Source organism: Lissotriton helveticus, chromosome 4_1, assembly GCF_964261635.1.
Source record: "Lissotriton helveticus chromosome 4_1, aLisHel1.1, whole genome shotgun sequence".
Taxonomy (NCBI): domain Eukaryota; kingdom Metazoa; phylum Chordata; class Amphibia; order Caudata; family Salamandridae; genus Lissotriton; species Lissotriton helveticus.
The window spans coordinates 698661791-698733879 of NC_136063.1; positions in this window are offsets into that span (position 1 = coordinate 698661791).

The window sequence follows — 72089 nt, forward strand, 5'->3', positions numbered from 1 at the left end:
AACTGTAGTCATTTTATTGACCTCAAAAGGATGAAAGGCTGAGTGGAACCACCATGAGGTCAAAAACAGTTTTCTACAGTGAGCACATTAATCCACTAAGCCACCAGAGCTGGCTGCACACCCCACTACCCATCACACTTGGAGCATTGCAATGAAGTATATAAAAAAGTGATGTATGGAATGCTTAAATTAATCTAAGCCACTAGTAATTAATTGGGCCGCATCCCAATCCAGCGTTATTCTGCACAGCATGTCACTTCAATTTGGACCCAGCCATATGCAAATCAGTCTTGACCCTGCTCTAATGGGAACAGTCCAGCCCAAAGTCACCAGGTTGGGACTAATCTAAGGTAACTTCAGACTTGGTAAAGAAGTATAACAAGGATGCACCTGAGACATGGGACATCTGCAATAAAGAGAATGGCAGATATTGTGAGACCCCATTTAGAGAATACACTGAACAAAAGAGATTCATGATGTAGCATGGTAAAGCACTCCATGAGTTGCTAAAAGATGTCACTAGGGTTAGAGGGAAGATGTGAAGAGTAGAAGCAACCTCAGGATTTCAGAGAAGGTGATGAATTGAATATTGTCAATACAGCATCATTGCCAACGTTGGTCTTAGAGACTGTGGTTGGAAAGGCAATTGACTTGGAGAGTGGGCATCACTGAGGTGCAAGAAGATGTGGCCATGGAGCTGATGTCACAAGTAGTTACAGTGACAACTAAAAGCCAAGATACTGGTAAAAAAATGTAAATCCAGTATTTGTAAAGCACGAACAGTTACCTGTAGACATCCCGGTGCTGGGGGCCGTCAGGAAGATTAAGCAAGCTATTGCCCAGAGTCACATGTTGTTGGACTGACCTGCTGCTGGTCGCGAGGATCGAACCGTGGGCCCTAGATTCCGGTGTCAGTCGCCCTGCCCGCAGCGCCACAACTTTTCATAGCAGAGATGAAAACTAAGACAGGAGATTTTTATTTTTTTATTTTTATTTGCATCAAAGGGGACAAACAAGAAAATATCATGATAAACAAGATTTGTCTACAGAAGATTCAGCAAGAACAGTAAATTAACATTTGCAATAAAAAGATGCATAAGGCGGAGCTAGCCGGCGTCCATGTAAGACGTGCGAGCGCGGAGCTCCTTACCGATAACTCGCCAAACTCCTACAAACACATCCTACAACAGCCCTGCCGACGTTCACAACTGTGGCGGACCACCGCACGACACCCCGGTAGGACAGTGGCCCCTTTACCCGGTGGAGAACAGGCGCGGTGCGACTTGGCGCCGAAGCGAACAGGGCAACGACATCCCAGGCCGCGATCCCCGACCTGAACTGAAGAACTGCCCGGGTTACGTCGCAGTGCGTGCGGCGTGGGAGATCGGGCGGTCCCGGCTGCCAGCAGAGACACCTGGTCGGTCGGCACACTCGCGGCCGGAGCTGGCGGCGGCAGTGAGGACTGGCCCCCTTCCGGTGTCGACAACTTGAGGGGGTTCCCACAGTGAGTACGGAGCACACATAGACTGGGAGGAGAGCCCAAAAAAGACTTGCAGCCCTAAAGGCGAGGCGTACTGTTCGCCGCCACCGCGCAGTGAAGAGACATCGGAGGGGCGGTGTGAGGCTTACCCCCAAGCACAGGTCCAAGTCGGCCGCCCTCTGGACGGACAAACTGCAAGGGGTACTGCCCAAGGGTGTGACCTGCAAACCGGCCAAAATCTGCAATCCGGTGCGGGCGGCCGCCATCTTGGGCAACGGTCCGGCTGAATACCACCCTAGACGGGGGGGACCTCCGCCGCTTCGCTCACTACTAAGCCTGACCACTGCTCACAAGTTGTGGACCCCACACCCCTGAGCCGGCCGGCTGTGTGTCCACCAGGACTACCATGGGGAAAGGGGACAGAACGCAGCCCAAGCTATCTTTTGACCAGAGGAAGGCGAAGGGGGCCGAGGGGGCAGCACCAATTACCCCTCCACGCCCAACAACGTCCGAGAACTCTCTGTGCTCGGAGATACGGGGCATGCTGGGGAACATGGAAAAGGGCCTGCAGGACAGCATGACGGAGATCAGCACCAAAATTGACGCGCTGACGTACAGGATGGACCGCATGTCCGAGAGGGTGGACAAAAATGCGGAGAGGCTGGACATGGCGGAGAGACGGCTCACAGAGGCGGAAGAGGCTCAAACAGAGTGGGACAAGGACCGCAGACAGTTTGGCCGGCTGCTCCAGGTAATACAAGATAAGACGGAGGATTTGGAGGCGCGCTCAAGGCGCTCCAATCTACGCATTACGGGAGTAGCAGAATCCACAAGCACCGGTAAAATGGAGCTGTTTGTGGAGAAACTCCTTCGGACCCTGTTGGGGGAAGATGTCTTCTCCCCTATGTTTATTATCGAGAGGGCCCACCGCACTCTGGGGCCGAAACCACAACCGGGCCTCCCGCCACGTCCGATTATTGCGAAGCTATTAAATTACCGGGACAGGGACTTGGCATTGCGTCTGGCCAGAGAAAAGGGAAAGCTACAGTTCGAGGGCATGGCCATCTCCCTATTCCCGGACTTCACGGCGAGAGTACAGGAGGAAAGGAAGCGATTTGCCCCCTACAAGAAGCAGCTGAAAGACCTGGGGCTCGACTACGCCATGCTGTACCCTGCGAGGCTTCGCATCAACAGGCAGGGTCACTCTCACTTCTTCACCGACCCTGCAGAGCTTAAGAAATCCTTAAAGGAATGGGAGAAGGACAACCGCAATGGTCAGAGGAGCCGGCAGGAGGACCTGGAGGCCTCATCCCACTTGGATGATCAGGAGTAACCGGACACTAGAGCGACGCTGCTGAACTGATGGCGCTGTGCGGCGCTCGGACTGACACACAGTCGGTGTGGTCCGTCGAGATATGACTTTGGGGTGAGATCTAACTGATTCTATCGGAATGGTTTGTCTGCGCTGTGGTTTGGGTGGGGGGCCGCTTAACTGGCTGAGGGCAATAACGGGCTAGACCCCTCCACATAAGGGTCTGTCCTTAACAAACTGCGAAGACTGGAGCTGGCAGGGCTCAATGCTACGGGGCGGGGGGCGGGTCGGGAGCGCGCGAGTGGTTACTAGCTCTGGTCTCCCTGCTGAGCCGTTAGCTGGCTAGACTTCTCTGCCCCTGCGCTTTTGGCTTTTGGCTCCTTCGGGGGCTACTTGGGGTTCTGTAGAGTTTCTTGTTGCATAAAGGGGGGGATGGTGGGTGGCGATGAGTCCTGTCTGACCGGGTTGGGGTTGGTCGGCTGTGGGTGGGTGGGAGGCTGTTCTCTGATTCACATGTTGGGACTGTTATGCGGGATGATTATGGGTGGTGCTAGGGGGGGGTATTTGTGTGTTCAGGGTGGTGGAGACGCTCCTGCAAGAAGGTATATATGGCTCGAGGGGACTCCATGTGTAATGCTGTGTTTCGCTGCTTATCGGGTGCTCTTGGTGTTTGGCCCTGTGATGGGGAAGACTACTCATGCTACCTGTAGACTGATGATGAAACAGTTGAAATTGAAATGTCGAATGCCGCCATGACTGATCGCACACACACCCCACACACTCTCAAACTGATGACGTGGAATGTACGGGGGCTAAATGATCACCGCAAACTGAGGAAGGTCCTTAGTTACCTGCACCGTCATAAGGTGGACATAGCCCTTCTACAGGAAACGCATTTACCCACCCATAGCAGGATGCTACAGACACGAGGGTTGGCGGGACACATAGTGATGTCTGGCTTTACGACACACTCTAGAGGGGTACTGACCTGGGTTAGCCCGTCCTCGCAACTGACATTGATCCCGGTGGAGATAGATACTGAGGGGCGGTATGTCCTGGCCAGATGTGTAGGCAAGGGGCTAGACCTCCTGATTGTTAATGTTTACGGCCCTAATTATGACAATTCAGACTTCTATGCAGCTCTGTCCGCACTATGTAGGAAGCACACTCAACCAGGGGTGTTATGGGGGGGTGATTTTAACTTTGTCTTCGACCCCGAGAAAGACCGTTCCTCAGGACCAGCCCGGAGGCCGGTGGCTTCTGCTGCTTATATGAGAGCCGAATTACTCAAACTTGACTTGGTCGATGTCTGGAGGGAGAGGCACCCCACGCTCGGTGGCTTCACCCACTACTCGGCCTTCCATAATGTCCACACTCGTATAGATTATTGGTTGGCGTCGTCTTCGGTCCAACGAAGTATTGGCAGGTGTGAGGTGCTGCCGCGCACCCTATCTGACCCCTCTCCCGTGGTGTTACATCTCACCACGGCCAGGAGAGGTATCCCAGCTTTTACCTGGAGGTTCCCCCCCTTTGCCCTACTAGACGAGGTGTTTCGGGGCGAACTGGCGGAGGATATTGAGGGATTCTTTGCTACAAATCTGGGCTCAGTAGATCACTTTTCTACGATCTGGGAGTCGTTTAAGGTCTTCACTAGAGGCATGGCTATGTCCAAACACTCCAGTACACTGCGCACTATTAGAAGAGAGTTGAACGCGCTGGAGGCCTCACTAGCGGACCTGGAGAATGAACAGCTCAGAGACCCGGGTCCCGACATCGACTCGAGGTTCGCCCCTCTGTTATCAGAATACCAGGAGCTGGCGGATAGGGAGGTCCTCTTTATGGGGAAATATGCTACGGCCCGCGCTTATGGAGAAGGGGACAGGCCAGGCGCCCTTCTGGCCCGCATGGTGCGGAGTTCACGCAAACCCCTAGTCGTAGAAGAACTGACCACCCCGGAAGGTGACGTGGTCACAGATGAGGAGCAAATCCTAACAACTTTCCGTCGATATTACGCGGACCTCTATCAATCCAGATCCCTGGGCGTGGAGGAAGCCATGGACGACTATCTGGGACATATACATATGCCATTTTTGCGGAACTCCGACAGGGAATTCCTTATGGCCCCCTTTCATGGGGACGAAATACTGGAAGCCTTGGCGGGCATGAGAGCGGGTAGTGCTCCGGGTTCTGATGGGCTCACGGTGGGCTTCTATAAAGCCTATGCTGGGATCCTCCTTCCTCATTTGGTCACTCTCTTTGATGAGATTTGTGAGGATGGGGAAATGCCCCCCGCCATGCGGGAGGCACTGCTAGTCACAATCCCGAAGCCTGGGAAGCCGCTGAATATGTGCAGTTCCTACAGGCCCCTTAGTCTGCTAAATGTGGATGCTAAAATTTACTCGAAAGTACTGGCCAATCGGCTAGCCCTCCTAGTCCCGGAACTGGTTGCACCTGAACAGTCTGGGTTCGTCCCTTGTAGAAACCTGACGTACAATATACGCACGGTCCTGGGTACGATGCAACATGTGCGGCAGGAGAATGGCGCTCTTGCGATTTTCCTGGATATGGAAAAGGCATTCGACTCAGTCGAATGGCCGTTTCTGGTCCGGGTGCTTCGGAAGCTGGGTCTGGGTGAACCATTTCTGCAAAGGGTTGGCGCACTGTATCACCGACCGTCGGCTAGATTGAAATTGGGGGATAGAGTGTCGGCACCGATACATATCAGCAGGGGGACGCGGCAAGGCTGCCCACTATCGCCGCTGCTTTATGCGCTGGTGGCGGAACCACTTGCTTGTGCCATCAGGGAGTACCACAGTTTGGAGGGGATCAGCTTCCCCTGTTATAAGATAGGCATATCCACGTACGCTGATGACACCTTGCTGTACGTCCGCGACCCAGAGACTAACCTGGCATCCGTCCTCAGAGAGGTGGTCCGCTTTGGCTCCCTCTCAGGCCTGCGTGTGAATTGGGACAAGTCTATCGCGTTCCCCCTCACTCCTGTGACGCAGCCCTTCACTATGGAGTACCCACTAAGGTGGACAACGGACTCGGTACGATACCTGGGCATCCACTTACACACTGACCCGGACATTCTTGTCCGTGATAACTACGGCGTGGCCTTCGCCAAACTGGTGGAGGATGTGGACGCTTGGTGCAGGCTCCCACTGTCCCTACTGGGCAGAATAGCCATTATGAAGATGATTGTTCTACCCCGGTTTCTGTTCTTATTCACGAATCTACCAGTGGTACTCTCGAAGGCCTTCTTTAACCAACTCACGCAGGTACTCATTCGGCTGGCATGGGCTGGCAAACAGCCCAGGATACGGTGGGCGACACTGATTCTCCCTTGCGAACTGGGGGGCCTGGGAGCCCCTGACATGGAACGTTACTATCGTGTGGTGCAGGCTACCCACTTGCACTCATGGGTTCACGGAGACGCGCGTACACCGCACTTGCTCCTGGAGCGACTGTTTGCAGACCCGCTCCCTCTTCCAGCTACGATAAGCCTTCCATTGGATCGATCGGTCGGGCGCCTTGACTCCCTTAAGGCGACTAACCACGCATGGCATGCACTGGTGCGCGCCCGTGCTTGCGATCGATTATATTCACCCCTGATGCCGATAGAATGGGCGCTATGGTTGGGCCCCCTGAGAGAGAAAGGCGTTGTAGAATCCCTTCGCTCTTTGGGTCTGGAGAGAATGGAGGATCTATTCGAAGAGGGCACACTTAAAACTTGGGGTCAGCTAACTATGAAAATTGCGAGCCCCACGCTGCTCCAACGATTTCAGTTTCACAGACTGCGATCGGCTTACCGAGACGAGATGGGCCCGGCTATGGAAGAACCTGAGGAGATCCCGGAGCTGACCTATATTATTAAAACTAAGTCCCCGGCCAAGCTCCTCTCGTCGGTCAACAAGTTAGGCGTTGCACACCAGACACTACCGCCATCTAAAGCCAGAGAGGCATGGCAGGAGGATCTGCAGTCGCCCATAGATGATGCCATGTGGAGATACTGCTGCTCCAGCACCCGTAAGATCTCACTCAATGGTAGGCACAGGCTGGTGCACTTTAAGTTTCTCCAAAGGGTGTACTATACTCCAGAGCGACTACACCGCTATGGCCTACGTCCTTCGGCGGAATGTGAGCTCTGTCGCACCCAAGTTGCCGACTTTTTCCACATGGCGTGGCTCTGCCCTGGTGTGCAAGCGTTCTGGAATGAGGTGTTTGCGGAGCTTGACCAGATGCTAGAAGAAACGCTACCCAAGACACCAGCGCTGGCATTGCTGGGCTTTTCTAAGCCACTCACGCCATCACTTCGCCGACTGGCTGATATGGCGTTGTTGATAGCCAGGAGAGTAGTGGTATCCTGCTGGATGCGCGGACCGCTGCCCACTGTGGCCAGATGGAAGAGGGACCTGCGGTTTTGCTGTACCCAAACTGAGCTGTACAGTGAACTGTTGCCTCCTAGGAGTAGGCCGAAAAACTTCTGGGACCTCTATAAGGAATACTTACGGAAGGGGGAGGAAGGTAATTCAGACACGTCTGAGGAGGTGGATCTTCAGGACCAAGTTTCAGAATAATGGGCAGGACAGGCGGGGGTTCCTCTACGAGTAGGAGAGTGAAGAGGTTGCTGGGGGGGTGCTGGGACGTACATGTGGCTCCCTGCGTGGGAGGGCTTAGAGGGAGGGTCCCTACAGGGTTAGACAATTGGGATATGGGATGAGGTGTAGCGCGGGACATGGTGTTCACACGACACCATACATCCACATCAGTCTGACTGGGCATTCCACGGAACACACAAGGGTGGGTGGGTAGAGTTGGGGGTTGGAGTTAGGGTAGGGTTTCTGGGAGTTCTTGGTCTACTATTGACCTCATACGCACGAGACCTTCCCTTCGAGTTGTTATTAATGTGTGATCAGTTGTCGCGCTGCGATGTGTGCTGCCTTTGTGGGGAAGCTAATATCAATACATCTGGGTTGAGTCCTCTACATATCGCCGCCGGGCCCCCGGGATGCCGGCAAACAAGGCTGTGTAACATCTTTGACTGAGGACTTGTTGTGCCCCGGTGGCCACGAAATGTATGCTTACTAGTGCATTTGTAATGACGCTGATTTTGATGCTAATAAAGGTCTTTAAAAAAAAAAAATAATAAATAAAAAAAAAAAAAAAAAAAGATGCATAAATCATAAGCAATATAGAGGTCATACAGAAAAAAGAGAGAAAGAAAATATACTGTTATTGAGACATGATTAACACCCAAATTCTGTCCATTTTTTGTTTAGCCTGCAGGCCCCTTGTAACAGCAAGGGCAAGCTCCATATTATATGTTTCCTTAACCAGGCTCCACCATTCCATAACCGTTGGTGGATTTTTTAGAATCCAAGCTCTAGCAATAGCAAGCCTTGCACAAGTAACTAAGATATTCAACAAATCACAAAAAACACTCGTACCCCCGCATAAGACGGGAGATTTCAAAGAGATATCAGTCAATTCTGTAATATGTTCGGAAGATTGGCAACATTTTCTTTAGTCAAAATCACATTTTTCCTTTGACTCTTTCTACAGTGTTAGAATAAGGAACACTCTGGGGCATCCTGAAGGGCATCCTCAAGGAGTTTAGTACCATTTTTTAGAGAACTGGATTATAGAAATACTGGGCTCAGAAAAACTTTCCTCATTCCTCAAAATCGAGAGGAAGTGTAATCTGGCGCCACAACTTTCACATGGAAATTACTTTGGGCAATCATTGCCATGATATTCATCAGAAGATAACTAATCATGCAGCGTATAAAGAAGCTTCACCAATGAAGTATCATAGATAATTGTGTTCTCCCATTATATACAAACAGCGCAGAGGATGCAGAAAACTTACAAGGAATTTACACAAATGTTGAGGTAGTAAAACATAAAGTGGATTGACAGGCAGACCTGTTTTTACAAGCCCCCTAGTATAGATGTCTCAGAGGAAAAATAGGTAGTCACATAGGACAGGGCAGCTGAGGAACTTGGGTCTTACAGGGTAGAGGTTCAATGTTTATGGCAATCAAGCTAAAAGGGATACTTTAGGCAATTAATCAGAATAAAGGAGGTGGAGTAGAATGAAAGTCAAGTGTAAACTTTGGTGCATGTAGTAGTGCAAGCTTTACATTTCAGCAGAGCATTACTGTAGAGTGTGATGTTGAACATAATGTTGTCTGTTCAGCAACAGTGGATAGTATAGGAAGCAAGAGGTATATCATTTAGAGGGCATATGTCCTGTACTAGGTGCCAAGTTCCCCCCTTTGCATTCTTCACAGGTTGTATAGGGGTAACACACGGTGACAGCCCTCCACGGAGTGCTCCCTGATCAACGAGGGCCTGTATCGAGGGGGCTATGACTTACTCTGCTTCACTGGACAGTGGGTACTATTTCACTCTGGGGAGGATGACTCCTTCTTTGAGTATGATCCTAATTGGTTCAGTGGTCTTTATTAGCCCCATATCATGTGGACCAGTTTCCCATAGCGTTGGGGGTACCTTGTAAAATCTTAATTCCTGAGGGATGTCACAGTGGTCACAGGTGCCGAGCCCCTGAGCTTCAGTCAACTCTGATGTTTATGGGATCTTCAAAGACTATTGTTGAGGTTTCTGTGTCGTCAGCAAGGAGTTGCTTGTCTGATATGTCCCATACGTGGAGACCTGGGTCTAGGAAAATGATGCATGCCCATGTGACTTGATTGTCATCAGAGTCCATCAAGACCCTGCAGGTGGGTCGAACTCCTCTGCCTCGACTGTTACCAGTTCCCCTTCCTTGGGCTCCCGATCTTGGTGCCATTCCTTATGGAATAAGAATTCCTTGGGCAGCTGTACTTGTCTCTATGATATCGTTGGGGCTTTGGCAATGAGGGTCATGACTGCCTTAGAGAATGCGGCTGGGGGTTTGTCTATTGGTGAGGCCTGAACTATGTCCCACTTACCAGAGTTGGGTCTTAGGGTAATAAGTTGTAAAGGGGAGATCACTGAGTTTGAACAAGTCATGGTTCCATCTTCTGCAAAGTGAATGGTCATGTTTAGTTTGGCCATTAGATCTCTCCCCAGAAGTTTAGTAGGGTATGAAGGATGATTCAGTTGTTGACCTTAGAGCTGGTTTCCACCTATCTCCAAGTCAAGTATTTCGGTGAAAGGAAACCTTTTCACAGTCCCTGAAAACCCCTGCGTGACCAAGGTGTTGGGTGATAGGGGAACATTCCCTTCCTTGAGGCAAGATCTTGTGGCCTCGGTGTCCAGTAGGAAGTGTTAGGTATGTTATTGAAAGCCACGTCTGACCTGTACATGACTGACAATACACGACACATGAAGTTTCCTGGATACCTTCATTGGACCCGATACTGTTTCTGGGGCTGAAATAGTGTGCTCCCTCACCATACTGTTGCTTTTCCTTGTGCATCCGGGAACCCTGGGCTCCTTGCTAATGTTTGGGATGGGTTCTCTGATGTTTGCTGATCCTGCCATAGGTGTGGCCTGTCCATCCGTGTTTATGGTGAGGAGGGGGGCTCCTAGATGCCCTGCTTGGGGTGGGGCCCACAGGAGGGGATACATGTTCTGCATCTGAGGGTGTTGTGGGTTGCTATTGGGATGGGGCTGGGTGTTGTGTGTGTTCCTTTTTCTTTCTGGGATACTTTGACACTATGATAGGGTGACCAGATTCCGAAATCCAAAAATCGGGACATTCCACCAAATAGAAGTAGGACTATAATTTTGCATTGACTGGAGAAAGAGTGGAGATGCACTAGGATACATAACAATATTTGTCTTTGTTACAATTTGACATGCAATAGAAAACATATCCATTTTTTTTAAATCGTGAAATAGCATTAAAGTTAGCTAACTTCATTTCTAATTAAAACAGTGAAAAGAACTCCTTTCCTTCTCTTCCACAAGTTGTGCTGAAGCTAAGGGGAAAGCATAAGTGGGAGCTGAGGGCCGTCTAAAATTCTGATTTGCTCCTCTTACATTCTGCTGTGTTCTTCACTGAGATACTAAAGCACAGCAGGAGAGTCTTTAAAACAACTTTATAACAATTTGCTTATATCCCTGTGGTAATGTAACAGGAGAGGGCACTCGGAAATGTGAGACTGCACTCTAATTTAAATCTAAAGTGCATGCTCACAAATCCTCCCCCAAAAACCGGGACAGTAATTCGTTTTAATCAGGGCTTTAAGTGAAATGAAAGTAGTGGAGGTCTCTCAAACGTGCATAGCCGATGTAATTAAGGATGTGGCTTAAAAGCACATACGCTAAAAAAAATCTGTGCTTAGCATAGTGTGCCCCCTGCCTACTATTTTGCTGCTTCTGTCATTGCATCCATATATATAATACAACAAGTAAGATTATACCTACAACAAGCCAGGACTATTGGCCTTGTCAATGGTTGTTAGTGGAATAAGATAAATAGGCAACAACTATGGCTTCATTGTACATAATATAGAAAATGTTTCAGTTCTGAAATGAGGCTGTGAAAGAACTATAACCAGCCTCTTTGAAGTTACATCAAAAGCAGTGAAGGGTGGTGCTGCTGCATAGTTTAGATTTATTTTCACCCAGAGGGTGAGGGCAAAAATGGAGAGCCCGACAGGGACAGTCTCAGCACCTGCTTTTCCAGGCAGGATGTGGCCCACTTAAAGCCCTGGTTTTAATTAAAACTGTCAGGACATATGACTGATCATGAAAAACCAGGAATCTGGTCACCCTACAAATGGGCAGCTCCATTTTTGGTGAATTAGGCTGTATGTTGATGCCTGTTGCTTTCATGGTAAGATGTAGCAAACACTGTAGAATATGCTACGGCAACACCCAGCTAGATACATTTGCTGTACAACATATAATAGAACGCTGCACAAAGGAAAAAATATATATTGCAGTGTTTAAGTTAGGCTGCATTGCTGTGGTTTGCGAGCAAGGAATTGCAGATATGAGTTATCCCACCAGATCTACAGTGTGCACTTGTACCTCTGTAACATCCCATAACATGAAATGAGAAGGTACAGGAGGGAAGTAAGAAGAAGATGGCAGCAGGCTGACATGCTGCTAAAGAACTTGTAATTCCCAACTGGCATATTGACCCACCTTTTCTCACTTTGAAGGGAGAAGATGACGAGGACAGTGTGTTCCTGTATCCACCTTCAGGGGGATACTTTGGAGGTTCCTGAGACACCTGCTACTCTCGCCCAGTGCACACACTCAAGGGGCGCACTGACACCTCTCATATGGCTCGGGTGCAATGTCCCCCTAGTGATGGTATCAGCGCAAAATGTGCACTAGCACAATCCATATGAGGTGCCACACAAGCATCTGCAACCCCTTCCATTAAACCAAAAGGCCATTGGGACACAAGAAGAAGGTGCAATTCCCTTTTGCACCACCGGGCTACTTTCTCTAATAAAGCCCCTGGTGCACCTGTGATTGAGAGCTGCACTGTATCCAAAGCAGAGTAAAAACTGCATGGCGTCACCTTGGGGGTTGGCACCTTGGCAAAGGCCACAAGAGACAGCAGCAGCACAACGTGCCGCACAAGTAGACTCATCAAATGGCAAGAGAGGTTGGATAATCTGTACTCTTAGGAGATGGCATAACACAAAGAGAGGGAAGGGTGTGAGGGAGAAAGAGAAGAGTAACTCTAGCTATCGTCAGCTCAGAGAGAGTGAGGTGAAAGTTAATTGCAATTAATTTGTTGTGGCTTTTTAAGAATACTGCACTGACTGTGATGCACTCATTTTAGACTAAACCATGGTTCTACAAAGTCGGCCCTGAAAGGTCGGATCCATACCATTTTTTTTGCATATCCCCATTTAGATTAATGTAGTTATCTTAAAATCTCACATGAATCCGGCCCACCAGGACCAACTTTGAAGAACCCTGGACTAAACAGTCAGGTTATACAACCCCACAGACAGAACTGGGTAAATAAAAAATGGGATCCAGAATAGCAACAGGTGAAAAGGGTGTGGTGGAGGAATTGTGGGAGCTGAGGGCCATGGTATACACGGTATTAATAGATGGACCTGCCTAACAGCACACATTATAAAGTCAGTAAACAAACAAGAAACAGCTTCAGGGACCTAGCAGGGTTCCCAACTGTCACAACCAGTTTGATGTACTTGCAAATTTAGATAAAGAAGAAGGTAAAAGGGATGGTAATCATGACACCAGATGTTGGAGAAGTGGGCAGTAGCGGCTAGCAGGAAACGAAAGTGAAGGGGAGGTCGGGGGAGGCTGCGCGGGGGACATTACAAAATAAAAAAAAATGTTCTTACATTCTCGCCGAGTCTGCAGCCACCTCTCCTCCATCGTGTCGTCTCTCGTCTCTCTGGACCCAGGAAGCTCCCAGGCTCCCTCCTCTGACCAATCACAACACTACAATGCAGCATTGTGATTGGTCTGAGCACCACAACTCGGCGCTCAGATGGGACCTGGGAGGGTTTGCATGTTTGTCACCAGACTGTGTAATGCAGCCTGGAGGAACATGTAAAGTGCGCATGACTGCTTGGGACGGCCCGAGAGGGCAGTCCAAGCGGTCACAAGCACTTTGGAGTGTGCAGCAACCCCTCCTAGATACTAGAAAGGCATTAGCAAGAGATATACACTTCATGCCTCAACCGAGACAAAAAAGCAGAATTATCTTGCGCAGAAAAGCAAATTACTAGAAGATTAATTGGCAGTCATTCAAAATAGAATTACTAAAAATGCCCAAGTTAAATCAAGATTACAGATAAATGACAGAGTGATAGCAGATACTGTGAAGGTGCTTAAAATCGGGCAAAACAAGACAGTATCCGCATTTTGAATATCCAAATATTGCAGAGTGTAGTAACAGTAAGGCATATGTGATTAAGGTAATAAATTAAACATCTATGTATTCTCGTGAGTGATCCAATTTGGAACATGAAATTCAAAGGACCCATGTGGAACTGCCCTGAATTAAATCCTAAAAGACAGAAACTGAGGAAAGCTTGGTGAAGATATACTGTCAATGAACCGATTATGTCAGCTGCTTTAAAGTCCAATAGCCTTGTATGCCCTGGTTTCTCTTTCTTACTACATAAGTAGGATAATGACTGCAAGACAAAGAAGACTCAAAGACTTGAAACTTGGTGCCACTGCTCAGTTAAAATCAAATGCACAGTTTTAGACAGGTCAAGGAACAAGGCAAGTTGATAATGAAAATGAATAGGCAAAGGATGATATTGCAAGCAGGTAGCACAGTTAAGCTCAGTGTGATCAAGCTCACAGCAGTACATCTATAGGGCCATAGAATGTTAGGATGGATTTCACAGGAGTAGTGGGGCACAATAGATAGTTTAGGTTAGCATGGGAAAAAACGAATAAAGTGTTCATATGTATCCTATTACTGCTTATGATTAATTCTGCAGACTTGGTTGAGTAGGTAGTACGGCATCCCTGTAGTTATGTGACAATTTTATTTTCCTCTTTATGACAGCAAGAGCCGGTGACTGCTTGAGAATGAATAGAACAAAAGGCAGATGATGACTGAATATCTATCCAGCTGCAAGTATCAGATCATCTTAAAACAGGAGACACATCTAGTAAGAAACAAGTTGTTGAACTGTATTTTAAAATGACCCACATGACTCCATTTTGTGTTGCCATGCTCTCGGCAACCTGGTGAAGAATTGCTTTCCACGTCCCTGTTGAAACTTGCACAACCCTCCCTGCTCCTCGTGGTCGAGACGATTCCGAGAAGCTGCCTGTGTGCCTCACCCCCCCCCCAGTTGTGCCAGAGACTCAGCCACATCCTGTCCATTGTTGGTAATTCAGCCTGTCACGAGCAACTCCTGTGCCCTGTGACCACACCAACTGATCGAGGAAGCACGAGGCTGTGCCCTGTGACCATACCAATTGGGCAAGGAAGCACGAGGCTGTGTACATTGTGCAATCAGAGACAGATGTCCCCTGGCCACAATTGCGCCACATAAGACTGACAAAGAACTTGTCTGATGAGGAACTTGTCAAAATGAAGAACTTTGTATTGTACAAATGGCTGTGGCTAGCGCTATAAATATGTGTGCGCTGCGAAGTAAAGCAGCAGTCTCCGTAGAATTGTCTTTGTAGCATTCTGGGACCCTGTCCTTAGCTCGAGCTAATAAATAACGTACTTCCCTCCACCGCTGGTTGTCCTGGTCTCTTTGGTAATGTATGATTCAAGCAAGAAGAACTCGTAAATTCTAGGTGTCCCCTGTACCGCTGGCTTTGACTCTCCTAGTGGGGAGGGGTCTCCAAAAAGCCGGTTCTACAATTTGGCGCCCAACGTAGGGCGTCTTCGGTGGTCGCCATCGAGCCTGGTGGTCGTGAGGAGTCCGTGATCGAATTCTAAGGGAGGCGCGCCACTACATTGGCTGAACATTGTCTTTGTGGGCCCGAGGTCTCCGATTGCGTGAGTCCTCCCTCCAGTAGTCTACCCGACTGCGGCCCGACTGACGCCCCAGTTCTGGTTCCTTGTTTTGGGAGATAGGCACCTTTGTGACACCTACCGTGTGATGGAAGATTAATGGTCAGGTAAGAGTGGGAGTGGCCCACTACTTCGGTGAATTGTATTTTGGTTTTGGGTATTGTTCGACTATTGCAAATGCCGAAGCCAAAGGGTAAGTACAGTTGTATGCTGTAAACATTAGATTTTACCCTTTGATGTTTGGAACCAGGATACACGTCTAGAGATGCCTGAATTTAGTAAGTTTCGTAAATGGTGTTGTTGTTATTGTACACAGTACTCCGCATTGGAGGAATCTTGTCCGATTCCTCCTTTGGGGACCCCTAATCATGAAGTGTATGCTAAACATGGTGTTGGCCCGATTATGTTTTGCTCACTTTGGCATACAAAGGGTAATGCTGAGTTACAATGGCCAATATATGGTAGTTTTGAACCTCCTGTACTAGATAATTTAGAGGAGAAGTTGTTTCAAAGAAAAGCTAGACCAGCGATGTTTGTTTCCTTTTGAGTTTGGCGCAAGGAATCCAAACAGAAATAAATCAAACTCAAAAATAGTGAAGCTAAAGTAATGCGTATGAGTGTGATTCAGAAAGCCCAGGATCATGATAATCTGAGAATAGAAGAGGGTATAATAATACATGATAGATTAGATCGAATGCAGGTAGATGGATGTTATATTACAAAGAAGGTTCCCGAAAAGGCCAGGGACAAGGAGGATGATCCTCTCATGTCCTCCATGTTGAGCACCCCTCCACCTTATACCCCCGCCATGTAACCGGCCCTTGATCCCGCACAATTGACTCCCGCTACTGCTCCGGTTGTTGCCCCTGCCCATGCCCTGGTTTGTCCAATTCCTCAGCCACTTGTTCCCAACACCCGACTGTTCATGCCACTGTACCAATGCAAGTCCACCCTTCCCTTCCCCTTGTTGCACCTTCCACTTGTCCCGTACCTGTCCAACCTGATATGCCGTCAACTCCTGTTGCAACCAACCCATTTCTTGTTGACAGTCATGCAACACCTTCCCCCAGTGCAGGGCTATTAGCGAATGCTTGATCAGTGGTCCGTGATTATATCCCTTATGTAACTCCGCATAGACCACCCACTCCCAGATGGCGCACTTTGCGCAGACTAATAGGTAATACACAGGAACAACTTGCTATGGGTCAACAAGCTTGTAGGTGGATGGAAAATAACACTATGTACACCGCTCAGGATATATGGATGACAATGGATCAGTGGACACACATCCAAAAGATTGACATTTTTTGTGAAATGTGTGACATACTGATCCAAATGTGGGAGGATTTTGTAGAATCAGGTCCACCCCCAGGTCTGTCTGACCTTCGCCATAAGGTTGAAAAAGGGGACATACAGGGCCTAGCACTATTATGCGATCTAATCTTACTGGTAGCCTACTCCTTATCTGGTGTTACGTGAAATAAGGGTTTTCCAGTGAGGGAGGTACAGCCTGTTTGGAGAGACCGCGTTGTTGGCATAGATTGCAACCCTGACACACCGGCAGGTTTTAGACAAATGTGGGTCCATGTCCCTTGGAAAAGGTCTGACGTCCTCCAACTTAAAACCCAATTGCCTGACCCACATAAAAATGCAGCAGGTTATTACAAGGATTTAACTCAGACACTCCAATCTTGCGTGATGACTTTAGCAGATATAGATATGTTAATGGGACAGGTAGTACCGACTGAAGTATGGTCTAAAATACGCTATAATGATCAGGCAGAATTTGGCCATACGTGGAAAGAATTTGAGGAAGCTGACAGGGCTCGAACTGGTGGTGAGAAACCTGATCCCATGATCTTAGCCCTTCCGGTCAAGATACTTGCCACCATGAAAAAGATGTTGACACTTCACCGTATTAATTGGGACAGATTAGCTGCTTGCAGGCAAAAGAAAGATGAAAGACTTTTTCACACGATTCGAGAGCACATTCACCGACTATAGTGGACAGGACATGACTTCAGAAGGGGGACAGCGACTGTTTGTAGATACATTCGTGTCCAATCTGTTACCAGAGCTTGGGACTAAGCTTAAAATGTCAGAAAGTGCATGGCCCATCTCCACCCCGTCTGGCATTTTGACAATGACCCAGTACTATGAGAATAGGGAGAATGAAGAGCGAGATAGAATGGATAAAAAGACTAAAGACCTAAAGACAAAGTCTTACTCCAACAAGCATACCCGACCCGACCCAAAACAGAGGTGCCTCTAAGTTTCAACGAATAGCTCAGAGACCTGCTCCTGTGGCTCCTCGCCTGCCGCTGGGACCCAACCAGTGCGCTTATTGTTGCCAGTAGGTTCATTGGCACGATGAGTGTCCCTTGTTGGCTCAGAACTACTCTGCCCCTGCTGAACGCTTCACAGGCCAACGTCCCCATAGAGGACGAGGGTGAGGCAGACCTAGAACACAGTTACAGGCAGGCGCCGCCTTATGCAAGAGAATAGATTTGATATCGCTAATTATGAAGACCGCAATTATTTTACTGAGGATTATGAGCCTGAAGAAGGGACGGGGTTCCCGTCCTCTAGGATTGCCAAAGACAAGAGAAGGGACCTGTGCCTATTCTTGTTGACCAGAAGGGACCGTATGTCCATGTTACATCACTGGGCTCTACGGAGATATTTTTGGTCGACACTGGTGCAACCAAAAGTTCTGTTGCTAGGTCTAAAGTTACTGGGGCCCCCTTGTCTGGCGCAAATAACATTTCTGTGGGGTTTTCTGGTACCACAGTATTTAGCCCCGTTTCACAACCACTGAAACTAACAATAGGACCCTACACAGTTGATTCCCCTTTGGTTTGACTTCCACATGTGGCGAACATTTGTTGGGTTTAGATCTGTTAAAAAGATTACATGCCACATATACTGTTCTCCTGATGGGGTTTACATCACTATGAGTCCCCTACCACACATCCAGTGTATTTAGCCTCCTCGGATCCAATTCCCAGGAACTTCAGAATGTCCCTCCTGCTCCTTGGGCCCAAGGTGATACTGATGTCGGCCTTTTGTCCATACCCCCCTTTTCTGTTACCCTGAAGGAAAATGCTCGCCCTCCCCAACTTCCCCAATACAAAATACCCAAAGAAGGAGAAAGGGCATTACTCCAGATCATTTCTGAACTTGTCGACTAGGGTGTGGTTGAAGAGACAAGAGGAAAGGTGTGCAATAGCCCAATTTTGCCTGCCCTAAAACACACAGATCTTTCCAAGCCCCCTGTTTATAGTTTTGTCATTGATTTGCGCGAGAATAACAAAATCGTAGTTCCCCAGTTTCCTGTGGTCCCAGATATCACCACCCTACTTACTATGGTTCCCCCGTCTGCATGTTTTTTCTCTGTCATCGACTTTAAAAATGCCTTTTTAGGTCTCGCCTGTCAATGTGCATGCACATTGAGCTTGCGAGACTATAGGGGCTTAAACAGACTTTAACCAACTTGCGATTCCATGGCGATTCCGTGCACATGAAAGCGACAAGGTTTCCCTCCCACGGCTATCCCCACCCCCTGCCACCAGCACTTCCCCTCGCTCTCCCCGCACACAGCCAGGCTCGCATTTCTCCTCCCCCTTCCCAGCCGCCAGCACCTCCCCTCTCTCTCCCTGCACACAGCCAGGCTCGCATTTCTCCTCCCCCTCCCCAGCCGCCAGCACCTCCCCTCTCTCTCCCTGCAGTTTCATGGCCGTGTCTCGTCTTAAACCCGCCTTTGAAATCTTCGCATTGAATACTAAAACCACCGCCTCAGCCTGCACAACTCATTTAGCAGAAAGGAACAGGCTGCAACTTGCAAAACTCCACGACTCCAAGCGCCACCGCCTCAGCCTGCACAACTCTTTTTTTTCGCAGTGAAACAGACTATTTTTAAAAAAATACGCCAGCCTTCGCCATCTGTTCCCCAGCCGCCAGCACCTCCCCTCTCTCTCCCCGCACACAGCCAGGCTCGCATTTCTCCTCCCCCTCCCCAGCCGCCAGCACCTCCCCTCTCTCTCCCTGCAGTTTCACGGCCGTGTCTCGTCTTAAACCCGCATTTGCGATCTTCGCATTGAATACTAAAACCCCCGCCTCAGCCTGCACAACTCATTTAGCAGAAAGGAACGGGCTGCAACTTGCAAAACTCCACGACTCCAAGCGCCACCGCCTCAGCCTGCACAACTCTTTTTTTTCCCAGTGAAACAGACTATTTTAAAAAAAAATACGCCAGCCTTCGCCATCTGTTCTCCAGCCCCCAGCCGCCCAGCACCTCCCCTCTCTCTCCCCGCACACAGCCAGGCTCGCATTTCTCCTCCCCCTCCCCAGCCGCCAGCACCTCCCCTCTCTCTCCCTGCCGTTTCACGGCTGCGGTGAGCAGGTTGACACTACGAGAGCAAACCACTACCAACAGAGCAAAGCTTGTTTGTATATGTAAATAAAAAACAAAGTCGACATTTGGGTGCAGGCATGCCGATAGCGCCACTTCCATGCTGTTCCCTTACAATGGGCCAATTAACAAGTGTCAGAAGTAAACAGAACAGCGGTGCCAGGAGAGTACAAACTAGACATTACTCCTCCTTTAATCCTGCATCCTTTCGGCGGGGCGCGCGCCACGCTCTCTCTCTGTTGCCACACACATTAAACTGCCGAGACAGCCCACCCCCTCCCTCTCCAGCGCGCTGCGCTCTCCCTCTCTCACTCACACACACACACACACACACTCTCAACCACCCACGCACCACTCTCACCCACCCACACAGACCAGCTCTAATGCAGAGAATGCAATATATATGTCTCTTCCTTTATGTCACCTAATGCAACACATATCTTCTTTCTGATCAAAAAACAATTAAAGTACGAGGAAAAATAACAAACGTCGCTGAGCACAAATGCAAGAAAATTGAGGGAAACTCAAACACATACATGTAACAATCATCTGATAGGGAAATTTACTGCAGCAGATCTAGTCGAGGGCACAAGATAAAAAATAACTGATTATAAACTTAAGGACAGGCAAAGAATATGTTTATTTTCAGATTTTTAAAAAATATGTCTTAGCATACAAAAACATACACACCAATTTCCACACGCTCACACACACACACACACACACACACACACTCACCCACTCACCCACCCACTCACGCACTCTCAACCACCCACGCACCACTCTCACCCACCCACACAGACCAGCTCTAATGCAGAGAATGCAATATATATGTCTCTTCCTTTAGTTCACCTAATGCAACACATATCTTCTTTCTGATCAAAAATCAAATAAAGTACGAGGAAAAATTACAAACGTCGCTGAGCACAAATGCAAGAAAATTGAGCGAAACTCAAACACATACATGTAACAATCATCTGATAGGGAAAATTACTGCAGCAGATCTAGTCGAGGGCACAAGATTAAAAATAACCGATTCTAAACTTAAGGACAGGCGAAGAATATGTTTATTTGCAGATTTTTATAAAAAAAATTCATAGCATACAAAAACATACACAACAACTTCCACACGCTCACACACACACACACACCCACACACACACACACACACACACACACTCACCCACTCACTCACGCACTCTCAACCACCCACGCACCACTCTCACCCACCCACACAGACCAGCTCTAATGCGGAGAATGCAATATATGTCTCGTCCTTTAGTTCACCTAATGCAACACATATCTTCTTTCAGATCAAAAAACAAATAAAGTACGAGGAAAAATAACAAACGTCGCTGAGCACAAATGCAAGAAAATTGAGGGAAACTCAAACACATACATGTAACAGTCATCTGATAGGGAAATTTACTGCAGCAGATCTAGTCGAGGGCACAAGATAAAAAATAACCGATTATAAACTTAAGGACAGGCAAACAATATAAAAGGTAAGTCACGCACTTATGCAACATGTTGCACTATTACGACAAAATAATAACCTTTGCCAATATATTCAATCGAATAGTTCACAATACAACAAAAATATTAATAATATGAACATCCAAAAGCTATACATTGCGTTCATACGCAGCAGAGACACCGTCAATTAATAAACAATTTACTTTAACGAAGACTTTTTTTTTTACCGAAACAAACACTAAACTAGAAAAAAAACATACAAGTCAACAAATACATACCAAAACACAAAACAATATTAAAAAAAAATTACCTGTCAGGCGACGCAGCAAACAGACAGCAAACCCGGCACGCCTTCCAAGAACGGCGCGGTCGACAATCAGGGGATTTCCAAACTTACGCGCCCCAATTAGGACGCTACGTAACACAACGTACCAATCTCATTGGCTGTGAAACACATCAATCAAAAAAAGAACATAACCACAAAAAAACACTAGACTTCTACACTAACAAACGTAAGTAACGTTAGGGAACATTAGCACATCTGCCATTTTCATTTAATACACACACACACAACACACACACAAAATAAACACAACACACATGTATATAAAAACACACACACATACACAACACACACACACACAAAAATAGAACTAAAACTCCACAATAGCAAATATACACACACACACACCAACACACACACACAACAGCCCCCTCACAACCCTCTCACCCTCACCCCCTCACACCACCACACCCTCCCACACTCACACCCCCTCACCCTCAAACCCCCTCACCCTCACACACCCTCGCTCCCCTCACACCCTCACCCCCCTCACAACCCTCTCACACTCACTCCGCCTCACACCCTCACCCTCACACACCCTCACCCCCCTCACCCTCGCACCCTCTCACCATCACCCCCCTCACCCTCACACACCCTTACCCTCATCCCCTCACCCTCACACACCCTCAGTCACCCTCACACCCTCACCCTCACACACCCTAACCCTCACCCTCACCCCCTCACACACCCTCACACACCCTCACTCACCCTCACACACCTTCACCCTTACACACCACAACACACCCTCAGCCTCACACCCCCTCACTCACCCTCACACACCCTCACACACCCTCACACACCCTCACACACCCTCACCCTCACACCCCCTCACTCACCCTCACCCTCACACCCCCTCACTCACCCTCACCCTCACACACCCTCACACAACCTCACCCTCACACCCCTCACCCTCACACCCCTCACCCTCACACCACTCAGTGCTACAACACATATTGTGTTACAATAGGTGTCACATTTGCGAAAGATAAAACTATTGGCATTGTAAATAACAAAGCTATTAATTTTGCTACTTTCAAAACCAGCACATTAATAAAAAATGTGTCCTTTACAATACCAATAGCTCAAAATTTCCTAATGCAAGACCTATTGCATTGCTGTGCTTTTCTCCCCTGCTGCACTCTCCTGCTCTCTAGAGATGTGGCCTAACGACCAGAGCTGCCATCAAAGTCACGTAAATACAAAACATGTTGCATTCCAAATGCTATAGGTGTCACATTCGCGAAAGTTATAACTATTGGCGTTGTAAATGACAAAGCTATCAATTTAGCTATTTTAAAAACCAACAAATAAATAAAATATTTGTCATTTACAAGACCAATAGCTCCAACTTCTCTAATGCGAGACCTATTGCATTTCCAATGCTTGTTTAGTATACCAGTCGATGAACAGGGTAGGGATCTTTTTGGATTCTCATTAGCAGGACGAAGTTTCCGGTTCTGCAGAGCTCCACAAGGATATCCAGAGGCCTTCCATTCATAGTCCGGCCCTCAAGGGCCAACTTGATTCCCTGTCACTACCCTAAGGTACCGCATTACTCCAGTACGTTGATGATTTGCTTATAGCTGCAGACTCCGAGGAATTATGTAAAGAAGCTACAATGAAATTGCTCCGGCATCTAGCACAGTTCAATCACAAAGTTTCCCTATCCAAACTCCAATATTGTCGACATGAGGTGACCTACTTAGGTCGTCTCCTGTCGAAGGAGGGACGCCGCCTCACCCCTGAACGAATACAAACAATCAGTAAAATGCCCCCAGCAAAAACACAGAAAGAGGTCCGTGCTTTTATTGGTATCACCTCCTACTGCCGCCAGTGGATACCCAATTTTTCTTTACTCATTAAACCTTTATTGACCCTCACACTTAAAGATGTTCCCCACCCACTCCCTTGGACAAATGAGTGCCAGCATGCATTTGAAGAACTGAAAACAGCCTTGTGTTCGGCCCCGGTGCTAGGCACCCCTAGTTATCAGAAGCCCTTCAATCTTTTTGTACACAAGCATAATAGTTGCGCATTATCAGTGCTAACACAGTGTTTTGGTGACAGACAACGCCCCTGTGCATATTTTTCTGCAGTTCTAGACCCCGTGGCCCGCGCACTACGCAGTTGCTTGAGAGCAGCAGCTGCAGCTTCCATATCTATTCGCCAATCTGCTGGCCTGGTCCTTGATACTGCACTTACAGTTATGGTTCCTCACGCAGTTACTTTATTAAATAGGACAAAAACTCAACATCTTACTAGTGCACATTTGTCCGGATATGAATTGACTCTCTTAGCCAGTCATATCACCATCCGCCGCTGCACTACACTAAATCCAGCCACATTGTTACCCTTTGTTGATGGTGACACTAATTCTGATCCGCATGATTGTGTCCTCCGGACGGAGGAAGAGACTAAAGGCTGTGTGGATTTGACTGACACACCCCTCACTGACCCTGATGGTACCCTGTATGTGGATGGTCTTGCTTCAAACTTCCTGATGGTAGCACAACTGCTGCCTATGCTATCACCACGTTACAGACAGTAGTGGAAAGTGTGAGAATACTTTACCAATCAGCACAGGCAGCTGAGTTGGTAGCACTGATAAGAGCATGTGAACTGAGTACGGGGATGGCCATCAACATATACACTGACAGCCAGTACGCCTTTGGCGTGGCCCATAATTTTGGGCGACTTTGGGCTGAGAGGGGATTTTTTACTTCTCATGGTACTAAAATACAGCATGGCCATCTGGTCAGCAGGCTGTTAGAAGCATTAACTCTTCCTTTAAAGATAGCTGTGGTCAAATGTAGCGCCCACAAGAAAGTGATTGATGACATATGAAGGGGTAATGCATTTGCTGACCAGACTACAAAGGAAACAGCTAGAGATGTCTCTACCCGTATGTATGTAGCTGGTCCCTCAAACTGGGTACCGGAGAAGGGGATGCATGAGGATACTATTAAGAATGTGAAGGAAATACAGGCAGAGGCTACTAGAGAGGAAAAGGCTCTCTGGGAAGACCAAACAGGCCTATTAATTGAGAATGGCTTTTGGACGGATCTGTCTGAACAACAGCGATGGTTGTTACCCGATGCCCATATTTTGCCAGTGGTCTCTATGGCTCATGGCCCAGCTCACATTAGTGCAAAAGGTATTTGCAAATTGCTATCTCCGGTAAGGCAAAACAAACACATCCCAAATATGCTGAGAGGTTAGTCAGGAATTGCATGATTTGTTTGATGCATAACCCGGGGATAAGGCACACCAACACCTGCTGGAAATTTTGCACCCCATCTTACCCCTTCGAAGTGCTCCAAATAGATTACATACAGATGGAAAGATGCAACAATCTCCGATATGTCCTGGTAGTTGTGTGTGCCTTTAGTAATTGGATCGAGGCCTACCCCCTAAAGGACAACACTGCTATAAGCACTGCCAAAATACTGTTGAAGGAATTTTTCCCGAGATTTGGGATGCCCAGAATTATCTAGAGGGACAACAGAAGCCACTTTACAGGAGAAATAATGAAGAAAGTGTGTGTAGAGATGGAACACTGAAATTGAAGATGGCAAAAATCCAGGCTGACACAGGACTATCTTGGTCGGACGCCCTGCCCCTTGCCCTCCTATCAACTAGAGCCACGGCACATTCTCGCACTGGACTATCTCCATAGGAAATAGCGTTTGGTCGGCCAGCAAATGTTTGGGGAGTACCCCGCCCAAAGAAATATTATGATATTGAATACCCGTTGTTGATTGATTATTTACATAAATTGACCACTAACCTACATCTCATTCATCGTCAGGTACAAGATATCCTGCCAACCAAACCTGAGGACCCTGGTCACATCATCCAGCCAGGCGACTGGGTCTGCATCCGCAATTTCCAGAGAACAAAGAACTTGGGGCCGAGGTGGAAGCCGCCCCAGGAAGTGTTGCTGGTTACCAGGTCTGCAGTGAAGGTGGCAGGAAGAAAAAACTGGGTTCACGGAGTGCACTGCAAGAAGGTGCCTCTACCACTACCATACGACCGGTGGGTCAAGGAAGGCCTGGGAGACGACGAATGTGAGAAAGTCCCGCGCTTTGTACCCTTCAGTGACGCCAACCTTGCCTGGGCTTAATCTGAACAAGAGTACGACGACATCCTGCAATGAAATTACACCATCACAATGCCATGATGATGATCGAGAGAGAGGTCCAGGAAATGATGACATTGACCTAGACGACGATTGATTGTTGCCTCTGCATGGCAAAAGGAGGGACTGTTTAACTGTATTTTAAAATGACCCACATGACTCCATTTTGTGTTGCCATGCTCTCGGCAACCTGGTGAAGAATTGCTTTCCACGTCCCTGTTGAAACTTGCACAACCCTCCTCGCTCCTTGTGGTCGAGCCGATTCCGAGAAGCTGCCTGTGTGCCTCACTTCCCCCCAGTTGTGCCAGAGACTCAGCCACATCCTGTCCATTGTTGGTAACTCAGCCTGTCACGAGCAACTCCTGTGCCCTGTGACCACACCAACTGATCGAGGAAGCACGAGGCTGTGCCCTGTGACCATATCAATTGGGCAAGGAAGCACGAGGCTGTGTACATTGTGCAATCAGAGACAGATGTCCCCTGGCCACAATTGCGCCACATAAGACTGACAAAGAACTTGTCTGATGAGGAACTTGTAAAAATGAAGAACTTTGTATTGTACAAATGGCTGTGGCTAGCGCTATAAATATGTGTGCGCTGCGAAGTAAAGCAGCAGTCTCCGTAGAATTGTCTTTGTAGCATTCTGGGACCCTGTCCTTAGCTCGAGCTAATAAATAACGTACTTCCCTCCACCGCTGGTTGTCCTGGTCTCTTTGGTAATGTATGATTCAAGCAAGAAGAACCCGTAAATTCTAGGTGTCCCCTGCACCGCTGGCTTTGACTCTCCTAGTGGGGAGGGGTCTCCAAAAAGCCGGTTCTACAATTTGGCGCCCAACGTGGGGCGTCTTCGGTGGTCGCCATCGAGCCTGGTGGTCGTGAGGAGTCCGTGATCGAATTCTAAGGGAGGCGCGCCACTACATTGGCTGAACATTGTCTTTGTGGGCCCGAGGTCTCCGATTGCGTGAGTCCTCCCTCCAGTAGTCTATCCGACTGCGGCCCCGACTGACGCCCCAGTTCTGGTTCCTTGTTTTGGGAGATCGGCACCTTTGTGACACCTACCGTGTGATGGAAGATTAATGGTCAGGTAAGAGTGGGAGTGGCCCACTACTTCGGTGAATTGTATTTTGGTTTTGGGTATTGTTCGACTATTGCAAATGCCGAAGCCAAAGGGTAAGTACAGTTGTATGCTGTAAACATTAGATTTTACCCTTTGATGTTTGGAACCAGGATACACGTCTAGAGATGCCTGAATTTAGTAAGTTTCGTAAATGGTGTTGTTGTTATTGTACACAGTACTCCGCATTGGAGGAATCTTGTCCGATTCCTCCTTTGGGGACCCCTGATCATGAAGTGTATGCTAAACATGGTGTTGGCCCGATTATGTTTTGCTCACTTTGGCATACAAAGGGTAATGCTGAGTTACAATGGCCAAGATATGGTAGTTTTGAACCTCCTGTACTAGATAATTTAGAGGAGAAGTTGTTTCAAAGAAAAGCTAGACCAGCGATGTTTGCTTCCTTTTGAGTTTGGCGCAAGGAATCCAAACAGAAATAAATCAAACTCAAAAATAGTGAAGCTAAAGTAATGCGTATGAGTGTGATTCAGAAAGCCCAGGATCATGATAATCTGAGAATAGAAGAGGGTATAATAATACATGATAGATTAGATCGAATGCAGGTAGATGGATGTTATATTACAAAGAAGGTTCCCGAAAAGGCCAGGGACAAGGAGGATGATCCTCTCATGTCCTCCATGTTGAGCACCCCTCCACCTTATACCCCCCCCATGTAACCGGCCCTTGATCCCGCACAATTGACTCCCGCTACTGCTCCGGTTGTTGCCCCTGCCCATGCCCTGGTTTGTCCAATTCCTCAGCCACTTGTTCCCAACACCCGACTGTTCACGCCACTGTACCAATTCAAGTCCACCCTTCCCTTCCCCTTGTTGCACCTTCCACTTGTCCCGTACCTGTCCAACCTAATATGCCGTCAACTCCTGTTGCAACCAACCCATTTCTTGTTGACAGTCATGCAACACCTTCCCCCCGTGTAGGGCTATTAGCGAATGCTTGATCAGTGGTCCGTGATTATATCCCTTATGTAACTCCGCATAGACCACCCACTCCCAGATGGCGCACTTTGCGCAGACTAATAGGTAATACACAGGAACAACTTGCTATGGGTCAAAAAGCTTGTAGGTGGATGGAAAATAACACTATGTACACCGCTCAGGATATATGGATGACAATGGATCAGTGGACACACATCCAAAAGATTGACATTTTTTGTGAAATGTGTGACATACTGATCCAAATGTGGGAGGATTTTGTAGAATCAGGTCCACCCCCAAGATGTCTGACCTTCGCCATAAGGTTGAAAAAGGGGACATACAGGGCCTAGCACTATTATGCGATCTAAACTTACTGGTAGCCTACTCCTTATCTGGTGTTACGTGAAATAAGGGTTTTCCAGTGAGGGAGGTACAGCCTGTTTGGAGAGACCGCGTTGTTGGCATAGATTGCAACCCTGACACACCGGCAGGTTTTAGACAAATGTGGGTCCATGTCCCTTGGAAAAGGTCTGACGTCCTCCAACTTAAAACCCAATTGCCTGACCCACATAAAAATGCAGCAGGTTATTACAAGGATTTAACTCAGACACTCCAATCTTGCGTGATGACTTTAGCAGATATAGATATGTTAATGGGACAGGTAGTGCCGACTGAAGTATGGTCTAAAATACGCTATAATGATCAGGCAGAATTTGGCCATACGTGGAAAGAATTTGAGGAAGCTGACAGGGCTCGAACTGGTGGTGAGAAACCTGATCCCATGATCTTAGCCCTTCCGGTCAAGATACTTGCCACCATGAAAAAGATGTTGACACCTCACCGTATTAATTGGGACAGATTAGCTGCTTGCAGGCAAAAGAAAGATGAAAGACTTTTTCACACGATTCGAGAGCACATTCACCGACTATAGTGGACAGGACATGACTTCAGAAGGGGGACAGCGACTGTTTGTAGATACATTCGTGTCCAATCTGTTACCAGAGCTTGGGACTAAGCTTAAAATGTCAAAAAGTGCATGGCCCATCTCCACCCCGTCTGGCATTTTGACAATGACCCAGTACTATGAGAATAGGGAGAATGAAGAGCGAGATAGAACGGATAAAAAGACTAAAGACGTAAAGACAAAGTCTTACTCCAACAAGCATACCCGACCCGACCCAAAACAGAGGTGCCTCTAAGTTTCAACGAATAGCTCAGAGACCTGCTCCTGTGGCTCCTCGCCTGCCGCTGGGACCCAACCAGTGCGCTTATTGTTGCCAGTAGGTTCATTGGCACGATGAGTGTCCCTTGTTGGCTCAGAACTACTCTGCCCCTGCTGAACGCTTCACAGGCCAACGTCCCCATAGAGGACGAAGGTGAGGCAGGCCTAGAACACAGTTACAGGCAGGCGCCGCCTTATGCAAGAGAATAGATTTGATATCGCTAATTATAAAGACCGCAATTATTTTACTGAGGATTATGAGCCTGAAGAAGGGACGGGGTTCCTGTCCTCTAGGATTGCCAAAGACAAGAGAAGGGACCTGTGCCTATTCCAGTTGACCAGAAGGGACCGTATGTTCATGTTACCACACTGGGCTCTACGGAGATATTTTTGGTCGACACTGGTGCAACCAAAAGTTCTATTGCTAGGTCTAAAGTTACTGGGGCCCCCTTGTCTGGCGCAAATAACATTTCTGTGGGGTTTTCTGGTACCACAGTATTTAGCCCCGTTTCACAACCACTGGAACTAACAATAGGACCCTACACAGTTGATTCCCCTTTGGTTTGACTTCCACATGTGGCGAACATTTGTTGGGTTTAGATCTGTTAAAAAGATTACATGCCACATATACTGTTCTCCTGATGGGGTTTACATCACTATGAGTCCCCTACCACACATCCAGTGTATTTAGCCTCCTCGGATCCAATTCCCAGGAACTTCAGAATGTCCCTCCTGCTCCTTGGGCCCAAGGTGATACTGATGTCGGCCTTTTGTCCATACCCCCCTTTTCTGTTACCCTGAAGGAAAATGCTCGCCCTCCCCAACTTCCCCAATACAAAATACCCAAAGAAGGAGAAAGGGCATTACTCCAGATCATTTCTGAACTTGTCGACTAGGGTGTGGTTGAAGAGACAAGAGGAAATGTGTGCAATAGCCCAATTTTGCCTGTCCTAAAACACACAGATCTTTACAAGCCCCCTGTTTATAGTTTTGTCATTGATTTGCGCGAGAATAACAAAATCGTAGTTCCCCAGTTTCCTGTGGTCCCAGATATCACCACCCTACTTTCTATGGTTCCCCCGTCTGTATGTTTTTTCTCTGTCATCGACTTTAAAAATGCCTTTTTAGGTCTCGCCTGTCAATGCGCATGCACATTGAGCTTGCGAGACTATAGGGGCTTAAACAGACTTTAACCAACTTGCGATTCCATGGCGATTCCTTGCAGTGCCCGTCAAATTTAAGCTCAATGCGCGAGCGCATTGACATTAAAAGCGCGTGCACATGAAAGCGACAAGGTTTCCCTCCCACGGCTATCCCCACCCCCAGCCACCAGCACTTCCCCTCGCTCTCCCCGCACACAGCCAGGCTCGCATTTCTCCTCCCCCTTCCCAGCCGCCAGCACCTCCCCTCTCTGTCCCTGCACACAGCCAGGCTCGCATTTCTCCTCCCCCTCCCCAGCCGCCAGCACCTCCCCTCTCTCTCCCTGCAGTTTCATGGCCGTGTCTCGTCTTAAACCCGCATTTGAAATCTTCGCATTGAATACTAAAACCACCGCCTCAGCCTGCACAACTCATTTAGCAGAAAGGAACAGGCTGCAACTTGCAAAACTCCACGACTCCAAGCGCCACCGCCTCAGCCTGCACAACTCTTTTTTTTCCCAGTGAAACAGACTATTTTTAAAAAAAATACGCCAGCCTTCGCCATCTGTTCCCCAGCCGCCAGCACCTCCCCTCTCTCTCCCCGCACACAGCCAGGCTCGCATTTCTCCTCCCCCTCCCCAGCCGCCAGCACCTCCCCTCTCTCTCCCTGCAGTTTCACGGCCGTGTCTCGTCTTAAACCCGCATTTGCGATCTTCGCATTGAATACTAAAACCACCGCCTCAGCCTGCACAACTCATTTAGCAGAAAGGAACGGGCTGCAACTTGCAAAACTCCACGACTCCAAGCGCCACCGCCTCAGCCTGCACAACTCTTTTTTTTCCCAGTGAAACAGACTATTTTAAAAAAAAATACGCCAGCCTTCGCCATCTGTTCTCCAGCCCCCAGCCGCCCAGCACCTCCCCTCTTTCTCCCCGCACACAGCCAGGCTCGCATTTCTCCTCCCCCTCCCCAGCCGCCAGCACCTCCCCTCTCTCTCCCTGCAGTTTCACGGCTGCGGTGAGCAGGTTGACACTACGAGAGCAAACCACTACCAACAGAGCAAAGCTTGTTTGTATATGTAAATAAAAAACAAAGTCGACATTTGGGTGCAGGCATGCCGATAGCGCCACTTCCATGCTGTTCCCTTACAATGGGCCAATTAACAAGTGTCAGAAGTAAACAGAACAGCGGTGCCAGGAGAGTACAAACTAGACATTACTCCTCCTTTAATCCTGCATCCTTTCGGCGGGGCGCGCGCCACGCTCTCTCTCTGTTGCCACACACATTAAACTGCCGAGACAGCCCACCCCCTCCCTCTCCAGCGCGCTGCGCTCTCCCTCTCTCACACACACACACACACACACACACACACACACACACACACACACACTCTCAACCACCCACGCACCACTCTCACCCACCCACACAGACCAGCTCTAATGCAGAGAATGCAATATATATGTCTCTTCCTTTATGTCACCTAATGCAACACATATCTTCTTTCTGATCAAAAAACAATTAAAGTACGAGGAAAAATAACAAACGTCGCTGAGCACAAATGCAAGAAAATTGAGGGAAACTCAAACACATACATGTAACAATCATCTGATAGGGAAATTTACTGCAGCAGATCTAGTCGAGGGCACAAGATAAAAAATAACTGATTGTCAACTTAAGGACAGGCAAAGAATATGTTTATTTGCAGATTTTTAAAAAATATGTCTTAGCATACAAAAACATACACACCAATTTCCACACGCTCACACACACACACACACACACACTCACCCACTCACCCACCCACTCACGCACTCTCAGCCACCCACGCACCACTCTCACCCACCCACACAGACCAGCTCTAATGCAGAGAATGCAATATATATGTCTCTTCCTTTAGTTCACCTAATGCAACACATATCTTCTTTCTGATCAAAAATCAAATAAAGTACGAGGAAAAATTACAAACGTCGCTGAGCACAAATGCAAGAAAATTGAGCGAAACTCAAACACATACATGTAACAATCATCTGATAGGGAAAATTACTGCAGCAGATCTAGTCGAGGGCACAAGATTAAAAATAACCGATTCTAAACTTAAGGACAGGCGAAGAATATGTTTATTTGCAGATTTTTATAAAAAAAATTCATAGCATACACATACAAAAACATACACAACAACTTCCACACGCTCACACACACACACACACCCACACACACACACACACACACACACACACTCACCCACTCACTCACGCACTCTCAACCACCCACGCACCACTCTCACCCACCCACACAGACCAGCTCTAATGCAGAGAATGCAATATATGTCTCTTCCTTCAGTTCACCTAATGCAACACATATCTTTTTTCAGATCAAAAAACAAATAAAGTACAAGGAAAAATAACAAACGTCGCTGAGCACAAATGCAAGAAAATTGAGGGAAACTCAAACACATACATGTAACAGTCATCTGATAGGGAAATTTACTGCAGCAGATCTAGTCGAGGGCACAAGATAAAAAATAACCGATTATAAACTTAAGGACAGGCAAACAATATAAAACGTAAGTCACGCACTTATGCAACATGTTGCACTATTACGACAAAATAATAACCTTTGCCAATATATTCAATCGAATAGTTCACAATACAACAAAAATATTAATAATATGAACATCCAAAAGCTATACATTGCGTTCATACGCAGCAGAGACACCGTCAACTAATAAACAATTTACTTTAACGAAGACTTTTTTTTTTACCGAAACAAACACTAAACTAGAAAAAAAAATACAAGTCAACAAATACATACCAAAACACAAAACAATATTAAAAAAAAAATTACCTGTCAGGCGACGCAGCAAACAGACAGCAAACCCGGCACGCCTTCCAAGAACGGCGCGGTCGACAATCAGGAGATTTCCAAAGTTACGCGCTCCAATTAGGACGCTACGTAACACAACGTACCAATCTCATTGGCTGTGAAACACGTCAATCAAAAAAAGAACATAAACACAAAAAAACACTAGACTTCTACACTAACAAACGTAAGTAACGTTAGGGAACATTAGCACATCTGCCATTTTCATTTAATACACACACACACAACACACACACAAAATAAACACAACACACATGTATATAAAAACACACACACATACACAACACACACACACACAAAAATAGAACTAAAACTCCACAATAGCAAATATACACACACACACACCAACACATACACACAACAGCCCCCTCACCCTCACAACCCTCTCACCCTCACCCCCTCACCCCCTCACACCACCACATCCTCACACACTCACACCCCCTCACCCTCAAACCCCCTCACCCTCACACACCCTCGCTCCCCTCACACCCTCACCCCCCTCACAACCCTCTCACACTCACTCTGCCTCACACCCTCACCCTCACACACCCTCACCCCCCTCACCCTCGCACCCTCTCACCATCACCCCCCCTCACCCTCACACACTCTTACCCTCATCCCCTCACCCTCACACACCCTCAGTCACCCTCATACCCTCACCCTCACACACCCTAACCCTCACCCTCACCCCCTCACCCTCACCCCCTCACACACCCTCACTCACCCTCACACACCTTCACCCTTACACACCACAACACACCCTCAGCCTCACACCCCCTCACTCACCCTCACACACCCTCACACACCCTCACCCTCACACACCCTCACACACCCTCACCCTCACACCCCCTCACTCACCCTCACCCTCACACCCCCTCACTCACCCTCACCCTCACACACCCTCACACAACCTCACCCTCACACCCCTCACCCTCACACCACTCAGTGCTACAACACATATTGTGTTACAATAGGTGTCACATTTGCGAAAGATAAAACTATTGGCATTGTAAATAGCAAAGCTATTAATTTTGCTACTTTCAAAACCAGCACATTAATAAAAAATGTGTCCTTTACAATACCAATAGCTCAAAATTTCCTAATGCAAGACCTATTGGATTGCTGTGCTTTTCTCCCCTGCTGCACTCTCCTGCTCTCTAGAGATGTGGCCTAACGACCAGAGCTGCCATCTAAGTCACGTAAATACAAAACATGTTGCATTCCAAATGCTATAGGTGTCACATTCGCGAAAGTTATAACTATTGGCGTTGTAAATGACAAAGCTATCAATTTAGCTATTTTAAAAACCAACAAATAAATAAAATATTTGTCATTTACAAGACCAATAGCTCCAACTTCTCTAATGCGAGACCTATTGCATTTCCAGTGCTTGTTTAGTATACCAGTCGATGAACAGGGTAGGGATCTTTTTGGATTCTCATTAGCAGGACGAAGTTTCCGGTTCTGCAGAGCTCCACAAGGATATACAGAGTCCTTCCATTTATAGTCCGGCTCTCAAGGGCCAACTTGATTCCCTGTCACTACCCTAAGGTACCGCATTACTCCAGTACGTTGATGATTTGCTTATAGCTGCAGACTCCGAGGAATTATGTAAAGAAGCTACAATGAAATTGCTCCGGCATCTAGCACAGTTCAATCACAAAGTTTCCCTATCCAAACTCCAATATTGTCGACATGAGGTGACCTACTTAGGTCGTCTCCTGTCGAAGGAGGGACGCCGCCTCACCCCTGAACGAATACAAACAATCAGTAAAATGCCCCCAGCAAAAACACAGAAAGAGGTCCGTGCTTTTATTGGTATCACCTCCTACTGCCGCCAGTGGATACCCAATTTTTCTTTACTCATTAAACCTTTATTGACCCTCACACTTAAAGATGTTCCCCACCCACTCCCTTGGACAAATGAGTGCCAGCATGCATTTGAAGAACTGAAAACAGCCTTGTGTTCGGCCCCGGTGCTAGGCACCCCTAGTTATCAGAAGCCCTTCAATCTTTTTGTACACAAGCATAATAGTTGCGCATTATCAGTGCTAACACAGTGTTTTGGTGACAGACAACCAGCTTCCATATCTATTCGCCAATCTGCTGGCCTGGTCCTTGATACTGCACTTACAGTTATGGTTCCTCACGCAGTTACTTTATTAAATAGGACAAAAACTCAACATCTTACTAGTGCACATTTGTCCGGATATGAATTGACTCTCTTAGCCAGTCATATCACCATCCGCCGCTGCACTACACTAAATCCAGCCACATTGTTACCCTTTGTTGATGGTGACACTAATTCTGATCCGCATGATTGTGTCCTCCGGACGGAGGAAGAGACTAAAGGCTGTGTGGATTTGACTGACACACCCCTCACTGACCCTGATGGTACCCTGTATGTGGATGGTCTTGCTTCAAACTTCCTCATGGTAGCACAACTGCTGCCTATGCTATCACCACGTTACAGACAGTAGTGGAAAGTGTGAGAATACTTTACCAATCAGCACAGGCAGCTGAGTTGGAAGCACTGATAAGAGCATGTGAACTGAGTACGGGGATGTCCATCAACATATACACTGACAGCCAGTACGCCTTTGGCGTGGCCCATAATTTTGGGCGACTTTGGGCTGAGAGGAGATGTTTTACTTCTCATGGTACTAAAATACAGCATGGTCATCTGGTCAGCAGGCTGTTAGAAGCATTAACTCTTCCTTTAAAGATAGCTGTGGTCAAATGTAGCTCCCACAAGAAAGTGATTGATGACATAGGAAGGGGTAATGCATTTGCTGACCAGACTACAAAGGAAACAGCTAGAGATGTCTCTACCCGTATGTATGTAGCTGGTCCCTCAAACTGGGTACCGGAGAAGGCGATGCATGAGGATACTATTAAGAATGTGAAGGAAATACAGGCAGAGGCAACTAGAGAGGAAAAGGCTCTCTGGGAAGACCAAACAGGCCTATTAATTGAGAATGGCTTTTGGACGGATCTGTCTGAACAACAGCGATGGTTGTTACCCGATGCCCATATTTTGCCAGTGGTCTCTATGGCTCATGGCCCAGCTCACATTAGTGCAAAAGGTATTTGCAAATTGCTATCTCCGGTATGGCAAAACAAACACATCCCAAATATGCTGAGAGGTTAGTCAGGAATTGCATGATTTGTTTGAAGCATAACCCGGGGAAAAGGCACACCAACACCTGCTGGAAATTTTGCACCCCCATATTACCCCTTCGAAGTGCTCCAAATAGATTACATACAGATGGAAAGATGCAACAATCTCCGATATGTCCTGGTAGTTGTGTGTGCCTTTAGTAATTGGATCGAGGCCTACCCCCTAAAGGACAACACTGCTATAAGCACTGCCAAAATACTGTTGAAGGAATTTTTCCCGAGATTTGGGATGCCCAGAATTATCTAGAGGGACAACAGAAGCCACTTTACAGGAGAAATAATGAAGAAAGTGTGTGTAGAGATGGAACACTGAAATTGAAGATGGCAAAAATCCAGGCTGACACAGGACTATCTAGGTCGGACGCCCTGCCCCTTGCCCTCCTATCAACTAGAGCCACGGCACATTCTCGCACCGGACTATCTCCATAGGAAATAGCGTTTGGTCGGCCAGCAAATGTTTGGGGAGTACCCCGCCCAAAGAAATATTCTGATATTGAATACCCGTTGTTGATTGATTATTTACATGAATTGACCACTAACCTACATCTCATTCATCGTCAGGTACAAGATATCCTGCCAACCAAACCTGAGGACCCTGGTCACATCATCCAGCCAGGCGACTGGGTCTGCATCCGCAATTTCCAGAGAACAAAGAACTTGGGGCGGAGGTGGAAGCCGCCCCAGGAAGTGTTGCTGGTTACCAGGTCTGCAGTTAAGGTGGCAGGAAGAAAAAACTGGGTTCACGGAGTGCACTGCAAGAAGGTGCCTCTACCACTACCATACGACCGGTGGGTCAAGGAAGGCCTGGGAGACGACGAATGTGAGAAAGTCCCGCGCTTTGTACCCTTCAGTGACGCCAACCTTGCCTGGGCTTAATCTGAACAAGAGTACGACGACATCCTATAATGAAATTACACCATCACAATGCCATGATGATGATCGAGAGAGAGGTCCAGGAAATGATGACATTGACCTAGACGACGATTGATTGTTGCCTCTGCATGGCAAAAGGAGGGACTGTTTAACTGCATTTTAAAATGACCCACATGACTCCATTGTGTGTTGCCATGCTCTCGGCAACCTGGTGAAGAATTGCTTTCCACGTCCCTGTTGAAACTTGCACATCCCTCCTCGCTCCTTGTGGTCGAGCCGATTCCGAGAAGCTGCCTGTGTGCCTCACTTCCCCCCAGTTGTGCTAGAGACTCAGCCACATCCTGTCCATTGTTGGTAACTCAGCCTGTCACGAGCAACTCCTGTGCCCTGTGACCACACCAACTGATCGAGGAAGCACGAGGCTGTGCCCTGTGACCATATCAATTGGGCAAGGAAGCACGAGGCTGTGTACATTGTGCAATCAGAGACAAATGTCCCCTGGCCACAATTGCGCCACATAAGACTGACAAAGAACTTGTCTGATGAGGAACTTGTCAAAATGAAGAACTTTGTATTGTACAAATGGCTGTGGCTAGCGCTATAAATATGTGTGCGCTGCGAAGTAAAGCAGCAGTCTCCGTAGAATTGTCTTTGTAGCATTCTGGGACCCTGTCCTTAGCTCGAGCTAATAAATAACGTACTTCCCTCCACCGCTGGTTGTCCTGGTCTCTTTGGTAATGTATGATTCAAGCAAGAAGAACCCGTAAATTCTAGGTGTCCCCTGCACCGCTGGCTTTGACTCTCCTAGTGGGGGGGGGTCTCCAAAAAGCCGGTTCTACAATTTGGCGCCCAACGTGGGGCGTCTTCGGTGGTCGCCATCGAGCCTGGTGGTCGTGAGGAGTCCGTGATCGAATTCTAAGGGAGGCGCGCCACTACATTGGCTGAACATTGTCTTTGTGGGCCCGAGGTCTCCGATTGCGTGAGTCCTCCCTCCAGTAGTCTACCCGACTGCGGCCCCGACTGACACCCCAGTTCTGGTTCCTTGTTTTGGGAGATCGGCACCTTTGTGACACCTACCGTGTGATGGAAGATTAATGGTCAGGTAAGAGTGGGAGTGGCCCACTACTTCGGTGAATTGTATTTTGGTTTTGGGTATTGTTCGACTATTGCAAATGCCGAAGCCAAAGGGTAAGTACAGTTGTATGCTGTAAACATTAGATTTTACCCTTTGATGTTTGGAACCAGGATACACGTCTAGAGATGCCTGAATTTAGTACGTTTCGTAAATGGTGTTGTTGTTATTGTACACAGTACTCCGCATTGGAGGAATCTTGTCCGATTCCTCCTTTGGGGACCCTTAATCATGAAGTGTATGCTAAACATGGTGTTGGCCCGATTATGTTTTGCTCACTTTGGCATACAAAGGGTAATGCTGAGTTACAATGGCCAATATATGGTAGTTTTGAACCTCCTGTACTAGATAATTTAGAGGAGAAGTTGTTTCAAAGAAAAGCTAGACCAGCGATGTTTGTTTCCTTTTGAGTTTGGCGCAAGGAATCCAAACAGAAATAAATCAAACTCAAAAATAGTGAAGCTAAAGTAATGCGTATGAGTGTGATTCAGAAAGCCCAGGATCATGATAATCTGAGAATAGAAGAGGGTATAATAATACATGATAGATTAGATCGAATGCAGGTAGATGGATGTTATATTACAAAGAAGGTTCCCGAAAAAGCCAGGGACAAGGAGGATGATCCTCTCATGTCCTCCATGTTGAGCACCCCTCCACCTTATACCCCCGCCATGTAACCGGCCCTTGATCCCGCACAATTGACTCCCGCTACTGCTCCGGTTGTTGCCCCTGCCCATGCCCTGGTTTGTCCAATTCCTCAGCCACTTGTTCCCAACACCCGACTGTTCACGCCACTGTACCAATGCAAGTCCACCCTTCCCTTCCCCTTGTTGCACCTTCCACTTGTCCCGTACCTGTCCAACCTAATATGCCGTCAACTCCTGTTGCAACCAACCCATTTCTTGTTGACAGTCATGCAACACCTTCCCCCAGTGCAGGGCTATTAGCGAATGCTTGATCAGTGGTCCGTGATTATATCCCTTATGTAACTCCGCATAGACCACCCACTCCCAGATGGCGCATTTTGCGCAGACTAATAGGTAATACACAGGAACAACTTGCTATGGGTCAAAAAGCTTGTAGGTGGATGGAAAATAACACTATGTACACCGCTCAGGATATATGGATGACAATGGATCAGTGGACACACATCCAAAAGATTGACATTTTTTGTGAAATGTGTGACATACTGATCCAAATGTGGGAGGATTTTGTAGAATCAGGTCCACCCCCAAGATGTCTGACCTTCGCCATAAGGTTGAAAAAGGGGACATACAGGGCCTAGCACTATTATGCGATCTAATCTTACTGGTAGCCTACTCCTTATCTGGTGTTACGTGAAATAAGGGTTTTCCAGTGAGGGAGGTACAGCCTGTTTGGAGAGACCGCGTTGTTGGCATAGATTGCAACCCTGACACACCGGCAGGTTTTAGACAAATGTGGGTCCATGTCCCTTGGAAAAGGTCTGACGTCCTCCAACTTAAAACCCAATTGCCTGACCCACATAAAAATGCAGCAGGTTATTACAAGGATTTAACTCAGACACTCCAATCTTGCGTGATGACTTTAGCAGATATAGATATGTTAATGGGACAGGTAGTACCGACTGAAGTATGGTCTAAAATACGCTATAATGATCAGGCAGAATTTGGCCATACGTGGAAAGAATTTGAGGAAGCTGACAGGGCTCGAACTGGTGGTGAGAAACCTGATCCCATGATCTTAGCCCTTCCGGTCAAGATACTTGCCACCATGAAAAAGATGTTGACACCTCACCGTATTAATTGGGACAGATTAGCTGCTTGCAGGCAAAAGAAAGATGAAAGACTTTTTCACACGATTCGAGAGCACATTCACCGACTATAGTGGACAGGACATGACTTCAGAAGGGGGACAGCGACTGTTTGTAGATACATTCGTGTCCAATCTGTTACCAGAGCTTGGGACTAAGCTTAAAATGTCAGAAAGTGCATGGCCCATCTCCACCCCGTCTGGCATTTTGACAATGACCCAGTACTATGAGAATAGGGAGAATGAAGAGCGAGATAGAACGGATAAAAAGACTAAAGACCTAAAGTCAAAGTCTTACTCCAACAAGCATACCCGACCTGACCCAAAACAGAGGTGCCTCTAAGTTTCAACGAATAGCTCAGAGACCTGCTCCTGTGGCTCCTCGCCTGCCGCTGGGACCCAACCAGTGCGCTTATTGTTGCCAGTAGGTTCATTGGCACGATTAGTGTCCCTTGTTGGCTCAGAACTACTCTGCCCCTGCTGAACGCTTCACAGGCCAACGTCCCCATAGAGGACGAGGGTAAGGCAGGCCTAGAACACAGTTACAGGCAGGCGCCGCCTTATGCAAGAGAATAGATTTGATATCGCTAATTATGAAGACCGCAATTATTTTACTGAGGATTATGAGCCTGAAGAAGGGACGGGGTTCCTGTCCTCTAGGATTGCCAAAGACAAGAGAAGGGACCTGTGCCTATTCCAGTTGACCAGAAGGGACCGTATGTCCATGTTACAACACTGGGCTCTACGGAGATATTTTTGGTCGACACTGGTGCAACCAAAAGTTCTATTGCTAGGTCTAAAGTTACTGGGGCCCCCTTGCCTGGCGCAAATAACATTTCTGTGGGGTTTTCTGGTACCACAGTATTTAGCCCCGTTTCACAACCACTGAAACTAACAATAGGACCCTACACAGTTGATTCCCCTTTGGTTTGACTTCCACATGTGGCGAACATTTGTTGGGTTTAGATCTGTTAAAAAGATTACATGCCACATATACTGTTCTCCTGATGGGGTTTACATCACTATGAGTCCCCTACCACACATCCAGTGTATTTAGCCTCCTCGGATCCAATTCCCAGGAACTTCAGAATGTCCCTCCTGCTCCTTGGGCCCAAGGTGATACTGATGTCGGCCTTTTGTCCATACCCCCCTTTTCTGTTACCCTGAAGGAAAATGCTCACCCTCCCCAACTTCCCCAATACAAAATACCCAAAGAAGGAGAAAGGGCATTACTCCAGATCATTACTGAACTTGTAGACTAGGGTGTGGTTGAAGAGACAAGAGGAAATGTGTGCAATAGCCCAATTTTGCCTGTCCTAAAAGACACAGATCTTTCCAAGCCCCCTGTTTATAGTTTTGTCATTGATTTGCGCGAGAATAACAAAATCGTAGTTCCCCAGTTTCCTGTGGTCCCAGATATCACCACCCTACTCACTATGGTTCCCCCGTCTGCATGTTTTTTCTCTGTCATCGACTTTAAAAATGCCTTTTTAGGTCTCGCCTGTCAATGCGCATGCACATTGAGCTTGCGAGACTATAGGGGCTTAAACAGACTTTAACCAACTTGCGATTCCATGGCGATTCCTTGCAGTGCCCGTCAAATTTAAGCTCAATGCGCGAGCGCATTGACATTAAAAGCGCGTGCACATGAAAGCGACAAGGTTTCCCTCCCACGGCTATCCCCACCCCCAGCCACCAGCACTTCCCCTCGCTCTCCCCGCACACAGCCAGGCTCGCATTTCTCCTCCCCCTTCCCAGCCGCCAGCACCTCCCCTCTCTCTCCCTGCACACAGCCAGGCTCGCATTTCTCCTCCCCCTCCCCAGCCGCCAGCACCTCCCCTCTCTCTCCCTGCAGTTTCATGGCCGTGTCTCGTCTTAAACCCGCATTTGAAATCTTCGCATTGAATACTAAAACCACCGCCTCAGCCTGCACAACTCATTTAGCAGAAAGGAACAGGCTGCAACTTGTAAAACTCCACGACTCCAAGCGCCACCGCCTCAGCCTGCACAACTCTTTTTTTTCCCAGTGAAACAGACTATTTAAAAAAAAAATACGCCAGCCTTCGCCATCTGTTCCCCAGCCGCCAGCACCTCCCCTCTCTCTCCCCGCACACAGCCAGGCTCGCATTTCTCCTCCCCCTCCCCAGCCGCCAGCACCTCCCCTCTCTCTCCCTGCAGTTTCACGGCCGTGTCTCGTCTTAAACCCGCATTTGCGATCTTCGCATTGCATACTAAAACCACCGCCTCAGCCTGCACAACTCATTTAGCAGAAAGGAACGGGCTGCAACTTGCAAAACTCCACGACTCCAAGGGCCACCGCCTCAGCCTGCACAACTCTTTTTTTTCCCAGTGAAACAGACTATTTTAAAACAAAATACGCCAGCCTTCGCCATCTGTTCTCCAGCCCCCAGCCGCCCAGCACCTCCCCTCTCTCTCCCCGCACACAGCCAGGCTCGCATTTCTCCTCCCCCTCCCCAGCCGCCAGCACCTCCCCTCTCTCTCCCTGCAGTTTCACGGCTGCGGTGAGCAGGTTGACACTACGAGAGCAAACCACTACCAACAGAGCAAAGCTTGTTTGTATATGTAAATAAAAAACAAAGTCGACATTTGGGTGCAGGCATGCCGATAGCGCCACTTCCATGCTGTTCCCTTACAATGGGCCAATTAACAAGTGTCAGAAGTAAACAGAACAGCGGTGCCAGGAGAGTACAAACTAGACATTACTCCTCCTTTAATCCTGCATCCTTTCGGCGGGGTGCGCGCCACGCTCTCTCTCTGTTGCCACACACATTAAACTGCCGAGACAGCCCACCCCCTCCCTCTCCAGCGCGCTGCGCTCTCCCTCTCTCACACACACACACACACACACACACACACACACACACACTCTCAACCACCCACGCACCACTCTCACCCACCCACACAGACCAGCTCTAATGCAGAGAATGCAATATATATGTCTCTTCCTTTATGTCACCTAATGCAACACATATCTTCTTTCTGATCAAAAAACAATTAAAGTACGAGGAAAAATAACAAACGTCGCTGAGCACAAATGCAAGAAAATTGAGGGAAACTCAAACACATACATGTAACAATCATCTGATAGGGAAATTTACTGCAGCAGATCTAGTCGAGGGCACAAAATAAAAAATAACTGATTATAAACTTAAGGACAGGCAAAGAATATGTTTATTTGCAGATTTTTAAAAAATATGTCTTAGCATACAAAAATATACACACCAATTTCCACACGCTCACACACACACACACACACTCACCCACTCACCCACCCACTCACGCACTCTCAACCACCCACGCACCACTCTCACCCACCCACACAGACCAGCTCTAATGCAGAGAATGCAATATATATGTCTCTTCCTTTAGTTCACTTAATGCAACACATATCTTCTTTCTGATCAAAAATCAAATAAAGTACGAGGAAAAATTACAAACGTCGCTGAGCACAAATACAAGAAAATTGAGCGAAACTCAAACACATACAAGTAACAATCATCTGATAGGGAAAATTACTGCAGCAGATCTAGTCGAGGGCACAAGATTAAAAATAACCGATTCTAAACTTAAGGACAGGCGAAGAATATGTTTATTTGCAGATTTTTATAAAAAAAATTCATAGCATACAAAAACATACACAACAACTTCCACACGCTCACACACACACACGCACCCACACACACACACACACACACACACACACTCACCCACTCACTCACGCACTCTCAACCACCCACGCACCACTCTCACCCACCCACACAGACCAGCTCTAATGCAGAGAATGCAATATATGTCTCTTCCTTTAGTTCACCTAATGCAACACATATCTTCTTTCAGATCAAAAAACAAATAAAGTACGAGGAAAAATAACAAACGTCGCTGAGCACAAATGCAAGAAAATTGAGGGAAACTCAAACACATACATGTAACAGTCATCTGATAGGGAAATTTACTGCAGCAGATCTAGTCGAGGGCACAAGATAAAAAATAACCGATTATAAACTTAAGGACAGGCAAACAATATAAAAGGTAAGTCACGCACTTATGCAACATGTTGCACTATTACGACAAAATAATAACCTTTGCCAATATATTCAATCGAATAGTTCACAATACAACAAAAATATTAATAATATGAACATCCAAAAGCTATACATTGCGTTCATACGCAGCAGAGACACCGTCAACTAATAAACAATTTACTTTAACGAAGACTTTTTTTTTACCGAAACAAACACTAAACTAGAAAAAAAAATACAAGTCAACAAATACATACCAAAACACAAAACAATATTAAAAAAAAATTACCTGTCAGGCGACGCAGCAAACAGACAGCAAACCCGGCACGCCTTCCAAGAACGGCGCGGTCGACAATCAGGGGATTTCCAAAGTTACGCGCTCCAATTAGGACGCTACGTAACACAACGTACCAATCTCATTGGCTGTGAAACACGTCAATCAAAAAAAGAACATAAACACAAAAAAACACTAGACTTCTACACTAACAAACGTAAGTAACGTTAGGGAACATTAGCACATCTGCCATTTTCATTTAATACACACACACACAACACACACACAAAATAAACACAACACACATGTATATAAAAACACACACACATACACAACACACACACACACACAAAAATAGAACTAAAACTCCACAATAGCAAATATACACACACACACACCAACACACACACACAACAGCCCCCTCACCCTCACAACCCTCTCACCCTCACCCCCTCACACCACCACACCCTCACACAATCACACCCCCTCACCCTCAAACCCCCTCACCCTCACACACCCTCGCTCCCCTCACACCCTCACCCCCCTCACAACCCTCTCACACTCACTCCGCCTCACACCCTCACCCTCACACACCCTCACCCCCCTCACCCTCGCACCCTCTCACCATCACCCCCCCTCACCCTCACACACCCTTACCCTCATCCCCTCACCCTCACACACCCTCAGTCACCCTCACACCCTCACCCTCACACACCCTAACCCTTACCCTCACCCCCTCACACACCCTCACTCACCCTCACACACCTTCACCCTTACACACCACAACACACCCTCAGCCTCACACCCCCTCACTCACCCTCACACACCCTCACCCTCACACACCCTCACACACCTTCACCCTCACACCCCCTCACTCACCCTCACCCTCACACCCCCTCACTCACCCTCACCCTCACACACCCTCACACAACCTCACCCTCACACCCCTCACCCTCACACCACTCAGTGCTACAACACATATTGTGTTACAATAGGTGTCACATTTGCGAAAGATAAAACTATTGGCATTGTAAATAACAAAGCTATTAATTTTGCTACTTTCAAAACCAGCACATTAATAAAAAATGTGTCCTTTACAATACCAATAGCTCAAAATTTCCTAATGCAAGACCTATTGCATTGCTGTGCTTTTCTCCCCTGCTGCACTCTCCTGCTCTCTAGAGATGTGGCCTAACGACCAGAGCTGCCATCTAAGTCACGTAAATACAAAACATGTTGCATTCCAAATGCTATAGGTGTCACATTCGCGAAAGTTATAACTATTGGCGTTGTAAATGACAAAGCTATCAAGTTAGCTATTTTAAAAACCAACAAATAAATAAAATATTTGTCATTTACAAGACCAATAGCTCCAACTTCTCTAATGCGAGACCTATTGCATTTCCAATGCTTGTTTAGTATACCAGTCGATGAACAGGGTAGGGATCTTTTTGGATTCTCATTAGCAGGACGAAGTTTCCGGTTCTGCAGAGCTCCACAAGGATATACAGAGTCCTTCCATTTATAGTCCGGCCCTCAAGGGCCAACTTGATTCCCTGTCACTACCCTAAGGTACCGCATTACTCGAGTACGTTGATGATTTGCTTATAGCTGCAGACTCCGAGGAATTATGTAAAGAAGCTACAATGAAATTGCTCCGGCATCTAGCACAGTTCAATCACAAAGTTTCCCTATCCAAACTCCAATATTGTCGACATGAGGTGACCTACTTAGGTCGTCTCCTGTCGAAGGAGGGACGCCGCCTCACCCCTGAACGAATACAAACAATCAGTAAAATGCCCCCAGCAAAAACACAGAAAGAGGTCCGTGCTTTTATTGGTATCACCTCCTACTGCCGCCAGTGGATACCCAATTTTTCTTTACTCATTAAACCTTTATTGACCCTCACACTTAAAGATGTTCCCCACCCACTCCCTTGGACAAATGAGTGCCAGCATGCATTTGAAGAACTGAAAACAGCCTTGTGTTCGGCCCCGGTGCTAGGCACCCCTAGTTATCAGAAGCCCTTCAATCTTTTTGTACACAAGCATAATAGTTGCGCATTATCAGTGCTAACACAGTGTTTTGGTGACAGACAACGCCCCTGTGCATATTTTTCTGCAGTTCTAGACCCCGTGGCCCGCGCACTACGCAGTTGCTTGAGAGCAGCAGCTGCAGCTTCCATATCTATTCGCCAATCTGCTGGCCTGGTCCTTGATACTGCACTTACAGTTATGGTTCCTCACGCAGTTACTTTATTAAATAGGACAAAAACTCAACATCTTACTAGTGCACATTTGTCCGGATATGAATTGACTCTCTTAGCCAGTCATATCACCATCCGCCGCTGCACTACACTAAATCCAGCCACATTGTTACCCTTTGTTGATGGTGACACTAATTCTGATCCGCATGATTGTGTCCTCCGGACGGAGGAAGAGACTAAAGGCTGTGTGGATTTGACTGACACACCCCTCACTGACCCTGATGGTACCCTGTATGTGGATGGTCTTGCTTCAAACTTCCTCATGGTAGCACAACTGCTGCCTATGCTATCACCACGTTACAGACAGTAGTGGAAAGTGTGAGAATACTTTACCAATCAGCACAGGCAGCTGAGTTGGTAGCACTGATAAGAGCATGTGAACTGAGTACGGGGATGGCCATCAACATATACACTGACAGCCAGTACGCCTTTGGCGTGGCCCATAATTTTGGGCGACTTTGGGCTGAGAGGGGATTTTTTACTTCTCATGGTACTAAAATACAGCATGGTCATCTGGTCAGCAGGCTGTTAGAAGCATTAACTCTTCCTTTAAAGATAGCTGTGGTCAAATGTAGCACCCACAAGAAAGTGATTGATGACATAGGAAGGGGTAATGCATTTGCTGACCAGACTACAAAGGAAACAGCTAGAGATGTCTCTACCCGTATGTATGTAGCTGGTCCCTCAAACTGGGTACCGGAGAAGGGGATGCATGAGGATACTATTAAGAATGTGAAGGAAATACAGGCAGAGGCAACTAGAGAGGAAAAGGCTCTCTGGGAAGACCAAACAGGCCTATTAATTGAGAATGGCTTTTGGACGGATCTGTCTGAACAACAGCGATGGTTGTTACCCGATGCCCATATTTTGCCAGTGGTCTCTATGGCTCATGGCCCAGCTCACATTAGTGCAAAAGGTGTTTGCAAATTGCTATCTCCGGTATGGCAAAACAAACACATCCCAAATATGCTGAGAGGTTAGTCAGGAATTGCATGATTTGTTTGATGCATAACCCGGGGAAAAGGCACACCAACACCTGCTGGAAATTTTGCACCCCCATCTTACCCCTTCGAAGTGCTCCAAATAGATTACATACAGATGGAAAGACGCAACAATCTCCGATATGTCCTGGTAGTTGTGTGTGCCTTTAGTAATTGGATCGAGGCCTACCCCCTAAAGGACAACACTACTATAAGCACTGCCAAAATACTGTTGAAGGAATTTTTCCCGAGATTTGGGATGCCCAGAATTATCTAGAGGGACAACAGAAGCCACTTTACAGGAGAAATAATGAAGAAAGTGTGTGTAGAGATGGAACACTGAAATTGAAGATGGCAAAAATCCAGGCTGACACAGGACTATCTTGGTCGGACGCCCTGCCCCTTGCCCTCCTATCAACTAGAGCCACGGCACATTCTCGCACCGGACTATCTCCATAGGAAATAGCGTTTGGTCGGCCAGCAAATGTTTGGGGAGTACCCCGCCCAAAGAAATATTCTGATATTGAATACCCGTTGTTGATTGATTATTTACATGAATTGACCACTAACCTACATCTCATTCATCGTCAGGTACAAGATATCCTGCCAACCAAACCTGAGGACCCTGGTCACATCATCCAGCCAGGCGACTGGGTCTGCATCCGCAATTTCCAGAGAACAAAGAACTTGGGGCCGAGGTGGAAGCCGCCCCAGGAAGTGTTGCTGGTTACCAGGTCTGCAGTGAAGGTGGCAGGAAGAAAAAACTGGGTTCACGGAGTGCACTGCAAGAAGGTGCCTCTACCACTACCATACGACCAGTGGGTCAAGGAAGGCCTGGGAGACGACGAATGTGAGAAAGTCCCGCGCTTTGTACCCTTCAGTGACGCCAACCTTGCCTGGGCTTAATCTGAACAAGAGTATGACGACATCCTGCAATGAAATTACACCATCAGAATGCCATGATGATGATCGAGAGAGAGGTCCAGGAAATGATGACATTGACCTAGACGACGATTGATTGTTGCCTCTGCATGGCAAAAGGAGGGACTGTTTAACTGTATTTTAAAATGACCCACATGACTCCATTTTGTGTTGCCATGCTCTCGGCAACCTGGTGAAGAATTGCTTTCCACGTCCCTGTTGAAACTTGCACAACCCTCCTCGCTCCTTGTGGTCGAGCCGATTCCGAGAAGCTGCCTGTGTGCCTCACTTCCCCCCAGTTGTGCCAGAGACTCAGCCACATCCTGTCCATTGTTGGTAACTCAGCCTGTCACGAGCAGCTCCTGTGCCCCGTGACCACACTAACTGATCGAGGAAGCACGAGGCTGTCCCCGTGACCACACCAACTGATAGAGGAAGCACGAAGCTGTGCCCCATGACCACATCAATTGGGCAAGGAAGCACGAGGCTGTGTACATTGTGCAATCAGAGACAGATGTCCCCTGGCCATGATTGCGCCACATAAGACTGACAAAGAACTTGTCTGATGAGGAACTTGTCAAAATGAGGAACTTTGTATTGTGCAAATGGGCGTGGCTAGTGCTATAAATATGTGTGCGCTGCGGAGTAAAACAGCAGTCTCTGTAGAATTGTCTTTGTACCGTTCTGGGACCCTGTCCTTAGCAGAAGAAACTCAACAAAATTCAAAGTTTTGTAACAGTTCTGCTTGGGACTTTAATAGGTGAGACTATACTGTATAAAGCAAGAACGTCTGTAAAATCGAGAGGCCTTATATCCTCAACGTTATCTTCAAGCTTTCCATTTAAAGAATTTTAGATCTTTAATATGTGGCCTAGCGGCTAGAGCGGTCGACCTCGATGCTGGGGAACCGGATTTGAATCTTGGCAAGGATGCTCAAGCATCCTGTGATTCTGGGCAAATCACTTAATCTTCCCTGCCTAACAAAATGAAAGTGTCCATCTGTAACGCAACTGGTGCTCATGTAAAGCGCTCTGATACCTTCCAGTTAAATTCGTGCTTTATAAAACTTTTTTTAAAAAGCTGAAACAAAGAGTGAAACTAGGCCTTTCTGCTCAGGGAATGCTTTCTGTACACATTTTTGGTGCTTAAATTCTTCCAGACGGTTTACCTAAAGGTTCTCCATAGTGCAGCAAGAATGTAGACAGATGTTACTAGAACAATGGGAATTGAGTACTATGGAATCTGGCAGCCACTCTGGAATTCAGCACGAACCCCATATTGCTTAAAAAACTCCCTGGCTATTCCATTGTTGATATCTGACTTAACTATCTAGGGAAACCTAGGTACAGAAGGCGAACTTAGATCCTGGAAGTTCAATTATGCTTTTACCTCAGGAAGCATCTCAAGGTTCAAATACTTCCAACTACAGTCCTGGACAAATTGCACAATTATTTCTGAAGGGCAGCAAAGGGACACATGGCATCTGCAGAGCCAATATGGACGAGAAGCTTAACGAGGCCGGAGTGCCAAGAAAAATGGCATGTATGCTTTAAAAAATGGTTTGTCCTGCTACACTAAGGGAGAATAATGTCCTTATGCTCCATAGGCTGTAATGGACAGCCATAATTTTGTAAGATTTTAAATGAAGAATGGCTCTGTGTCCTCAGTGTGAATCACCTGCAGCTGATTATTTACATATGTTTGTCTCATGCCCTGCTCTTTACACATTTTGGTAGAATATGAGTAATTTTATAACCAACATTCTTGGCCTAGATATGAAGGTACGCACTGGTCTTTCAATATTTTGAATGCCCGATGACAGAGAATCACTTTTAAAACGTGAAAAGAAATGTTTGTTGCTCTATATTCTGCAATTAGCCTGGAGTGAGTTTTGAATAAACCGGATTACTAAGGGCACCCCTGACTTGTTCAAGAGCTGTGAAACCTAATTACACAGTGAGTCAAAAAGCGAAAAAAAAGAACAAATGTGTTGGATCCCTTACAATGTTGGCTAGGCAATGGGGAATTAGGTAAACTCTCCTGTGATTTTGCCTCCCTGCAGAGTGAATCTGCCATTTGCTAGTAACACGGCTGCTAAGATAAACCTTCTTCAGTTTTGGACATTGAATAAAAGAACATGACATTGTTTTCATGATTGAACCTCGTTGTCTTTCAACTAAATATCAGCAGGTGTTATAAGGACAAGAAAAGTACTGAAAAAACATTTGATGAGGAAATAATTATATGCAGATGATCATATGTAATGAAGTACTCTTTCAATCCTTACCACCACCAATCAAAAAGCTTATCGTTTTGCATTGCAAACCCAATTTTATTCTTCTTATATGTCATCCAAAAAATGCCAGCTAATATGGCCAGGCTATAGTGCTACAAGAAAACACTAGTGGTAGAAATGTGTGAGAGAAATGCAAAGTGATAATAGCAAAAACAATAATGGGAAAGCACTTTTATAGACAAACCTATCAGGCATTGGCAATGCCAATAGGCGTGGTATTAAAACGCTCACTTGTGCAGCCACAAGCCTGTTCACTTGTATATATTTGTGCTTGAATGCATAATTACTTTAAAGCCAGACCTATTGGCAATGATGGTGTTTTTTTTTTATCTGTGCCTTGATGTCTAAGGACTTACAAGCTGCAATTCAACCTAATCATACTAATAAAAAATATTGCCTTCAAAAACATATCAACCTGTTAATCCTGAAAGCAGTGCACTGGCGAATAATTAAAAACACAAATTGCAGTATACTACATATGAAAACACATTAAAAAAGTAACTATTCTTCCCCATCGCTGCTTCAATTGTTCAAAAGTGTAACCATCCATAACACATTTTACTACAGCCAATGGCTGAAAAGGAATGCCCCAAATCCCCTTTTAGTTTATTGTAAATTGCATTGCATGTTGTTATGTGTGTGATTTGTGTAGTGATGACCTCAAGGCCTCGGCAGACATCTAAAGATATTCGTAGGTAGCACTGACAATGGACATGACATGCCTCCACCCTACCTCAATGTTAAAATAGCAATGTTTCATTAAGGTAGGTACTTGTTTGAGATTATATGAATAAAAAATAATTAATGAAGTATGTATAATAATGTTCATGAAGAAATTGACTCAATAGTTATTTGTATATAAGAACAACAGTCTAGAATACAATGTAGTTATTCTAATATTGAATAAAGGTATATTCTTAAATGAAAAGGCAATACATTACAATTGGGCCAAATATTCTCATAATGCACTAATCTTCTGCTCGGAATCCAACAGCAGCAATGCACTCTTCTGCTTCTCACTGCTTCCACATACATGGGAATATAAGAACCATTGGTAGATACAGGTAAAGGAAAATGGGATAAAACAGAAAACCGAGGCACTCTGGCTCATCATTTCTGCTGGTCAAGGATATCTGCAGAATGTAACTGATATCTAAAGGCAAAAGATATCTTCAGTAAATTACCATTAAGGGGTCTGCAGTTAACTGTAATAGTGAACAGATATACCAAAGCTAAGAGCTAATCAACAGTCAAATACATAGTCAATAATGCATTCTTTGCCTAGTTAGCATGGGCTCATAATCTGGGGAAATAAATAATACATGGGACTTATTGGAATGTATAAATGGAATCTAAGGGCAAGACTTTAGAATCACTTGGTGGCAGTTACTGCAAACTAGGTAGATAATCAATCAGCAGATCTCAAGTGTCTGTAAAATAAGGACAGGGGCAGCTCTAATGTCACAGGAGAAGAGTGGTACTAACAGAGAGTTAAAAGTCACTGATCAGGAAATTTAAGAACTGTGAAAGGGATAAGCCCGGTCAGCAGATCCAGGGTATCTATGGAATAAGGAACAAACAATTCTTATCCAAATCAAAATATAGTGAAAAACATGACTAAAGTGCCACACACATGGTGTGGAACTTATGGAGCAAAAAAATCTGCCAATTGGATCTATGAAAAATTATAATCGTAAAAATCTATGTTAGAGGTACACGGTTAGAATGCATATATGGAACAGGATTTTATAAATAAATCAGGTATACTGACAATGGCTCAGGAGTCAGGTGCGAAGGGTTCAAAGTTTGTGAAAAGTTAACCCCTACTAAAAAGACAAACTCAACGAGGAAAAAGAGCTCCTCGAAGCATCTGTTTTTTTTAAAAATAATATTAGAAAAGAGTATTAAGTGCAACTTTAAATAGATGTAACCTATTAGATCAGGATGAGTGGATGCTAAGCATCTATCTTGCAGAACTAGGTTGGGGAAGCGGCGTGCCAGGATATCTGGGCCCTCTGGCCAGGGCGTGCAATTAATCAAGCACAAGTTCTGAATGGCAGCCATTTGAAAGATGGCGGGCTCCCAGGGAGTCGCTGTGGTTCGCACATATATTACTAGATGATGAGTGAGTGTACTTATATATTTATGGACAATTGAGTTATTGGATTTGAGAATATGAAGAAAATGCCGAGCACCAAAACAGTGTTAATGGGTGCTGGGAAAGGTTATTTATTTTTTATCAGGTTTTCTGGCGTCACAATCTCCCACGAATACTAATCAACCATACTGTCATAATTTGGAGAATGTGCTGCAGCATAGGAACACTAATTTAGATGAACAGTTCCAAGAGAAGGGCATTGATACAAGATAGCATTTTAGCTTCTCTTAATTAGACAGTCCCAGCTGGCAGGTGTGAAGTTATTAATGGAGTTTAATCATCTGAATTGTAATGTTTTCATTTAATTGATACAGCTGATCAATAGATACGTTCTTACTATACGTGTATGAATGCATATTTATATTGTGTCATTTTATAGGAACGGCTTGCTGTTACTTCTATAAATTACTAATACAAGCAGCACAAAACCATGTTGTGTTCTATAATAATTCTCAGTAGCCATATTGCCACAGTGCTGCAGCAACAAATGAGGGACAAAATGACGAATGAATCAAATATTCACCCCCAGTCAAGAGATCTGGGTTAAATCCACTGTTCTTTTGCTCACTACGCCACCCCAATTTGAATCCAGCCATATGCAAATCATTTTTGGCCAGCTGCAGCTCCTCCATCATGGCGGAGGAGTGTCGCCCGCCTGCTGCGAGTGCAGCAGACACACACATTAATAAAAGGGGAATAAATACCATTTTATTAACCAAGGCTCGCGCTGTGATGGCCCGACAACAGGGGATGTGGCTGAACAGGGCGATTGTCCTAGTAATGCAGCCCCCTGCCAGTGCGCATGTCAGATTGGCTGGTAGCCTACAGCCAACCAATCTGACCTGCGCACTTCAGAGCTTGCAATCTCAAGGCTGAGGAAAAGCTGAGGGATTGCTGCCGCAGGCCCCCCGCCTCAAAATGAGCGCTGGGTTAGCCTTCTCCAGCCATCCTGGAAAGGCTGGTTTTGTGTTGTACTAGTGCAGACGTATGAGTCAGCTGAGGAGAGCGACAGGAGGAAGGAGGCCACATCCAGAGCCTGCAGCATCGAGGTCACGGAAAAGAGCGCATGGTGGCAGGTAAGTTCCTTGTATTTTTTTTTAAAGTATATTGTTGTCTGTTTTCCTCCCCATCATCCCCCCTCAAACCCTCCCACCCCGCCCTACCACTCTGCCACCACACCAGCTGCTACTGGTCTTGACACTGCTCCTCATAGGAACAGTCAAGCCCGAACCGCCAGGCCAGGTCCTCCCTGGACAGAAACAAGCACCATGGGACTAGTTTCGGCATAACACCGCTCATCAGCCAGGCTAGCTTGAGTCCAATGGCACAGAGAGCAAGGGACCCAAGTCTGCGCATACCCATTCCACTTAGGGCGAAAAGTGCTGCGAAAACAAATTATGGACGGAATGCTGAATGAATCAAACATTCACTGCAGTCACATTTTGCTATTTTATAGGAATGGCTCGTTGCACCTTCTATAAATTACTAATACGAGCAGCACAAAATCATCCTGTGTTCTGTATCCATTCCCTGCGTGCCAGACTGCCACACGCTTGTGTTAATTCTGCACATTGTGGAGGAACTCAAACTTGTGCAACCCTGGTGGGGAGCGATTTGCTTATCTCCAGCTTCCCACTGAATCAAGAACTTTAATGGGGTGAAATGAAAGTAATCCTCGTTAGAGCAAGTCTTTTCTACTTTAAGGGCTTCAAGCTGTCCGGGGAAGTAATTGTGCAATACCTTTATGGTCTGCAACTCTTTATTGTTTCCTGGCTCTGCCAAGTACAACCATGGAGTGACTGCTGCATTAACAAAACAAATAAAGTCCGGTCAGAATGTTTCAGGATGAATGATTTATGTGACTGCGTCAGCCAAATAGCTTGATTTTTTTTTTACCTGCAAGTCAGCAAATGAATGAAATATACATGTGTTCTGCATGTGTGCAGCAGCATAGATGAGATGCGAGGATTTACTTAGAGACTTGGAGACATGGAAAAAATTCATGGACGATAAAAACACAAAATGTACATTCCTGGGCATGGAGAAGATCATACATTGTTTCACAAAGCTCTTGTTTTAAACACTGCCAGAAACCGTAAACTAGTAATGCATAAACTTCTTTCTCATGAGTATACAACCCCTGTTTGCATTGATGTCGATTCACGAAAAAACGCCAGAGGTAGCTGAGTGACATCATGTACCTTTTGAATAGATAGCTGGCTGGTTTTAGATTGACACATTGGGGCATATTTACAAGCCGGTAGAGCAACAGGAACATCACTTTTAAGGACGTTCCTGTGGTGATAGGGGCTTCCTCTTATTTACAAGGCACTGTTAAGCCACTTAACGTGGCTTAACTTTGCCTTATAGAGGAGCCACGCACCGGTCCAAGGTTGCTGTGTGAGTGCTCAGCTCCACTGGACCTGTCCCCCTGCCCCAATATCCTGTCGTTCATCCTGATGATTGCCCCTGCTGCCGGACTGCTGAGGTTTGGCAGTGTACGGTAAGGCGACTCCGACTTCGCTGTGACCTCGTAGGCCGGAGATACACCTCGAGTTCTGCAGAGAGCCGACCACAAGCACAACAACATTGGGACCGAAACTGGAAGTTGCCGGTTGGGTTCCGGTGTGCACGAACTTCTGCTCGCGGACGCGGAGGAGGGGGGGGGGGGTGAAACGGTGGGCTGCGGTGACACCCCCCCCCCCCCGCCAGGGAGAAGAGAGGCTAAATACCGACGGAGAGAGTGCGGAGCAGAGGGAGCGAACTCGGGGTGAGGATCCCCGGGCGAGCAGCGGTGTGAACTGCCCCTGGTGGTACCGTGTTGTTTGAAGGGCTCCCACACATTGACCTAGCGGGGGGCCATCTGCTGCGGGGGCGCCCCCCGCCAGGCCCGCCTGGACGGCCCTCAGCTGTTGTGAGTTGGGGGCGGAGGAGCTGCATTCTGTCCTGGCCCGGAGGGGGGACTGGTTTCATAGAAGTCCATATTGATTGACTGTCGCCTGTCTGCAGCTGAGGCCATCACATGTGGGGCCCTCGCTGTTCTCTGGTCGAAGACCTGATAGGAAGCCAGAGTGGTCGTGTATTGGGGTAGTCACCAAGTCTCACCCATGAGACAGTAGAGACGCAGAGAGACCTACCGATGGCTGGTTCTGCTGTGGAGTACCCCCTTCTGGGCCATCCCTTTTGCACCCCATGCACGGAGCTATCTTCCCCGGTGTGAGGCCCATAGCGGGGGTGCGTGAACGTTGTTGACGGTGCGCTGCGAGGGCCCCCTGCCTTGTGGTGCCGGAGCGGCCGTCCTCTTGATGCTGGTGGTGAGCTGGCAGTTGGTCCTGGGGGGCCTGTGCGGGTTTGGTGCGAACCTCCAGATTGGCACTTCTATTATTTTCACCGAAGAGGCTGTCTGCCTCTTTTTGGTAGTGGCCTTCTGGACTTGTGGCCCTCCCACGGCCGGTTATGCCTGCACTAACTCTGGGGATCCGGCTGATCTCGAAGTACCGCGGCCCTTGTGGCCGGGCTTGCCCGGCAAATCGCTCTGAAGCCCCAGCCGCGTGGGTGCGCCACTTGACCATCCGTTGTCACCATTTCTTGGTGGGCTGCGTGACGTCGCGGTGCCTGGTGGTGCGGTAAGGCCCGGGGGCCTCTGTTGAGGAGGCATTGCAGATGGTGACTAAACCTGATGTAGACAAGCAGCATTCCAGGACCACCAAGGGGTCTAGGCATATCCAGATCAACAAATTAGACCGCTACACAATGCCCAGGGGATCTTCGCCAGAGTCGAGGAGGATTCAATCCGTGGTGCGGACTCCACCGGTCCGCCGGCTGAACCGACGCTGCTCGACGTGATGGCGGCTATCGAAGGTGTCAAGTCATCCCTGGGGCAAAAGAAAGAATCGCTGGACAACAAACTAGACACTGTTACCATCGAGGTCAATCTCATCCATGCGGACCTCACTAAGGCAAGTGAAAAAGTCAAGTCTCTAGACATTAAGACCGCTAGCTTAATGGACAATGTGGTGTTGCTTCAGCAGGAGGTGCGAGACCTCAAGGCTTCCAGTGACCTCACTAATCAGAAACTTGATGAATACGAAGGGAGAGCTTGGCGGAATAAAGTTCGAATTATTGGTGTTCCAGAGAAAGCCGAGGGACCGGCCCCAGATTTGTTTGTCGAGGACGTCAGCCTCAATTTTCTTAAGCCCAAGGGACTGGGTAACTTGTTCACAATCGAGCTGGCACACAGGGTGCCAGGGGGGAGACCTAGGCCTGGATCCCCCGCCCGATGATTGCAAGGGTGTTGAATTTTAGGGACCGAGACGCTATCCTGCAGGCTTCCCCATCGGGAGGCCCCTTGAAGTATGAAAACGCGACCCTTTCTTTTTTTCCCGACTTCACGCAAGCGGTCCAGAAGCAGTGCCAAAGTTTCCTTGGAGTAAAGAAGAAGCTCAGAGACAGATGCCTGAAATATGCAATGATGTTCCCGGCCCGGTTGAGGGTGGAGGTCGAGGGGTGAGCCTAGTTTTTTGATAACCCTAAGGTGGCTTCAGACTGGTTGGACAGTCACCCCCCGAGAGGGCCAGATGGGCAAGATCGAAGAAGTGGAGGCGGCCTACAGGAGCAGGAATGATAGAGACTGCAGTCTATATGGAATATCGAGACTGTCAGGTAGTGGGTCTCACCCACGTGTACTCCCTCTGACTTAATACAGTGGACCGTGTGCTATTGCAGACATAGGTTGGGGCCTTTCTGAAGAGGGGTTGGGAGTAGGCGGGGTCCTGGTTTCCTCCTCCTTTCTACTTTTAGTTAGTGAGTAGTTTAGATTAAGGGGCGACAGGCACACTGCAAGTTGGGGATGGGCAAAAGCCATGAGCAAGGGTGCAGGGAGGGGGGGTGGGGGTTGGAAGGGTAGGGGGGTTTGGCTTTTGAAGATTTGTTCGTAATTTGTTTTGTTTTTCTAACATCAGGTGACGAGGATGTGACTGTATTGTTTCCATGCCAGAACAATGTCGAATGTTAGAAGGGGATCTGGGATAAATGTGCTTAGTTGGAATGTTAACGGCTTGGGGATAAGATTAAGAGAGAAATGGTTAGTCAATTTGTCAGAAGGTACTCCCCGGATGTTGTGCTGCTACAGGAGACCCACCTGATTGGGAATCGTTGCATGGCCCTGCATAGAGGGGGCTATAAGTTGGTGGCGCACACGGGATTCACTTCGGGGTCGAGGGGTGTTGGTATATTGGTGAAGCATTCCTTTCCCCTGGCTCTTCAGACTACTTGGACTGACAAGAGTGGGAGATACGTTGGAATATCAGGGCAGTGGGAGGGGAAGACGGTCACCTTTGTCTCTATTTATATTCCGCCTCGCCTTCAATCTGACACGTTTCAGGATCTGGGTTCTATTTTTCTGACTGATGAAGGCTTAACAAGCCGAAATGCATTGGATTGGGAGTGAGAAAACACAAACAAGGATGCATATGTGAAAATATTGCATTATGGGAATTGAAGTTTCCAATGATATCTGATAAAAAAAGATGTGAATAAAAACGAACTCAAAGAGCAAAAATAGTCATTATTTTTGGATAGATTCGGCAGGATACTCAGCACCTTTCACCAGTGCCCAGGGAGACAGCCTAAGAGAACTTGAGCCTGCTACTTTAGTGGTGGCACAAGAGTCCCCTTGATCCGATTTCATTATTTTGTAATGTTTATTTTGATGGATGGAATGTAAGATGAACCGTGTCAAGAGCTTCTGTAGTCACCTGATATATTTTCTTTGTGGTTTTATTAATAAAAAGAACTTTAAAAAAAATACTGCCTTATAAATACGGCACCCTTTCGCGTTATACATAGCGTGAAAGAGGTGGGAAATGGATGTAGCAGAGGGCAGCAACCTTAGCGTGAAAGGGGTGGGTAAGGGGTGTTGCCGTGGACGTTCCGCCGCAACACCCTTTGACTTTGACACTGCCCCCTATTTACAAGTGTGTTGTAAATAGGAGGCAGCACTAAAATTAGGACCAGGGAAAACCTGGTCGTAACATGGCAAAATTAGGAGAAACGCTTTTTCTATCCACTTTTTGCTCTTTCTATGTGTGCTGCATTGTACAAGACACATAGAAACAGCAAAACTCCATGAATGATTGTTTATGTGCAGGAAGGGACACCTTCCTGCACACAAACACTCATTCCCTCAATGCAGGCACCCTTGCACTATGGTGCAAGGGTGTCTGCATTGGCACTTTCAGTTCCATATCGTTGGGAACCGCAGCATGTGCGCGAGCTTCTGACATTGTCCAGATTTCTCGTCAGTGTCTAGGATTTAATCAAATTGACGTGGCAAGGTGTTGCTTCATGAGTGATTCATCGTATTGTGCCACTGTAATTTAAATCGAAGACATTCTTTGAACTGGATGGCGTACATGTTCATCTCCTTGATTCCTTAAAAATAAATTATATGAGGATACTATTTGGTTTCACAATCAACCCCACGTCCTGAAGATGGTCTGATGGTCTCATCGCCAACACAGACCGAACATCGACTGCAACATCTATTTCTTTATCCATTTGTTGATTCCAAGGAACTGTTTTCTGTTGTGTCAGATCGTTTTCCTTTACCAACTCACAGAATAGATGTATGCATAGTCTCTTTGCAGGCTAATTTATGTTACCTCCAGAACTATGTTAGGTTGATTCTAACTGTATTTTCCCTGATCCCCATTCGTTTATATATTAAATATATGTTTTGTTTGAAGTAAAGTCTGCCCCGTGTGTTACAATTCGTGATTTTAATACAGATGTCTGCTAGGAAAAATCACTTGTTTAATGCTTGTTTGATCACCAGTTCACCACTAGCCAGAGTTGAACAGTATTAAATCCCTTTGAGATAATGTCTCTAAAATACAACTATGAATAAAATCCCTTGTAGGAAACCCTTCACTTATTTCAAGCTTTATCGCCCAAGCCTCCAAGGGTACATTGGGTTTTCCCGCTCCTTTTGATACTGCATTGGCGCTAGGCAGCTTAATTTAGCGCCAGTGCCTGAGAAAATACAGGAACATGCTGTGTCATTGTAAATACTGCTCATCCCTGTGTTTTTGGAAAGGCGGAGCTCTGCCATTCCATTGTAAATATGCCCCCTTGTTTTCCCCATACCCCATTCCCCATACCCCGGTCCCTACGCAATAACCTCTATTTTGCTGCTTAGAAGCTGGGGATAGAAGAGGGGTATGGAGATGAACTGCATAAAGGGGTAGAACGCCCAGAGTCAGGGCTACGAATGGTCAATACAGGCGTTGCAGCTAATGTTCGTGGCCACCCCTAATTGGCATCCATACCTATCTGTCAATATTTACTTTGTTTACGCATGAAATGGGGTCCTAGCTCAAGAACCTCATGCCGAGTTCACTTCACCAATCAACTTCAATACCCCAACTTACACACCAAAACAGATTTCCTTTTCAAAACTCCTAACATTCTCAAAACACAAAAGGGACACAAATAAATAAACACATATTCACTGAAGCAGTAACGTTATGGGATGAGGTTACCTCATTGTTATTTTTGATGCCATATTTTTGCAGTTTTTATATAGCGTGAACTCGAACCGAAGGTATTGGAGTGCTTTACATGAACACCGGTTACATTACACAAGGACACAGTCATATTAGGCAGGCACGGTGAGAATAATTGGTTTGCCCAGAATTGTAGGTTGTTGGGATGAAGCCGAGCCCTGGTTCCCCAGGTCCAAAATAGGCAGTTCTGGCAGTTACGCCACATCCTCTCCCCTAAATTAGGTCATGCAGATCAGAACTAGCTCCAAGAATTTATTGAGCACTTTACATCGAACATTTTGTATTTTATCTGAAGTATGTCCAGCACAGATTTGTGCAGTCCAGTTAAGAGCAGTGAGTTGAAAACTAAATGAGAAGGGGAAGGATGGCAATATGAGATTGTTTTCGTTCCAAAAATGTAGTTACACATTTTCAGTTTAGGTGCAGGATGGGAAATAAATTGGTCCCCTTGGATCCGATTTCTCCATGTTCCAAATGTGAATCCCAATTGAGCCTGATGCACTAAAGACTCTGGGTCTCGGTCCCAAACATTTAGGGCTGCATCACTCAATCCACTGAGAATACCTCTGTCTTCTTGCTCATACTGCCCCATAGCACCAAAATAAATACCAACTCTGCAAGGCGGCCTTACACGAAGAAAACGTAGTCCTATCCTCAGTCGTGACCTGGATCACTGGTAAAGCATTCATCCCGCCGCTGAATATAATCACACACATCACCAGGCCTGAGACTCTCAAGGATGTTATATCCCCCCAGTGCTAAAGAAGGGTAACCGTAACTTTGTATCCTCAACTCACCCACCTCCCCTTCCTGGGCGAGATCTCAAGAGGGTAGTCACTATCCGGCTGCCTGAACAAAATAACTCCTCCCAACAGGAGTACACATCAGGATTGAGGCAGCAATCATCCAAGTGGTTGACAGCGCCTCCATAACACAGATACATATCCCAAGTGACATTCTTTTTTAGGCAAGGGGAGTGCTTAGAGTCGCAGGATGTTAAACTGACACATTGACTTGAACCTTGTCCCCCAGTTTCAAAGTTGCCAATCTGGTTGTAATGCCACTTCCTCTCTTTTGGACAATTGGGACATTTGACAGTGTCCACCATGAAACCCTCATTAAAATCCCAATATCATGAATGGTCTTTGAAAGTGTTGTCTTGGTGTACTTCATTTTGGAACCTGGTTAACAGATAGTAGCTTGTCCAAATAAGCAACTGTAGATCAGAATGCTGCTTTATGGCCTTCTCCACAGGGGGCAGGCAGTAGTTGCATCTGTTGAACTTTAAAAGTGATGGTTTCAAAGGTATATGCAGTGCTGCCATATTGCAGCTGGTGAAGGTTAATAGTGTTTGGCAGTAAAGGTCAATTCTAGAAAGCACCCAGCAAGTGTAGAAAATAAGCTTCTGTACCACCAAGGGTAGACAAAAGAACCTCGCAAAAATAATGTAGAAACTAGAGCAAATAGTGATTTCTAGTGCATCATTTTCCCCTAATTTGATTAAAATGTTAAATTATTAGAATAGGGGATTTGTGAAATACTTTAATACTTTGAACCAAGCGCATGTCTCTCCACAGGGATGATGGTGGCTCACCCTCTACAAATACATCTCGAAAATATGGAGGAAATTTGTTGATTGTCCAATGCAGTTTCATTAAGAATTGTCAAAACACTACTAGAGGCAGTTGAAAAATATATATGCATATGTATTTCTTGTGTTCTCTATCCCTCTGTTAGGTCTTGTAGCGTTAACCGCGCGAAGCGCGGTATCGCCAGAGAACCTATTGTCAGCGACTCTGCTTTCCAGGAGATAAGACAGGAGCTGGCCGCGCGCTTCGGAATTGAGCGGGCCACGCGCACGTGAACGCCCTCGCTGTGCCCAGCTCCTGTCTCCTCTCCTGGAAAGCTGTACCACACAGCCACACCTCCCCCTGCTTACGCATGCGTGCACACACAGACACACACACAAGCACACCTACAGACATGCACGCACACACACAGATACAGAGACCAGCTCCCCCCGCCACCGCCGCACACATACACGCGCGCGCACACACACACACACACAAGCGCACCCCCCACCCCGCTAAACTAAGCCCCACTTACCGCCATTGTAGAGTTCTGCAGCCTCCGCGGGGCTCTCCCTCGGGCAAGGGAGCCCCGCGTCACCAGCACTGCTTGTTTAGCCATGTACTCCGAGGGCGCGTGCGCGCGCTTCCGAAGACGGAAGTCCCACCCGACGGAAGGTTTCGGTTTTGCTCACGTCTTGTTTCATTATGCTGCTGCTTCCCCAGAAGAGGAGCAGGGCTCGGTTTTTGAACTAATACCATTAAATAATCTCCAGGTGCAGCAGCAAGGGACCGAGGGAGGGGACCCTCTGCCACCCGGGTCCTGACGTGAGAGGGACCACGCGCCACCTAGTAGGGGCGAATAGAAAACACAACTCTAAAGGTGCCAGCAGGCCCATGCTCTAATGTACATGCACACTGCGGGTGATGCAGCGCCAGGTGTATGAACAGGCTGACTGATCAGGCACTTTAGACAACGGGCCATTATTCATTACATGGAACGTATTGAGCGCTTCTCCTGTTCTTTGCAATGGACACCCTAACACTTTTCGGGAAGGACTGCGGTGCATTTAGGTAGACAGTGTGCACACTTTTATGTGCTGGAACCACCTGCACTTCGGGTGTGCCGTACTAAAGCACCGGTGTTTGCGGTGTGCTGCGACCCTAGCCCACCGTGCCAGATCATCTCGGCTTGCTTACTGTTACTCCGTGGGGGAATGTCAGTAGTTTTCTGCACGGCCACCACTGTGATAACCCTATTCCATTCCATAGCACTCCAGTCCGGTGCCGAGCACACCACATTCTGCACCTTTCGAGTTTACCTTCGTCTTTTCTGAAGACACTGATGTAGTAGGCACTCTGTGCACAGGTGCGTGTCTGCGCGCTCGCGCGCACATGTGCGTGCTGATGAACGTGCGGTAGGCTGCTGTACTGCTTCCAAAGGTGCAGATAGCACCTTCATTTAAATTCTGTTGCCATAGGCAACAGGAAAGAACGGGAGTGATGCGCTGCCTTCCCTGCCTTCTGCAGGGCTGGCGAGACACCTGGTCTCTGGGTCAGCTGCTGCCGCCTGAAGCGCTGCGCTAGCCCAGTCTTGGCGCTCAGCCTTGAAACCTGTGTGTGCAGACTCAGCTGTTCAGCATTGGCTCGAGGTTCAATCACGGCAGCCTCTTTTCATGAGTACCACTCTCCTGCAGTTTTACCCTCACCTCCACAGCATCTCGCGAAGATGAAGGGACACAGATAAGCAGAGGTTTCAGAACGTGGTGTTCTGTCTCTGATTTTGTCAGACTAGTCACCAGAGAAGGATACCTCGACAACTTTCCTTCCTGAATCCTGGTCCCGAATCAATATATGTTGTGGTCCGTGGCATGCATGACCTGATATGTGTGATCCATGCTTGACCTCATTTTGTCCATGCATGCCCTGATATGGTCCATTCATGACCTGGTATGGTCCATGCATGAACTGGTATGTTCCATGCTTGACCTGATATAGTCCATGTGTGAACCGATATTGTCCATGCATGGCCTGATATTATAATATTTGTGATTCCTGCACACAGAAGTCTGTAAATCTGCCTTGTTACAATTGACACCTTTAGCATAAGACATGTGCACTGAAATTACATATTAAACATCATGACTTTTAGGTGCTGCAGGCTCAAAGCATCCTCTTGCACTCATATTTTATCTTGCACAATTCATCAATATGCTTACCTCTAATCCTCAAAGGGCTTAACATAAAATTAACAGCATCATCGAGCCAAAATACTCACAGGGAGAATGTGTATTAATCTGCATTCTCTACCACACTGCTTTCAAGAACAGCATACTCTTGCACACACTGTCACTGCTCACCAATTCAAAGTTTGCTAAAAAAATGTATGCAACGCATTGTCATACACAATGCCAATAACTCAAACTTTAATGCTGCGAGACCTATTGCATTGTAAATGCTTGTTATGTTTCTGTTGTGCCTCTGGCAAGTGGTTTTCCCATTCATACTTTATATCTGAAAATCTAATTGAAAGAGATAGGGAAGACGAAATAAAAGTTACAGAGAATTTACAATCGCAGGTCACAAAATAGCAGAAGTAGACAGATGTAAAGACTCACAATACAGAGAACTCACATGTTTAGACAGCACCAATTTCACACGCTCCAGTCTCAGAAACCCTTGTTCATAATGTCATAAAAAGGTTCATAAATGTATATGTGTAGAAATGCCTCCACATGACTCAAGCCATGGCTGCATGTACCATCTGTCTCTACGAATACAACAAAAATATGTTTCCTAAACGAAGCAAGAATTATTATACAAATAGAAGCATTACGTGCAGTTATTTTGTCCCAAAACAGCTGCTGCTTTCTAGCTTCTAGAAATATGGAGGTTTTGTTAATAAAAATAAGATTTTCGTTTTGGGGAAATAAACTCAAACTCCCCTAAAGAGTAACATGCCATTTTAATTTATAAATACCATTTTAAATTCACGAATTAAAGCTTTTCGATTTTAATAATTACACTTTTCATCTACAGACATAATTGTGTCATTTTCATCACCTACTGATGTGTACTGCTATCATACTTATACAAACAAACCCTGCCTATTATGCCAAGGTGTAACCATCGCATGCCAGGGATGTCCATAACATGCTAAGGCTTTCCACCTTAAGGCCAGACAGACCCAGAATATGCCATGAATTACCCCCTCTATGCAGGCCCGTCTCTAGAATTCTGGATCTGGGAGGGCTATGAAAAAGACTGGGCGGGCCATGAAAGTACATAGGGGAAGTATGCAGAAATCAACAAAGGGCTTTGGAAGATCTACTGTTGAGACACTGGCAACATCTGTCCTAAATGGTAAATTTCTTGGATCTAATGCACATGACTGTTGACCATGCCCAGTGCCCATTTTACTGTCTGCAACTCTTAACTATCATCTTATTGGAGCTTGCATGCTTTGTGTTTTGCTACAGTGGGAGTGTCATAAGATAATCTGCTGTTCAATTGTGGATGGGTAGCAGATAGATGAGATAACACCAGCGTCCTTCCTTGCAAAGCTGACCATTTGCCTTTTGGCATTGGGGCTTGTGCTGCGGCCCATTTCTGCTAAGAGGCATGTTTCCAACCGCCTCCACAGCAGTTAGATCATAATTTGGCAGGACCTGGTAAGGGTGGCTCAAAACCACCTGAGCAAACTTACCTCACTCAGATATCATTCCCATAAAATAAGCCAGCCAGACAGTGGAGAAGAATTAGAAAATATTTATTAGGCCATTAGTTTCGCTATAGAGAGGCCCCGTCAGGACTGCACTCCAAGAAGTGCACCGAGAGGACTGCCGGTTTTCCAAACGACAATACATTATAACACGTTACAGCAACATTAGTCACGCCCCTAATGGAAAAGTACAGGACAGGAGGAATGATGAACAATGAACGAACACATGAAGCCACTGAACCTGCGGGAGGATGGCTCTGTTATCACCCCCAAGGCCACGGAGCCGAGACTCCGCTCCTCCCAGGCATGGGAACATTACTGATAGCAAAGAAACACATTTTCGTTGCTAGTTTTCTGCAAATGTTAACTCAAGACGAGAAATGCTGAGACCAGTGATTTTCCGCTCATAAGGGAGGGGGCATTGCAGTCGGGTCACGGAGGCCTGTTTCCAAGATGGCGGCACAGCAGCTAAGCTAAGAAATTGCCAACCGGAACACGAAAATACCTAATTAGTCCTAAATACACATGCAACACATCTTTCGATTAGACACATTATGCTGCTAACTTATACATCATCATGTTATGTGAATTGAGGGGTGGGAAATGCAAAACCTATCAGACCGCCGACTAGCTGTCGGCCCGTCCCATTCCCGCAACTTTGGCGGTCCGACCGCCATCATAATCAGCCCTTAAGTCTGAAACCTATGGCTAAAAAGGATTGTCGAGGAAAACCAATGATTGAAAGGGGGAGACCCAAAGTTCACTCTTTCTTTGTCTTTATTGAAAGCAATAGTTATGTTTTGACAGAGGCATGGCCTGGATGAGCCCTAAAGCTCCGGAGCCGCAGCTCCTATTCCTCAAGTCCAACGCTTCACGCCTGGGCCTTGTGGCAGACTCGGAGGGGGAGGGGACTTCTGACCCCCTTGCAATCCATAATGGCTGGTGCAACTAGCTGCAAGACCGGCAGCCAGACATGGCTCTTGACGACCCTACAGTGATAAGGGCCCCAGGTGAGCCTGAGGGCAGGGCTGCTGGCGGCAAAAACAATTGCAGTGAACGCATCCTCGTCTGGGAAGGTCCCTGGCACCGCGAAGCATGGGTGCCTGAGGCACAGATCCTTTCACTGACTCCTGGCCTCAGGCCGTGGCATTGAGTTCCCCCTGGCAGCCTGTGACTGCCATACCTGGCTCCCGGTGGGCTGGGCCTTTATTCTCGTGTGACCTGTGATGCTGCAGTGAGCACTTCTTGATCAGGGAGGCTCCCCGGCACTGCGCAGTATGGGTGCCTGAGGTACAGAGCCTTATGCTGACTCCTGGCCTTGGGCCATGGTGGGGAGTTTTCCCTGGCAGCCTGTAACTGCTGCACATGGGCTCCCGGCAGGCTGGGCCTTCATCCTGATGCAGCCTGTGACGCCAGGGCCGCTGTGTGTCTCCTGAGTTGGAAGGCGGTGGCCCTCCATGCCGGCAGACTGCAGGGCTCGTTGTGCGGCGATGCCAGCTGGTTGCTGGTGCTAGGCTGCCGCAGTGAGCATACTTGATCAGCCTGAAATGACTGTGCATTTCCTGGTGGCCCAGGCCTTTCCGCAGACTGAAACACATGGGTGGCTGGGACTCCCTTGAAGAACGCCAATAGAGATGGGCTGGTCGGTGGCCTGCACACCGCACACACTACATTGCAGCTGTGAAGACGCCTAGAAGCATAGATACCTTTATTTGAGTGTCAGATTCCCTGGGGGGGGGACCTGAATTGCCAGCTGCATCGGACGCATACTGGGTAGTGGGGACCTCAGCTGCACAGAGCGCTGCATAAATGTGTGCCTGGTTGGCCTCTAACTTTGACACGCTACTGCGCTCCTTTGGGATCCTAGCCCCAAGACTGCCAACACATTTATTTCTGTGTCAACAATAAACCAATCTTTCCCTCCTGGCATGCAAAACCCTTCCCCTCCTGCCCTGCCTAATTGCAGTGTCCTTCTCAGCTGCACTATGGGGAGGGGAGACTCGAAACAACACCAGCTTTCCTTTGATGCCGTCAGGACCACCCCCCCCCCTACCGGTGCGATGCTGATGCGGGCCCCCTGAACGAATGCCCCCAGAGACAGCCTGAGTCGGAGCCCCCTCTTCCTCCTGATGGGTATGCAGCCATTATGGTGGAGATGCGGACCAGATTCAAGGCCATTGATACGTGCCTCAACACACCGGTCGCTGGGCAGGATGATATGTGCAGCCTCATAGACCAACTGGAAACCTGCATTGAGGCGGCTGAGCAGCACATATCAAACATTGAGGATATGCAGCCATCCATGGCTAAACAATTGGAGCACACAGAACGACTACTCGCACCGCAACAATATCCGCATAGCTTAGCTAAGTGGCGTAGTCCACCAATACGGGCCCCATGAGTGAATAGGTCGAACGCCTACTAAAATAATTGTTTGGGAGTGATACATTCTCATCTGCATTTGCAGTGGACGGGACTCATCACTTGCTGGCCCCTAGGGCTGCTCCTGCCCGGCTCCTTAACTATCATGACCGGGATATTGGCCTCCGCCTGGCTCAGGACAGGGAGTCCATCCAATACCAAGGCATGGCACTTGCTATCTACCCTGACTTCACCCCCTTAGTGCAGGAGGCCCGCAGGAAACTCCTGGACGTTAAAAGATCCTTACAGAAGGCTGGAATACGCTATGCAATGCTTTATCCGGTGAGATTGAGGATCCGTTTGAATGGTAAAACTCAAATTTTTGACTCTCCCACCGAGGCGGTTGATTATTGGAAGATGCACCGGGTGGATACCACGTCTCCCAGGGTAGATGGCCGGAAGGACCCAGCAAGCACATCTCCCACCGGCCGGTGAGATCTGAACTGATGAAAAACTTTCGACTTGGGTTGCTGTGCTCACCTCTGCTCAACTGATCCACTGGGGGACTTCTTGTTACATACAGGTGAAGTGGTCAGGACTGATTGTAGGCCCACTAAAACAATTTAAAACTGGTTTTGCAACTCGCTCTTCCCCCCTTTTGCTTTCTATTCAGTAGTGTTTACTGCTTTGGGAAAATTACGATAATGGATGGTGTCGATGATCTCCTCTGAGCGTTGCCTCCCCCCAAGGAGAATTCCTACTGTTTTGATGGGGAAATGTTGGGATTCATCGGATACCGGTTGGGTTGCTATCTGATGTGGTTGGGGGGTGAGGGGTATGGGCTATGGGGTTTTATTTGTTATATGTTTGATGACCTTTTTTCTACAGGGCATTAATGAGCTATCTGGCCAGTCGATGGCTCCTTCAGGCACTGTTCCCAATCCATACACAATCACACAGTCTACATGACAATTTCGAATAGGAGCCCTGGGGCACTGGGATTTTGGTGTATGTGTTGGAATGTGCGAGGCCCATCTATTCTTCGAAAAGGGTGACAGATACTGGCCTATCTTGCCCAGCATGATACCCATGTGGCATTCCAATGCAGAGAAAGGGAACCCCCTCTAAGGGAACTGAGGCCAGGGAGAAAGAGGGAAAATAAGAAAAATAAAGCAGAAAAAAACTCCCCTTTGACCTATATTGCTTTACAAAACAGATTGTATCTGGTATGGGTATATGCAAATTTACATAATCACAACTACTCAGTGATAAGATACACCATTAATTATTTATTTTTCTGTTTACCTTTGACTTATTACTTATAGTCACTTTTTTGATTTTTTCCTTATTCAATATATCATTTAAATAATCATAAAACAGTGTTTTTCGGATACTTTTTTTTCTTTTTATATAAATCATATCATTATATATATATTTTTTAAATTAGTGCAAAAATGCTTACAAAGATACTGACCCTCTTTGAAATAAGCAACACTATACCAAAAGCAAACACGCTCATTCATTCAACACAAACCTTCACAGTCATTCAAAAACACATATACACATCTGGGTGTAAAGAGAAAACACAGGTGTCAAAAGTTTTCAAAACAAACTTATATGACCATATACATCAAGGTCTAGACAGATGAGGTCGACTTGCGTTTTGGTGGGTTGAAACACGATGTGAACCACCTTCTTCAGGACCTTTCCCAAATGGCATAGGTATTCATACAGGCTTTTAAAAGGGGGTACAAGGTAGTTCTTCAACTAATACAATCCAGATACGGTGAGGACGACTGTCGTGTATGAAGCTTGGGGCAGTGGTGCCTATTTTACAATGGCAATAGTCTTCTATAGATGCCCATATCCCTAATATAAGTGCCTAAGTCCAAAGGCACTTGTAAATATTTGCAATGTGGGTGACAGCAGAGATTATCACAATTTACATCAATTGAAGTTTGAAGGAAGGTTTATCTGTGCAGTGTATATCTAATCCAGAGTAGGGATCATACTGGCAGGTATGTAGAAACTAATTCCCACGCCATTGACGAGGGAGAATGCCTACGCGTACCATCGATGGGTGGACCTGCATTAATGAGTATATCCGTCTTGGGTCCGTCATGTCAATGTGGCTTTCGCACAAGAGACACATTATGCCCAAAACTCTTCTAATCGATTTGTATCTGATTGGGGGACAATCGCTTTTTTACGAACTACAGTTCCTACTCCGGGGGGGGAAGGGGGTTGTATCCTCATTCATAGAACATTACCTTTCAGAGCACATAAGACAGTTGCAGTTCCTGAGGGCCGTTACCTATTAGTGGCTGGTACCTTAGGAACTGAAAGTATAATCCTGGTAAATATTTACACTCTGAATGTAGACTCACAAGATTTCTTTCCAAACAAAGCTATGCATATCTCCTGGCTAGGCATTGACACTGTACTAATGGGTGGGGAATTTAACCTATGGAAACAGGACTAATTACTAAACCCCAGTCTGTACAGGCATTGAACATTCTAGTACGATCCTATCTTCTGACGGATGCGTGGCACGTCCGCAATCTGCTGCGCCAAGAATTTTAATTTTACTCATCCCCCACGGGACTTGGTCCTACATAGATAATTGGTACTTGTTGCCCAAACTTACATTGACTACACTCTCTCTGGATCATCTTCCTCGCACATTGTCTGACCGCTCACAAGTGCTATTGACCCTCTCTGTTCCAGATGCAATACGCACCTGAAAACCATGGCGCTTCCCAGCAGAGTCTATACAAGATAGCGTATTCCGAACTGAGATTAGTGAGGCCATAGTGGAATTCTTTCAGCTAAACACTGGATCGGTATCCAGGTATACCACACTTTGGGAGGCATTTAAGGTCTGCATTCGAAGAACTTATATCGCCAAACAGTTTAGGGTCCTTCGCTCCATCCACCGAGACCATAGAGAGGGTGGAGAAACTCTTGAGTGACCTTGATGCAAAGCTCTCACAGGGAGGTGCCCCTACTCCCTTATACCAACGGGTGGGATTGGCTGCGGAGTTTTAGGAACTTGCCGCACGTGCGGCCAGCTATTTGGACAGGTGCGCACGGGCCAGAGTGTATGGAGTGGGGAGAGACTTGGGCGGACACTGGCTAGGTTACTACGCCCTCAATATCAATCTTCCTACATAACACAGATTGAAATGCCAGACGGTGCTTTAAGTACTAATGGGGCTAAAATCACTACAGCCTTTGTCGCTTATTATTCTTGTCTGTACACTACCCGCTCCCCTCCCGTGGATAATGCACTCGATGGGTATTTATCTTAGGTGGCCATGGTCTGCCGTAAGGAGGGAAAGCAGCAATTTCTGGCTTCCCCTATTGCGGCAGATGAGATATCCCAGGCCATTGATGACCTCAGCGGATCCCATGCTCTGGGTACGGACGGGTTGTCTGGCACATCCTATAAGACATTAAAGCCCATGCTTGTCCCCCATTTACTGGAAGTCTACGCGGAGTCTCTTGAAAATGGTGTGTTTCTCCCCACAATGCCAGAGGCCATCATATCTTTATTATTGAAACCTGGTAAACCTCTATTCCGCTGCGATTCCTATAGGCCCCTCTCTCAAGGCTATAAGATCCTAGCTAAAGTTCTCACGACTTGTATCTCCCTGTTAGTGGACAAATTATATTGCCTTATCAAACGGGGTTTGTCCCAAATCGCTCGACTTCAGTTAATCTGCGCAAGATTTTTGCAGTAATTATCAAGATCACACCTGAACTCATAGCAGCAGCGATACTATTAGATGCTGAAATAGCATTTGACTCCTTGGAGTGGGCCTTTCTTTACGCCACCTTGCGGAAACTCAGTATTCCCCAGAACTTTTTGGACCATATCCTCCTCTTGTATGCAAATCCTGTTGCCTGATTCCGTATCAATGCCAGATTCTTGGATAAATTCAAACTGTCGCAGGAGACCAGACAGGGCAGTCCATTGTCACCACTATTCTTCATTATTGCAATGGAGCCCTTGGTTCACCACCTGCAGGAGTGGCACCTGCAGCGTGGGCTTTCCTTCCATTGAGG